At 36.5% G+C, this 55,489-nt stretch overlaps 4 protein-coding genes across 5 annotated transcripts in view; 2 read left to right on the forward strand and 2 right to left on the reverse strand.

Annotated features, from left to right (window-relative positions):
• LOC107552339 (adenosine deaminase domain-containing protein 1-like) overlaps positions 1-14,349 on the reverse strand; it is a 21,328-nt gene extending 6,979 nt beyond the window's left edge. The window contains exons 1-8 of the mRNA XM_016234198.1: positions 14,319-14,349; positions 12,867-13,029; positions 12,277-12,411; positions 12,024-12,191; positions 10,307-10,381; positions 10,008-10,133; positions 2,222-2,345; positions 1,314-1,484 (exon numbers count right to left, since the gene is read on the reverse strand). Coding sequence (XP_016089684.1) covers positions 1,314-1,484; positions 2,222-2,345; positions 10,008-10,133; positions 10,307-10,381; positions 12,024-12,191; positions 12,277-12,411; positions 12,867-13,023 — 956 coding nt within the window. The 5' untranslated portion in view covers positions 13,024-13,029; positions 14,319-14,349. The remainder of the gene's footprint in view (positions 1-1,313; positions 1,485-2,221; positions 2,346-10,007; positions 10,134-10,306; positions 10,382-12,023; positions 12,192-12,276; positions 12,412-12,866; positions 13,030-14,318) is intronic.
• Positions 14,350-19,143: 4,794 nt separating this feature from the next.
• LOC107552350 (signal recognition particle subunit SRP72-like) lies at positions 19,144-36,285 on the forward strand. 2 transcript variants are annotated; one of them, XM_016234214.1, is made up of 18 exons: positions 19,144-19,263; positions 19,759-19,879; positions 22,182-22,305; positions 22,424-22,567; positions 22,659-22,770; positions 23,640-23,671; positions 23,848-23,972; positions 26,572-26,629; positions 26,750-26,881; positions 26,972-27,100; positions 27,172-27,244; positions 27,324-27,388; positions 32,656-32,751; positions 32,832-33,013; positions 33,192-33,329; positions 34,121-34,158; positions 34,235-34,394; positions 35,542-36,285. In XM_016234214.1, the coding sequence occupies exons 1-18, from the start codon at positions 19,164-19,166 to the stop codon at positions 35,711-35,713; spliced, it is 2,001 nt and encodes a 666-aa protein (XP_016089700.1). In that variant the 5' UTR covers positions 19,144-19,163; the 3' UTR covers positions 35,714-36,285. The 2 variants fall into 2 exon arrangements, with proteins under 2 accessions (XP_016089700.1, XP_016089698.1); XM_016234212.1 differs by lacking the exons at positions 23,848-23,972; positions 26,572-26,629; positions 26,750-26,881; ... (1 more) ...; positions 27,172-27,244; positions 27,324-27,388 and adding exons at positions 29,237-29,361; positions 30,496-30,553; positions 30,674-30,805; ... (1 more) ...; positions 31,096-31,168; positions 31,248-31,312.
• A 1,778-nt stretch (positions 36,286-38,063) lies between these two features.
• LOC107552351 (ADP-ribosylation factor-like protein 9) lies at positions 38,064-43,816 on the forward strand. Its single transcript, XM_016234215.1, has 4 exons — positions 38,064-38,751; positions 39,686-39,854; positions 41,389-41,564; positions 43,149-43,816. The coding sequence occupies exons 1-4, from the start codon at positions 38,545-38,547 to the stop codon at positions 43,323-43,325; spliced, it is 729 nt and encodes a 242-aa protein (XP_016089701.1). The 5' UTR covers positions 38,064-38,544; the 3' UTR covers positions 43,326-43,816.
• Positions 43,817-52,913: 9,097 nt separating this feature from the next.
• LOC107552340 (homeodomain-only protein-like) overlaps positions 52,914-55,489 on the reverse strand; it is a 5,217-nt gene continuing 2,641 nt past the window's right edge. Inside the window, exon 2 of the mRNA XM_016234199.1 lies at positions 52,914-53,525. Within this exon, the coding sequence (XP_016089685.1) occupies positions 53,448-53,525 (78 nt within the window). The 3' untranslated portion in view covers positions 52,914-53,447. The remainder of the gene's footprint in view (positions 53,526-55,489) is intronic.

Below are 55,489 nucleotides of genomic sequence, written 5' to 3' on the forward strand. Positions count from 1 at the left end.
TTGCCGCAAGCCTGCCGGATGCTCCTTCGACGAATCTGCCGCCTCTGCTCACTCTAGCCCTCCAGAGATCCATCTTTTCACACTGAGGACAACTGAGGGACTCGTATGCAACTATTACCGAAGGTTCAAACGCTCACTGATGCTCCAGAAGGAAAACCATGCATTAAGAGCCTGAACAGAAAACTTTTGAACAGAATAGAGATGTATACATTTTTTCTTATTTTGCATATCATATTTTTTTATTTAGTACTGCCCTTCAGAGGCTACAGATGATAGTTACATGTTTGCCAAAAGACAAAGGGTCAGTTTTACTAAACGGGGCAAATTAGCATGAGAGCGCAATTCCAAAACAGCGCCGATGGGAGAGGAAATTTCTGCGGGTGACTTACTAACAATGCGCAAATTAAAGAACACAGACGCAACATCTCATTTACATATATACCAAGCACAGCGCAAGTTTGCATAGTCGCGAATAAACAATAAAGAAATAAGCCACAGTACATTGAAAAGAACCGGAGGCCAAAAAATGAAGGTTTTCTAGAAGTTTTGATAGATTTGGTATTGCGTGACTCCTAGTTGAGGTTTCAAAGTCGTCTTTAATTTCCCCGGCTCTTAATGCATGGTTTTTCCTTTTGGAGCATCAGTGAGCGTTTGAACCTTCTGTAATAGTTGCATATGAGTCCCTCAGTTGTCCTCAGTGTGAAAAGATGGACCTCAAAATCATACAGTCATTGTTGGAAAGGGTTCAAATACACAAAAATGCTGGAAAACCAAAGAATTTATGGGACCTGAAGGATTTTTCTGAAGAACAGCAGGCAGTTTAACTGTTCAGGACAAACAAGGGACTAAACACTAAACAAAAAAACACAGCAGTGGATCATTCAGGTAACAACACAGTATTAAGAATCAAGGGGATGTAAACTTTAGAACGGGGTCATTTTTATAAATTCAACTATTATTTTCTCTTGTGGACTATATGTAAACATCTTTTATGAGAAATGTCTTATTCAGGTCAGTACTAAATAAAAAATAGCATGCATTTTGTATGATCCCTCTTATTTTGGTAAAATAATTAACATTTTGCAGATTCTTAAAAGGGGATGTAAACGCTTGACCTCAACTGTAAATATCATCCTACTAAGACATTATTGGAGATGTAGAGTGAAAACTGATATTTATATAATTTTATGCAAGTATCTGCTATACAGTTATAAAGATCTCATTGATTTACATTACAATCAGAATTTTATCTTGATGTATCAGATATGTTGCTAAATTTGATGTAAATAACCTCTGTTTGTGAATGTACGTACAGTTGAGACGGTATCTGCGCTGCTCCTTTGGGCAGTTGGCTCAGGTAGAGGTGTAAAGTGAAGTGATTTTTGAGGCTGAGGAGTTTCGTGGTCTGGTCCTGCTGAAAGACTGACTTTTCCTCCAGAGCACTATTCTTACTGAAGAACAGCAACAGGTTCCTGTACAGAAACCTACGGCACATTCAAAACACATTTAAATTCCACTCAATAATAATTGTGAATAATATTGTGAAATATTATTACAATTTAAAATAATGGTTTTCTATGTGAATATGTTCAAATGTAATTTATTCCTGTGATCAAAGTTGAATTTTCAGCATCATTACTCCAGTCTTCAGTGTCACATGATCCTTCAGAAATCATTCTAATATGCTGATTTGCTGCTCAGGAAACATTTCGTATTATTATCCATGTTGAAACATTTCTTTAGAAAACGTGATACATTTTTTGATTCTTTGATTAATAGAAAGTTCAAATGAACTGCATTTATTTGAAATGGAAATCTTTTGCAACAACATAAAAGTCCTTAATGTCACTTTTGATCATTTTACTGCATCGTGGCTGAATAAAAGTGTTCATTTCTTTAAAAAAAAATACATCTGAGATGTGTATGTTGGTCCTTCACCAGCCGGTCCAACACATCTACTTTCAAGAAATGCTTTTTCCATACACTGTTTCATTTCATTTCATTTCAAGAATCTAAGAAAAAAGCCTTTAGATCAAACGGTTTTTAGATCATGAGAAACCCAAATTCAGTCAAGTGTGTCCAAACCTTTGATGGCAGTGTTAACAAAGAGCAAACCACAGTGGCAAAAGACTTTTTAAAAAGACTCAAGATCTTCTCTGAACTGGCCATCAGCACACATTCATGAATATGATGACCAGCTGCAACTAAAAATCCAACTTACCTCATTAATGATCTCCTCGCAGTTACTACTGCATGCGAGTCATGCAGGATTCTTCCTGTGGGTGCAGGACTGGATTTGGTATTAGAACTGCCTGTGCCAAGAGCAACAACCTCACATCCAGCAGCTGCAGACCAAACACAGAGCACTATGGATTAGGATAAAATGAGTAAACACTAGCCAATGAACTTACTGTACATACAGTACATAAAGTCCATCAGCAAGTTGTGCTTGGAAATTTTGTGTTGTGCCTCATACACCAAAGTTTAATAATTTGTTAAGGGATACCAAGAGATTTCAAACACTCACATCAGTATAAAGTCATGCATTTTCTTGGCAACAAGAAAATATTACAAATGCCAAAAGTCCACTCTAAAATAAGTATTGAGAAGAATGTCAAGTAAATGACAATGCTTGACAAAAAACTCAAATATTGTGATCGTTTTATCTATCACTAATGCTTCATTTACTGTTTTTGATAGTATTGCAAAATATCTTTATAATTCAAAATAACTGTTTTCTATTTAAATATCTATTTTAAAATGTAATTTATTTCCTGTGGTGGTGGCACTCTTTTGGTAAGAGTTATAAGCAACAATAGAATCTACTTTAAACTTGAAAAATATATATTTTTGCAAAGGCCTAACATGTGACTGTTTTCTTCAACACCAAAGCTTCATTTATTTGATAAAACAAATACAGTAAAAGAGTAATATTGTGGAATATTACAATTTAAAAACCTGTCTTCTATTCCTGTGATGGCAATGCTGAATTTCAGCATAAAGTCCATTTTTTTATTTTTATTTTTTTTAAATAAAAGTGCCAAAAAGAGCCCAGTTGAAAACTAAAAAATGCAGGAAAATGTTTTGCTAAGGCCTAATATGTGTTTTCTTCATCTGACCACTTTCAAACAAACTCATCAACAAACACAAGGATTCTAACCGCCACTTGGGAAAGTCTCCCAATTCCCTTCCTTTTACTGTAAATGTTTCCAAAAACAAGCTTTCCAACCAGGCTAAGACCTCTCATTACCTTCCTTGGCCATTTAGTTTGTCTAAAATTACACAGCAGTGTGCACATCTAAACATCCTGTGGATGTTACCTACATCACTAAGAATCCTCCAACTTCCAACATTTCCTGTGTTTTAGTTTATCTGGTTTAGCTTCAGAATTGACGAAAGAAAAATTACGAAAGGCTCAAAGGAAATCATATAATGACTTCCTATTGGGGCATATTTCTTTATTTGGTGTAACATTATTTAATGACTCACTGTCTATACTAATAGTTTCACTGTGGAAATTCCAACCTACTGTCATAACTAAGTGCCCCCATGATATTACAAAAACAAGAAACAGGTGACATTTGTTTATCACATTGCATATGAACAATAGAAGTCTCTATTACAGTCAAAAGTTCCCATAATGCTCTGCAGGAAGTATTATTTTCCAAAACGTCTTGTGGGAAGTGGTTGAGTGTGAACGAGACAAGATCATTCTTCACACACACTTGCTCTGGTCATGCTGCCGTCTGTCCCAATGACCTCCTCATGCCCGACATATCTTAATTTATCACTGTCTGAATTCTCTACACATCCTGTCATGCAGGGTTCCCACACCTTTTGACCAATGAAAATCCATGGCTTTTTCATTTATTTATGATTACTGGATAAGGATTAGTGTGACAAGCAAAGATTTGCACGGACTAATCACTGGAATGAATTCAATCTAACAGTTATACTTAAAAGTTTCTGCAGGTTTTATGAAGGTAAAATTAAAGGGGTCATATGATGCGATTTCAATTTTTCCTTTCTCTTTGGAGTGTTACAAGCTGATTGTGCATAGATAAGATCCCTGAAGTTGCAAAGACTAAAGTCTCAAATCCAAAGAGATATTCTTTATAAAAGTTAAGAGTCAGCCATGCCTACCTAAAACGGCTCGTTCTAACACGCCCCCACATGTCTACGTCACGATGTGGGAAGATTTGCATAATGCTGCCCAAATGTTCACGCAAAGAAAGAAGGCGTAACTTTTATTCTCGCCGTAGTATTGTTGCTGCCGCCATGTCGTGAAGGCGCTGTGTGTTTCATTGAGAAAGCGAAACTGCTTTGTTTGGCCTTCCAAAAGAGGACGATATCTGCTTCGTCATGCCTGGAGCTGATCCGTGCTGGTTGCTGAGGAAATACATCAACTTCGCTCTGTGGATCGCCAGACCGGCTTTCACCGTGGACGAAGCGGAGTCCAGCCCGGAGTCGTCACATGTTGTTGCCGCAAGCCCACCAGACGATCCTTCGTCGAATCCGCTAGCTGCACCGTTCTCAAGCCCACTCGCCACCGCTCACTCTAGCCCACCGTGTGTTTCGTTGTGAAAGCGAAACTACTTTGTTTGGCCTTCCAAAAGAGGACACGACTAGAAATCAGTGGTTAAGTTGTATTTACAACACTGTTCCAGAACACTTCAACCCAAATATTCAGATGTGTGCAGCACATTTTATGGAGGACTGTTTCCTGATCCTGGTAGAGTAGACTACAATGCCGGTTGTTCTGACTCACAGACTCACAAGTACGTTTTCATATTTAAAGGATTTGCCACTGACGATTCAAACGCGAGTTTTGAGCAGTGTAGAGTAGAGCTTGTTTGTCATTTCTTCGATCACAAATGCAGACATGGTTTTATGTTTACGCGGCGCGATGCAACCAACACGTAAAAAGACCGTATAAGGGGCCGTTCACATATCACATCTTTTGCGCGCTCAAGTTCGTTATTTCAAATGTAGACGCGCCGCAGGCACAACGTGGCCATATGGAGATAAAAACATTTCAACTTTTCAGAATGCCGCAAGCGCACCGCGGGTCATGTGACAAGAACCAACCAATCAGCTTCATCCTTTCCGTAACAACATTGAAAGCTCAGCCAAGATGAAGGAACAGCTGATCATAACTGTACAGGGATAGCCATTTTTAAATAAATTTAGTAGCAGAGCTACTGCAAGCGATTTTTAGTGCTGCAAATCCATTTATCCTTTGCTGAAACTTCTGCGTCTTCATGGAGAGCGCAGGCCATGGTCGCTTAGCAACGGCAGACGCCTCCGGAGCGCAAGCGCCCGAACGCTTTGGAAAAAAGCAGAAAGCGGCACACCTAGCATTTTCCACGCGTTTTTAGGCGCGAAATGTGAACGGCCCCCAAGTCATTATAATCCGTAATTATGTCCCCACTGGATGCAACAAATGCCTCATTTATAATAAGTTTTAATGTTTTTGAATCATCGCTCCGGGACAGGGCATCACAGTATGGTAAGGGGCGTAACATTTCCGTCACACACTTGATGTATTCGGCCAATCACAAAGCACTGGATAACTGGCCAATCAGAGCACACCTCGCTTTTCAGACCGATGAGCTTTGTAAAAATCAACGCGTTTCAGAAAGGCGGGGCATAGAGGAGAAACAATAATGTACAGTATGTGGAAAATAATGTGTTTTTTGAACTTTAAACCTTATAAACACATTTCATTACACCAAATACACAAAATAATGTTCTTTTTAGCAACATCATATGACCCCTTTAAGACTTTATTAGACCAAGCAAAAAAAAAAAAAAAAAATTGTAAGAAATAAATTGATTGGAATGCAATATGTTATTATGTTTTCTTAATGAGCTGAAAGTGCACAAACTGCAAGTGATGCTCTTACTCTGTATTTTTGTCTTGTTTTCCAGTGCAAAATAAATGTCTAAAGATTCTAAATCAAGAAATATTTACTTAAGAAGCAAAATGACAGAAGAGTCAATTAAAACAAGAACAAATATCTGCTAATTGACAAAAAAAAATACATTTAATTCAAAGGGAAAACAAGCTGTCATTTCCCAATTTGTTCTTATTTTAAGCACTAACAGACTTAATTCTGTTTAATGTTTCAGAAAACAGAACTTCACATCCTCATTTTACATCTCAAGTAAATGTATCTTGATTTAAGGATGTTTAGATATGTGTACAAGACAAAATACTGAGAAAGACATAAGATTTTGCCCCGTGAACTGTACGGTATGAATACTTGTACCGTTACACCCCTAATATATATATATATATATATATATATATATATACGAAAACTTAGGCAGCTGACTTGCTGCCTCCCTGCCATGTGAGGAAATGAATTTGCAGGCAGCGTTTTTGCATGAAGGCACCTCATGAAACTGATTTCGGACAGGCTTCTGAGGCAGCGTAACGGTTTAATGATCTACAACAAAATAGAATGAGTTTTGGTGATAACTATACGAATATTTAATTACTATAATACTAATTTCTCGCTAGAAATAACATCAAAAGTGCAAAAAGTTAGTCAGAAATTTACATTTACACACAAACTGACCACCAAACGCAACTTTCAGATGTCATTTTAATTTTTTAGCTCAACCGTCACTGAATGGAATGCACAAGATTGTGGGATATCAAAGGCAGCGAAGGATACATCTATGCTGCCTTCAAAATTAGATCAGAAGAAGGTACCTCCGGAGACAGGAAGTAAAGCAGAATTTGGATTTGGACGTGCCTTGATGCCTTCCTGCCTTGGAATGCTGCCTTTGAAGGCAGCATTTTAGAGCTTTCCGACACAGCCATTATCTTCAGCTTCAATTACTGAAATAAATGAACTTTTCCACGACATTCTAATTTATTGAGATGCACCTGTATATAAAACTTTTAAAAATATAAAATGTATATTTTTTTAATGCCGGTGTACGTCAGTGAATCAGCTGACAGACACCATGCGGAGTTGTCACGGGAACATCCCAGCTAAAGATAATGAGGAAATTGCGTCGCTCCCTTTGCCAAGTGTATTCCAAAACGACTACATAATGGCACGCACGTGCCCGCTCACTCCAAAGTCCCCACCCCTAGGGCTCTGCCCTTCAAAGGCATAGGGGTGATCACTTCCATTTGGAATTTGCCCTGTGAACCGTACGGTACGAATACTTGTACCGTTACACCCCTAATATATATATAGTGCACAGTGCACAGCATAAATGAGTACACCCCCTCTGAATAAATATAAAATATGTATTTTCTTAATGATCACTAATATAATTAATATAATTCATGGAAAGATGGCCAAATTTAAAATTATTATACATATACTTAATAAAAACAACAAAATATATGCCAATATTTTCTGTAAAATAAGTAAATTAGCCAATTTTGTTTAAATTAAGGATTGCAGAAATGAGTACACCCTAGATTTCATTCAGAAAATTTATAATATTCTAGTACTTAGTATGTCCTCCAGAACTTAAAGTATACTGCTCTGACACTTCTTGGCACTGAGTGTACAAGTTCATGACAAATTTTCACATCTGTGCTGTTTAACTCCTGGAGGACGACCTCCTTAAATGCTCTGGTCTTTAATGGGGAGTGTTTTTTTCTCAGCTCGTCTCTACAGAATCCCCCACAGCTGCTCAAGAGCGTTAAGATTGAGTGAAATACATGTCCACTGAAGAATTTTCACCTTGGGAGAATGAATATATTCATTGTCATGCTGAAAAAATGCCCAATAATGTAGGGAATGAGGGGAGGGTAGCATCTTCTGTTTCAAGTTTTTGTATTACATCACACAGTGGTGTGTGAATTCATGACAGCGTTGATAAAGTACAACTCCCTCACACCTTCAGCACTCATACATCCCTATATAAAAGCTTTACTACCACTGAACGTCACTGTGGGAACCAGGCACTTCTCACTGTACTCCTTCTCTAGCAACACCAGAACATTTTGGAAGCTTTTGAATCCGAAATGATTGACTCGGTCTCTTGAGACCAGAGTATGGATTCCCAGAAGTCTCTATTTTGTAAATATGGGCCCTGGAAGAGGTTAAATTAGTTTATTTTGCTTTGGCTACAGTAGGTAATTCTAGTGGTGACAACAACCATGCATGTCACTTCTGCAGGCTGCGTCATACTCTGTGAGATAAAGTGTCACACCTGGCAGTTATCTCTCAAGTGATTTCATTGTTGTCAGCATTTAATCCGAGTATGATTCAGTGGGCTATATAACACTTTTAATTGTCAGGAAATTACTTGTCTTTAAAGGTTTTGGTTCAATATACTTACCTGTTGATCAAAAATAGCCTTAAACCTATACACATTTTTTTTTAGTAACTTTCAGGAGGGTGTACTCATTTTTGCAACACAAAATTTTATCACTTTGATAAGAAAATCTTATTTTGCTGAATAATTTTGGCATTCTTCTTTGGTAATTGATCAAGCAGGCTTGTTGGAACATTACATCTCCAAAGAACCCTAACATGTCTTCTAAGTAAAGAGTAATTGCTGAATTTGTTAAGTTTTAGAGAGGGTGTACTCATTTATGCTGTGCACTGTATGTATGCATATATATATATATATATATATACACTGTGCTCTCCATAAGTATTGAAACAGCAAAGACAAAATTGCTCTGTTTGCAGTTTACCATCTAAGAAGATCAGCACTTTTAGAGTTTCATCCCCCTATCTGATGGGAGCATAAGTACTGGAACAGTTGCCTCACAGGTCTTTCTAAGTGATCAGCTGTGTCCTGTGTTGCATTAATTGTTCAGATATTAAAATCAGGAAATGTGTCATATCAGTTATATCCACTGCTTCTGTATTCTAAGTCTTGCATTCAATGATGACACACAGAAACCAGGATGAAGACGAGGGAGCTGACTTTGAAAGAAAAGCAAGCAATTTGGATGCTAAAAGAACAGAGGAAGTCAATTAGTGCTATAGCAAAAACAAGGGGCATGGAGAAAGCAACAGTTTGGAAACCACCGGTGACATCGCTGTCCAATGGTCATGTCTTAACTTTGCAATTTCTGTATTGCATTAGTTTTGAATATTTCTCATGGAGATTTAATAATTTTTGACTTTTCATTCTGAGATAAACCTCTTTTTTGGCTCATTTTATCTGTAAAAGAAAACATGCCTAATAATAATTCTGCACACCTGAATATAAGGAGTTTTTCACTTCCAGCCTTCATGGACAATTATATATCACTTATTAAATGATTAAATACAAAATTAATAGTAGTTATTAAGACTGATGTGGTTTGGAATTGGTAAAATGTGCTTGGAAAAAAATATCAGAATATCAACGTGCCTAATAATTATGCATGCGGTGTATGCACAATATTTTGCACCTTAAGTGTTTGATGTTGCCATTGTTGTAGAGAGGAATCTCATGAAAAATAAAGATTATAACAACATGCCTGTGTCACATTTTCCTTTAAAGTAAGGATAAGTAAGGAACAATGAAAAGAAATCAATTACTTTTTTGTTGCAACGTGTTTTTTTTAAGTATTCAAATTTACATAAACTAAATAATGTATGCTTTGCTAAAGATTTTTCTCAAAGTCTTCTCAAAGGGGATTCTTATCACTGTATTAATATTTAAAAAAATAAAAATAAAATTACTATAATAAATCAGCATAAATTAAGGGTAGAACAACAAATAATACTACCATGTTGAATAAATAATTTTAAAAAGTACTTTTTTTTTTATTGTGAAAAAATCCAAGAAGTATAATAGGTTAATAGGCTTTAATAGGCTAGGCTTTAAACATTTATTTTGATTTTGGAGACAATATGAGCTTAAATATGCTGTTGACCTATTTTTTTAGGTTCACCCGAAAGCTCTGACGATGCAGATTCTGTGCAGGATAGATTATTAGGTGACAAAGAACAACTTAAATGTCACATGACTTATGAATACTAATACCACAGTGAAAAACTGTGGTCTGACATCCTGTACGTCTGACTTACGAGACAGCATGACAAATGCAGCCACTGTTCCGCCACAGCCAGAGAATTCTGGGTAACTGTCCATTAGCTTGGTGAACATCTCCATCACCACATTGGGTACCTGATCCTTAATGGGATTCTTTCTTTCTGCGTTAAACCAACCAGAATGAAATCGTTAGTCACGTTCGCAGATATTTCCAAATCCGACATTATTAGTTGCTCTGACGTCAGAGTTTATTATGGCTAAAATATTTGCGCTTTGAATATAGTTGTTCTTAATTGGGCTATTAAACACATCCAGACTTGAAAAACTAATTTACCAATTACAGCTCTTCCAGAATAGACTTCTGGGATTGTTGAGTCCTTCTCTCTTACTGGCAGAGGAGGAGGTCCCGCTGAAAAAAACAAAAGCACATACAAATGTAAAGTGAATGTGAGTAAGACTTGCAGCTTTGTGGTTCAAAGCAATGCATGGGCATTTGCTAAGATATTCGAAACCGTTTTACTGTATTATCTGCAGTTTACAGGATGGTATTGATACAGTAGATGATTCCATTGGCACAAGTCCAATCAAGATCAAACGGTGCAGGACTTATGCACTCAAACGTTTTGCACCCAAGGTTTAAATATTAGGGTTAAGGGTTTGTTCAAATCAACAAGTAAAATATAAAATACAAGTAATAAAATGTTTGCTGGCTTTATGCAATTGCAATAGAAAAAGACTAAAAAGATGCAATGCAATAAATAAGATTGCAGCACCACCCCAATGTGTGAATGTGGTGTTGTTTTTTTTGCATTAAAAACAAATGCTGCACCCCCACCTCAAACAGGAAAAAGCTTCACCACTGTTTCAGTGAGTGACTGTGGGTCTGTTTCGATGGGAGGGAGAACAACGAGGATGTTCTCTTTCATCTGGGGAAACTTTCACATTGAATTTCGAAGTTTGCATAGTTACACTAAAAATGGAACGGCTGACTAACTGCTTGCATTGATTCTATGGAAAGTGTCAACCAGAAGGTCACACGATATCTTACAATTTTTTTGCAAGAAAGCTTACAAAACAGACCATTAATGAATAAACAATATAGTAGCAATCTAGAGTTCAACCACATAGCTGAAGTCAGGTGTTTCACCTTATGTTTTATTAAAAACAATATAAATATCTAATCATTGACAATTGATAATGGTCAAAATTACGTTAAAAATACATTTGATATATAAAAAAATATATAGATTTTTATATAAATAAGATATGATTTTTTTTTATGTTTTTGAAAGAAGCATCTTCTGCTCATCAAGTCTGCATTTATTTGATCAAAAATACAGTAAAAACAGTAATATTGTGAAATATTATTACAATTTAAAATAACTGTAAATTGATGATTGACTCAAATTGACTTTAAATTTTTTCTATTACAATATATCTTAATATGTCATTTGTTGCTGTAATCAAAGCCGAATTTTCAGCATCATTACTCCAGTCTTCAGTGTCACATGATCCTTCAGAAATCATTCTAATATGCTGATTTGCTGCTCAAAAACATTTCTGATTATCAATGTTGAAAACAGTTGTGCTGCTTCATGTTTTTGAGGAAACAGTGACACTTTTTTTGTTCAGGATTAACTGATGAATGAAAAGTTCATCTTTATTTTACATGTAAATCTGATAACCATGTACAAGTATTTACTATTTTACTTTTGTTGAATTTAATATAGGCTTGTTGAATAAATTATTTTTATTTATTTTTTTACCAACCCCAAAGTAGCATCCATATATATATATATATATATATATGAGTGACTAAATATAAATGTGTGTGTGTGTGCATATATATATATATATATATATATATATATTTATTTATTCATTCATTCAATCGTGATTCTTTATGAATAATATACCATGCATTTCTGAATTTGGCAGAAGCTTTTATCTGACTTGCACCGTGCTCAAATTTAATCAGTTCAATCAGAATAATATGAATTTCTGTTTTCTAGCTGGTAGTAAGAGGTCCAAAATCATCTTTTGATCATTACCAGAAACATCTGAAGGAATCCCATCATTTTCTAGACTTGCAATGAGCTCTTCAAGGGCCAGTCCAGCTGCTTTGGCCCTGGCTTCTTTCTTTGTGATGCCCATTCCCGTCTTATACTGGACTCCATCAATCACAGCACAGAACGCAAAGTAAAACCCCGTTATTCCTGCTGCTCAGACACAAAGGAAACAAATGTTGAATGCACGAATGAACTGGACAATGCATTACTTAAAATCAGGAGGGCTATCACTTACCGGTGGTAACGGTCTCTTTCATATCCAGTTGAAACTGCAGAACCTGAGAAAGCTGGTACAACGCCGACACTGGGTGCGTATCTCCTCGCTTATATCTGTCAATATGTTCACGGGGAAGGGTTTTCGGTTTGGAATCTGCAAAGGAGACAAAAGTGGCAGTGAACGTTATTTAGATAACATGATTTAATCCATGAGTGACTGTAAATACATTCTGACGCTGATAACAACATCACTAAGTCTAAACAACAAATGCATCTTAGTGCATGTTCCTGATGTATTTGATTCATTGGTGTGCAGTTTTCCAAATAAAAACATGTCTTGGCCTAAATTACTTGCATTTTCGTCTGAGGCCACCAATTCCTCTAACCCTTCACTCTTACAGAAATACAACACATTATGCAAGATAAAATAGGCCTCAAATGTAATTTCATGTTGAGTTTAAAACACAAAAAGTTATTTGTCCAGGGAAATTCATTTTTAACACTCTTAATTGGCCTTTTTCCAGAATTGTAGTCCTAAAAAAGCAACTGTCAGTCTGTCCAGAGAAAAAAAGGTAGACTAAAACAAAACATAAAGCCATAACGCTCAACTGATTTTGGTAGATGAGCTCAATGATTGTCCAGGAAGACATTTGTTGTTGTTAATGTCACTTAAGTCTGAGAAAGGTGGATGGGATGAGATGCCTGTCCAGTGGTTGTGGGCCATGCTGGACCCTCTCGAGGACGAACCCCTCATCATCATCTTCATCAACAGCTTTACAGACAGAAACAATACAACACAATAAAGTTAGATAGCAATTATTAGAAAGAAAAATAAACATGTACAGGCAGTGTTTACTGGAAAATTCACATCACAAATCATGTAAATGATGTAATATCAAGCAGGTCTGTATAATTCCTGGTGGTTTTAACAATGGCGCTGCTGTTTTTTAGAGCGCTGCATAATTAACGTTAAACATAAGAGAAGAGCGCGTGACTCTCCAGTTCTACGACGTTTAAATCCCATCAAACTCATTAAACTGAAGTCATATAACGTTAAACACAGTAATGGCATGTGACAGGTTAGTGCGAATGGCCTAAATTACTTGCATTTTCGTCTGAGGCCACCAATTCCTCTAACCCTTCACTCTTACAGAAATACAACACATTATGCAAGATAAAATAGGCCTCAAATGTAATTTCATGTTGAGTTTAAAACACAAAAAGTTATTTGTCCAGGGAAATTCATTTTTAACACTCTTAATTGGCCTTTTTCCAGAATTGTAGTCCTAAAAAAGCAACTGTCAGTCTGTCCAGAGAAAAAAAGGTAGACTAAAACAAAACATAAAGCCATAACGCTCAACTGATTTTGGTAGATGAGCTCAATGATTGTCCAGGAAGACATTTGTTGTTGTTAATGTCACTTAAGTCTGAGAAAGGTGGATGGGATGAGATGCCTGTCCAGTGGTTGTGGGCCATGCTGGACCCTCTCGGGGACGAACCCCTCATCATCATCATCTTCATCAACAGCTTTACAGACAGAAACAATACAACACAATAAAGTTAGATAGCAATTATTAGAAAGAAAAATAAACATGTACAGGCAGTGTTTACTGGAAAATTCACATCACAAATCATGTAAATGATGTAATATCAAGCAGGTCTGTATAATTCCTGGTGGTTTTAACAATGGCGCTGCTGTTTTTTAGAGCGCTGCATAATTAACGTTAAACATAAGAGAAGAGCGCGTGACTCTCCAGTTCTACGACGTTTAAATCCCATCAAACTCATTAAACTGAAGTCATATAACGTTAAACACAGTAATGGCATGTGACAGGTTAGTGCGAAATAAAAAGGAATCTAAGTAAAATAGCGCCGATTAAGACGCTAACGTTAGTCACGCTGCTAGCACGCCTAATCTAGCTGAACTATACAATGAAAACAAACTTGTATTGATGCTCATTTTTCATAACTGGGCACTAAAACGCTACATTTTAACATTTTATCTTCAAACAAACGCAAACACATGCTAATTCACATGCACACACACACCGGCGCACTTACCCCTGAACTATTCACAACACAACTGATTCTGAGGCACAATCACACACACTTGATAGATAGATAGATAGATAGATAGATAGATAGATAGATAGATAGATAGATAGATAGATAGATAGAAAAAAATAGTAATTTTTATAAACGTGCCTTACAAAATATCATTACTGGTGTGTGTCTGGAGACAAAACAAAGGCACTGTCAGTGCAAGTTTATTTCAGTTAAAACAGCTCAGGCTAACATTTTAGTCTGGGACTAGACTTAAGCCTTGTCAGTGAAACCGGGGGAATGTGTTTTAAAGTTAAGATTAAACTTAATTTGCATCCTATTTTACTTGCATTGCATGTTACGCAGTAAGTGAAAGGTTAGAGGAACTCGTGGCCTCAGATGAAAATGAAATAAAAACTCATTTTAGAAGTCATATCAGTTCGAAAAATAGATTGATCTTTTTCACATGTTAGATACTACTGGAAACTGCCGGAAGAAGTTTCTTATACACAATAATTTTCTTGTAAAAGCTCAACCACAAAATTCTTTTTTTCCATTAGTGGCACCCCAGTACAACAACCTGTGATTAAAAGTGAAAGTGATGGACCTTGAAGGTCTCCAGGAAGTAGCATTAAAACGGGTTGAGCGTTTAGGGACAACAAAGGGGTTTTTAAACAGTTACTAGTGAAAACAGAGTTTTCCAGAGATATGTATGACTCAACACTCTGTCTGTGTGTGTCTGTGTGTCTGTGTGTCTGTGTGTGTGTGTGTGTGTGTGTGTGTGTGTGTGTGTGTGTGTGTGTGTGTGTGTGTGCAACAGGAAAGCTAAAGGCCTGTTTTTCATGCTCTAAAAATAGAAGACCTTTATTAACCACAAAAAATGCAATGCTGACATCAAACGAAGAGGAGACAAACTTAGCATGAGCCACATACTTAGATTTTGAACTACTTCAGAGGGGACTACAGTGTAATCGGTTGCCAAAACAAACCCAGATTTTTTTTTTAGGCCATATCTGTCGTATTTATTCGGATATTCCTCCACACAGTGATGGCTAAAAAAGCTCAAATCTAAAATGATGCTGATTTATTTAACATTTTTGGTTACTGCAAAATTCTTTATTCATTTGTGTCATAGTTTTGATGACTTAATGTGTGTGTGTGTGCAACAGGAAAGCTAAAGGCCTGTTTTTCATGCTCTAAAAATAGAAGACCTTTATTAACCACAAAAAATGCAATGCTGACATCAAACAAAGAGGAGACAAACTTTGCATGAGCCACATACTTAGATTTTGAACTACTTCAGAGGGGACTACAGTGTAATCGGTTGCCAAAACAAACCCAGATTTTTTTTTAGGCCATATCTGTCGTATTTATTCGGATATTCCTCCACACAGTGATGGCTAAAAAAGCTCAAATCTAAAATGATGCTGATTTATTTAACATTTTTGGTTACTGCAAAATTCTTTATTCGTTTGTGTCATAGTTTTGATGACTTAATCGAGGTATTATCTATTTTATTCTGTGTTTTTATACTTTTTTTAAATTTAATTTATGCACAATGCTTCAATTTATGAAATTATGTTTTGTTTTTTCAAAAATACATTACTGTCACTGTCGGAAATGGGTAAGCAACAGATGCAGGAGGCCTCACTTTGGCCTTCTGCATCTGTGTTTATTTTAATGCATAAATGAGCAGTGGATCCCTGTATTATTTAATTTTTATCAACTCAGTGGAAACATCTGTGGTGTTTTTGACGGTGGAGTCCTTTGGTGAGCAAAAGAGCAAGACATCCTACCTCAAAGCCCACACATTAATATTGATGCCTGGAAATACCTCTATCAGAACATGACGTTACCGATATCATTCCCCTAACCTCTGTTTCCATGCAGACAGAATCCTGAATCTGTTCTCAGGGTTTTTTTTATCCTTAATAATGTAGGTAATTTGCACATGCAATAATGGCCAAAGGATGTTTTGCAAGACCACGCCGAGTCTAGATGCTCAGGGATTGGTGTGCAATGGCATACATGCAAAGTGCAGTGTAGGTGTTGGTTTGACACACTGTGGTTCATAGCTTACTCAGTGGTACAATACAGACAAGCAACTCTGTTGGATGGGTTGCAGATATTATCTTTAATCTAAATTTATATACATTATGTAGGAGTACTTATTGCACTTAGTCAGCAGTCATTGTCGAGCTATAAGACAAGATGTTTTTTGGCTTTAATGGCCAACAGCACAACCAGTGGAAGTCAAACCAACAAGATGTTTTCTTGAAATCCAAGCCAGTTATTATAAACAACGTTACGCTTTGAAGTTGAAACAGTTCCTTGGCATTTTCTTTTTTAACATGTCGACTGTGCACTAATGCCGAAAGATGTGTCAAAAACATGTCAAAGTCAAGATATTGGAAAAGGGCCCAGACTGATTATTAACTGCTTTGACTGAAACATCGGAACATCTGCGTAATAAGCAGAACTACCAATGACATACTGAAAGCTAACCTTTGATATATTTCACAATGATCTGTTCTAGACTTAGATTTATGGATTTAATATGGGTTGAGTGTAGATTATATACTAGAGAGCTGTATAATATAAGGTATTGGACATTTATTTAAAATGCATACAAGCACAGTATTAATAAAATTAAGAATTTATTTCAATTAATAGCCCTAAGTATTTGACATATATGGCACACTGTGTGTTTTACTGGTATATGGTTCAAAATGTACCCTCATTATCCAAATCACTTGCAGTAGAGCAAATATTGTCCCTCAGTAAAACAGCTAATTTCAGACTCTAGTTGTAATGAATGAAGTCAAAGGTCCCTTTAAAGAAAAGTCTGTTTAGTTGGCGGCCATATTTGCAATGCCTTCGACTATTTTAATAGGGAAATTTTAAAAACTGCTTGCCATATTCATGTTTAAGTATCATATTTCAAATCAGCAACATCATCTGACATCAACTGCCCCATATTGTTCCTTTTTCTCAAATAGCCTTAAAAAGCTTAGGCTATATTTCAGGCTTATATTTTCATGGCAACCAGAGCTTCTAACAGCTGCTGCAGTGACTTTACCAATTGGCGATTGGCTCTTTAATTTAGAAGGTGGGACTTATTCCTCCATATTGCAGGTATTACTTTCTGACATTTTAGTAACATGAATGCATTGTCTTGCTTTATCTGAAGTCTTTGATTAAGTCTAGCTAAAGTGACAGTTGTGCTCTTATGACAAACATCTAAGTCAAAATGCAAACTGCTTTTTATTGCCCTCTTGTGGTGCAAATTGTTAAAACAGGAGGTAAGCCAACAATTCCTATATTATGAGCATTTTAGGGAGAAGTGTTTTAAATGATATAACAGAGAATATAATGGATTTTATGCAATTAATGCAATAAATAAGTTAGTTAATGGAGCACCAAAAGAAATCAGTCAATTATCGTCAATAAATCAATTGTCAATATATCAAGAACTGGTGCCAAATGATGGCTTTCTAGAAAAGGCACAATGGAAAACCAATGTAGAGTTGCAGGAATGTAGAATGAACTGATATCTGTAAGCAAAGTGGTCTGAAATATTTGGTGATCATCAGTTGATGACCTACATAACCTGACCACAAAAATACCGCGCTAGAATCTGACAAGTCAGTTTCTCATTTCAGGTCGCTGATCTTTTACAGATATGACGAAAGAGCACTAGAAATATTTCTGTGTTTGAACCATAATCTTATGGTTTATTCATAGAGAAAGATAGGCTAAGTAATTCTAGTCACATTCAGTGGGGGAATCTATAGACTGCAAGTGGAATTTACATGCATTAAGTATGCTTTTTAATAGGTTGAAGTGAAAAAATTGAAGTGCATTTTAATACATTTATTGGATTTATCAGTTGTTTCTATTATATTTCATCAGTTTTATGTTTTTCTTCTTATGGTTTTGGTTTCATTTTAGCATCCTCTCAGTGACATGCCTTTGACCTGTAATATAGGCCTGGGTCCCAATTGACTCGCCATATGCCTCTGCTTTAGTAAAAATATAGAAGTCTTTCTTCCTGGACCAGCATTAGTTCCTAGTGTCCAAACAATATGAGGATGCTATGATTCACATCCCATGATGAAACTTAAATGCGCCTCCACTGTGGTCAATTTATACTGTATCCTTTAAGGCTTTATTTATGGCGTTATATTTTAAAACCTCAGAAAGGGTTCCGTTCACAGAGACAAGAATAGAAGTTGCTTTCAATAATGTCTTTTTCTGTGTTTATCAGGATGTGTGTAAAAAAAGTAACACTCTCCAGGCTGAAAAAGGGACAATAAGATGTTTTGAAACATTGAAAAAAAATACTACCTCTAAGTTTTTTTTTAATTTGTTTTTAATTTAAGCAATATGTTTGCTAAGTACCAGGTAGTGTAGTCCTCAAAGATTTATTAGGGTGCTTAATAATTTAATACTGTTAAATTGATCAATTCCATTATTTTAAACTTTTGTAATAGTAATAAAATACTAGTTATTACCATTTCACTTTACTGAAATTTTCCCTAAAATATCCTCAGAAATTTCTCTCGTATGTTCACATCCTTTTAAATCACTTTTGGTAATTAAACATATGTGATGTGAATGATGTGAAAATGTTTTATATATATATATATATATATATATATAAATCTAAAACAAAAAGAAAAAAGTCAGTTTATTTTAAAAAAATACTGTTAAAGTTTCATGTTTTATGGGACATTTATTTCAAATTGAGCTTTTATTCTGTCCTTGTGTTTACGCTTTAAATCGCGGACTTTTATTGTGTCTTTGGGTTACTGTGGGACTTTTATTCTGCCTCGGTCGCTGGTTCTGCTCATATGGCTGAAGATGGCGAGCGGATCGGGCCCCGTTTCTGCTCTCTGGACCGAAATCAACCGCTGCGGACAGAACGGCGACTTTACTAGAGCCCTGAAAGCTGTCAACAAAAGTAAAATAAAAACATATCAATCATATCTTTGTCCAGATTTCTCTCACTGTGGATAAAAGCACTGTTTAGCTCCATGTCTCTCGTAGCATGTATCTAACCTGCAGTGCAGTAGATTCGCTAATGTCAGTGTTCTACACAACTTTCATATTTTATTAAGACAAATGGGATGTTTACTTTAATAATACAACTCTTGAGAAGCTCTTAAAGAGTGTGTTGGCAGTCTTCAAGACTTTCTGGAGGTCTGAGGGGTCTGTGCTTAGTGATTACGTGTCCTAAGGGGTTGGAATAAATGTAAACGTGCTTTCAAATGACTTAATTTTATATTTAACTTTAAAGATATACAAGTACTAGTTTTTAAATGTTTACTTTATTCTATAATATAATTTTTTCAATGAGAATTGTATATCAATGTAAAAATCGATATTTGAGGTTTCACAATGCTATATCTTGTTGATATTATATTTACTATTTCTTTTTATTTCTTACTGTTTGCAGTTCTTCATGAAAATAAGGACGATGTGACAGCCCTGCGTTGTAAAATCGTCTGTCTGATCCAGAATGGAGGTTTTAAAGAGGCCCTGAATGTCATGAACACTCACACTAAATCACTGACCAGGTGAGATGGTCACCCAGACTGCAACTCTGAAACATGTAGAGAGGGACCTCTAGTCACTAGAAATCGCGTTCTATCCAGGCACCTTTTAACATACTGTTATCTTTATTCTTCAGTTTTGTGTGCAAAGCATTAACATATACAGTATATAACAACAACATAAATAATAATAATCTCTCTCTCTCTCTTTCTCTCGCGCTCTCTCTCGCTCTCTCTCTCTTTCTCTCACGCTCTCGCGCTCTCTCTCTCTCTCTCACTCACACACACACACACATGATGCGCAAAACTCCGCATTTGAACAGTCAATAGCAAATACTTAAACTAATAACAAAACAGTAGCTGATTCAGAAGCGCCAGATTGTCATAGCGAAGTCAGAATTACCTCCTCTCCTAGGTTCACGAAACGGTCGTCCATAAAATGCATTGCTGTTCTGTTGTAAGTAATCTTAAAGATTCCTGAATGCATCTACTTCCGGAAGGCCAAATAAAGTGCTTTTGCTTTCGACTAGAAACACACAGCGTCTCCCTGACATGGCTGCTTCAACACTAACTGCGGTTCCTGAAACCACGCCTTCTTTCTTTGCGTGCACATTTGGGCGGCATTATGCTAATATTTCCACATAGTGAGGTAGATATGTGGGGGCGTGTTAGAACGAGCCGTTTAAGGGGGGCGTGGCAGAGTCTTAACTTTGATAAACAATATCTCTTTGGTTTTGAGAATTTAGTCTTTGCAACTTCAGGGATCTTATCTATGCACAATCAGCCTGTAACACTCCAAAGAGAAAGGAAAACTTGAAATCGCATCATATGACCCCTTTAAACACATCACATACTAATCAGGGCTGGTTGTATACATTTCTAAGGCCCCTAAATGATCGACATAATCTTTGCTGAAAAATTAAGCCAGTTAAGCTGCCTTCTGTTATCAAATAGAAAGTTTATATTTTTTTAGCAAGTAAAAGGCCTTTTAGTATAATTGCACAACCATCCACCTTAAGCTTGGGCTTCGTGTCTTTTTGCTGTGAAATATTTACTGATTTTCATAAAGTAAATGTAAGAATAACTTTTATATTGTTAGTAATATTTCAAGATGAACACTTACTGGAAGCAACTCGGGTTTACTTGATTGTCCGTAAATAATTTTTTAGAAAAAATCAGTGAGTCTCACATATGATCATCAGGCTTTTGAGGAACGTTTATTTGTTCATCTCTGAATCATCTTTTTATTGCATTGCACTGTATGTTTTGATCATCAATCTAAGCTTTTAAATATAATCGTACATGTTATTGGAGATATAGAGTGATGACTGATATTTATATAGTTTTATGTATGTATCTGGTATACTGTTGTAAAGATCTCATTTATTTACATTACAATCAGAATTTCATCTTATGTTTTGCCCATATAAATATCAGAATCAGTCTGTACCAAATTGCATATTTTGGCTCAGATTGGGCCTCTGAATAAAATCCTTGAGTATGAACTAGCCTACATAATCTCACCATATCATGCTGTATGAGCATTAAAAGTCTGATGTATCATATGATACTCAACAAAAACACTTTTTTTTGGACTTAGTCGTTAGATAGTCGTTTGGAGTGGACTAATCGTTAGTCGACCAGAAGAGGCTTGGTTGACCAAAATGTTATTAGTTGCTTTGTCGCATAAAAAAAACAACATCCACAGGCGAAATCACGCAGTCCGTGATGGTCAGATCATTAACGGCTGGTCTATGGTAATACAGTACATCTGGCATCATTCACTGACCTAAAATATGGCTTATCTTAAATATGTAAGTATTAGTAACTTTACATGGCCGCTCAATCTAATGTTAACCTAGAAAAATGCGCGCTGTTCAAGAGTCTGTGTGGAGTGTGGAAGCTGAACAGTAGTGAGTTCACTGCAGGACAGATGGAGGCGCCGGTGCGCTCACTTGCTCTTAAAATACTCCTAATTTTTGGTCCTACAGATAAGAGTAATAATCGACTAATGCTTAAAATGAACGACTACTAGTCGACCAGAAAAATCCTTAGTCGAGGGCAGCCCTAGTTTAATGTTTTGTCTAAAGGTTAAAAAAATGTTACATTAAAAACAAAAACAAATTTATTATTCCACATTATTTTATTCTATATTCTAATAAACACAAAAGACGTTTGGCTGGTTCAATTTACAGTACAGTGTATATTCAATACCATTTACATTTGTATGCTTCTATGAGGTGCTGAATTTGGTGGAGGTTTCTGTGCTTTTCTGCATCCTTTTTCAATGTAATAAAAGTTTGTTCGTTGTATTTTGTGTCTTTAGTGACCTGATCGGGTTCGAGAAGGCCTACTGCGAATACCGTCTGAACAGGGTGGAGCACGCTTTGAAAACTATCCAGGGAATCCCAGAGCAAACAGACAAACTCAAGGAGCTCTACGGCCAAGTGGTGAGAGTCGTGTAGTTTGTGTCAGCGTTTACTGTCAGTTTCAACTCTGGGTTAATGAGTATTTCATCAGTTTGCTTTTCAAGTCTGAATGCACGAGTTGATACAGTTGTGTGTGTAGTTGTACAGACTGGAGCGGTATGATGAGTGTCTGGCCGTTTATAAAGACATGATCAGAAACTCTCAGGACGATTATGAAGAGGAGAGGAAAACGAATCTGTCAGCTGTATTAGCGGCACAGAGCACCTGGGAGAGCACATCGGCGGTGAGAAACGGACACGCTCATCTGCAGGAATGTGTTGATTTGCTTTAAGTGGTCACATCTTACCTTTCTTTCATGTTTTGTTTGTATTCAGGAGGATCTGGGTTTACCGGAGAACTCATATGAGCTGTGCTACAATGCTGCCTGCTTCCTGATTGGTCAAGGGCAGCTTAGCCAGGGCATGCAGAAACTGCAGAAGGCTGAAGGTCAGAGGTCATGCCTTTATTGTAGAATTATAGCAGAGATTGCGAACTATGGGTTAGTATGATTGGAGAAAGCTGATAGTCAACACAGATCATGTGCATCTGTAGTCATATAAAGACTTGATATACAAACTCCAAATATGTAAGTTTGGGTTTTTTCTTTGGAAAGAAAACGTGCAGGACTCCAGATGAGTATATTTGAATGATATGAAGTGTGATGCGACACTGAAGACTGGAGTAATGATGATGCTGAAAATTCAGCTTTGCATCACAGAAATAAATTATATTTTAAAATATATTCAAATAGAAAACGGGTATTTCAAATAGTAATAATATTTCACAATATTATAAAATAATCGTGCTTAAATATGTAATGGCAAAATGCCTTCTTGATGAAGACCATCTCTCTACAACATCCAGAGGTCATGGGGGGGTCTTCTTATGAAGTGTGTTTTTAATTAACTGCTTCTCACCTCCTGTGGGAGTGTGCTGGATTGCTGGGAAATCATGTTGTGCGATCCAAACCAGGCAGATTTTTACTGTCAGAAAAACCACAAATAGTGAATTACAGCTTTTGGTTTGGCTCATAAAATCTGTAGGTGGTAAAGTGCTTCCTTGTTTTGTTTCTGTTAATGAATGAAATAGTTAGCATTAAATCTCTCATGCAAGTGTATGTAATACTGTGGTTCTATCACACACTAGTCATAGATCACTAACGCTGTGCCAGCTTTTATAAAATTAGCTCTGCGAGCCGCCTACACTGTTTCACTTTGAGTCTCTGCAGCTCATAAGAATAACTTGAGTTGGCTGAGAAAAACATGAATGAGTCAATCAGTTTTTATTTTATTTATTTGTTCTCTTTATTTTTCCAGAGTTGTGCAGGAAGTCTTTGGCTGAGGATTCTGTGAGTAATTCATCTATATTTGTGATCTGATGTGCTTGCAACACTTACATGCTTTCGTTATTGGGTTTTGCTAATGTAAGCATTACATGCACCACCTTAATAGGGATTTCAACGAAGACCTCAAATTGTGTGCTATTATTTGATTAATTTGTTGCCATTCATTGTGAATAATTTAGGATGTGACAGAGGAGGATGTTGACGCTGAACTGGCCATCATTCACTCTCAGATGGCTTATGTGATGCAGCTACAGGGCAGAACCGAAGACGCCCTTCAACTCTACAATCAAGTCATTAAACTCAAGTGTGTGTTACAGACTGCACATTTAAAATACTCAACAGGTGTCCTAATGAAAATGTACTCATCAAGATGTAGATTAGTTTGTTTCTCCATAAGATCAGATTTGGAGAAATGTAGCATTACATCACTTGCTCACCAATGGATCCTCTGCAGTGAATGGGTGCCGTCGGAATGAGAGTCCAAACAGCTGATAAAAACATCACAATAATCCACAAGTAATCCACACCACTCCAATCCATCAATCTTGTGAAGCGAAAAACTGCATGTTTGTAAGAAACAAATCCATCATTAAGACGTTTTTAACTTCAGACCATTGCCTCCAGCTAAAAGAGTTTTCTATCCATATTATTATTTTCTCCAGGGAAAAAGTCAGGAGTGGCATATGTACAGATCAAGCAACGCTTGCAAGCCAAAATAGTCCAAAACCGTATTAAACAGATATGTGTGTGGATTTTGATGTGCGAGGACAACAGTAAGCTTCTTTTTTTGCCATTCTTTGGACTTTTAGCTGGAAATAACAGTTTGAAGTTAAATGCTTCTTAATGATGGATTTGTTTCTTAGAAACAAGCAGCTTTTCCCTTCACAAGACATTAATTGATAGACTGGAGTGATGTGGATTATTGTGATGTTTTTATCAGCTGTTTGCACTCTCATTCTGACGGCACCCATTCACTGCAGAGGATCCATTGGTGAGCAAGTGATGCAATTTCTCAAAGTTTGTTACTATGAAGAAACAAACTCATCTACATCTTGAATGAACTGAGGGTGAGTTCATTTTCAGTAAATGTTCATTTTTGAGTGAACTATTTATTTATTAATACAATAAATAAATGCATGCTTGGGTGATAAGATGGAAAAAAATCTCAGAGGACTTAAAAAGTGCAGAACATATTGATATTTTTTAAAAATGTATTTAGTCTGGCTTTTAAGTAGTATAATGTCATTCTAGTTTTTATTTATATCACTATCATTTTATGCTAATCATTCATTTATTTCTGCTGCTGGATTTAAGAACATTTCTTTAGAAATAACATTTTGATTGATATATTAAGGTTGCCACATTAGACTCACGCAGTGAGTTTTTGTGTTTGTCTTTGCGTCCAGGCCGTCTGATGTGGGTCTGCTGGCTGTGACTGCCAATAACATCATCACCATTAACAAGGTAAATAATATAAAACAAAAATGTTCTCTAGTATTCTTCTTCCACATGCCTGAAGGGCAGATCATGTCAGCTGAATGATAAATTAGACCCTCAGCTTGTTTGTAACTGCTGTTTTTATCGGTGTTCTTCCAGGACCAAAACGTGTTTGACTCCAAGAAGAAGGTGAAACTGACCAGTGCTGAAGGGGTTGAGCACAAACTGGCCAAAAAACAGCTGCAGGCCATTGAGATCAACAAAGCCCTGTTGGCTATGTACACTAACCAGGTAATCACCCAGTTTGTTTTGTACAATATGCTTTGTCCATGATTTTTTCTGATGGATGTGACTTCTGACTTCTCGATTGTTGCCCCTTAGGCCGATCAGTGCAATAAGATGTTGGCAAGCCTGCATGCAGATGAGTGTTTCTTCATGGGAACAGATTTGGAGAAATGTAGCATTACATCACTTGCTCACCAATGTATCATCTGCAGTGAATGGGTGCCGTCAGAATGAGAGACCAAACAGCTGATAAAAACATCACAATGGACTTCAGTCCATCAATTAACATTAATCGAAATGCTGCATGTTTGTAAGAAACCAATCCATCGAGACGTTTTTAATTTCAGACCATTGCCTCTGGCTAAAAGAGTCGTCTATCCATAATTTTACTTTCTCCGGTGACAAAGTTGTGAATCTGAATCAGGAGTGAAATATGCACAGATTAAGCACCGTTTGCAAGCCAAAACTGTTCTAAACAGATGTGTGTGGATTTTGATGTGAGAGGACAAAAGGGGTATGGACTTTTTCCACTGGAGTAAGCTTCTTTTTTTTTTAGCCGTTCTTTGAACTTTTAGCCGGAAATAATGGTTTGAAGTTAACTGCTTCTGCTAAGTTAACTTCTTACAAACAAGCAGCTGTTCGCTTCACAAGACATTAATTGATGGACTGGAGTGGTGTGGATTACTTGTGGATTATTGTTTTTATCAGCTGTTTGGACTCTCATTCTGACGGCACCCATTCACTGCAGAGGATCCATTGGTGAGCAAGTGATGTAATGCCAAATTTCTCCAAATCTGTTCCTATGAGGATACAAACTCATCTACATCCTGTCCTGAGGGCGAGTGCCATTTCAGCAAAATGTTCTTTTTTTGAGTGAACTATTCTTTTAATAATATAGCAAATAAATGCACGCTCCGGTGATAAGATGGAAACAAGTTATTAGGGGAATTAAAAGGTGCAGAAAATATTAATATTTTTAAAAAATCAGTTTAGTCTTACTTTTATGTAGTTTCTTGTAATTCTAATTTTTATTTACATCACAATAATTCTATTCATTTATTTCTATTGCTATGATTTGCATTGGATTTATTGGAAAATTTCTATAGAAATGAAATTGATATGTATGTTAAGGTTGCCACCTTAGACTCACATAGTGAGTTTTTGTGTTTGTCTTTGTTCAGGCCGTCCGATGTGGGTCTGCTGGCTGTGACTGCCAACAACATCATCACCATTAACAAGGTAAATAATAGAAAACAAAAAGATTTCTCATGTTCTGCTTTCACATGCCTGAAGGGCCAATCATGTCAGCTGAATGATGAATTAGACCCTCAATTGTATCTGTTCTCTTTGATCTTCCAGGACCAAAACGTGTTTGACTCCAAGAAGAAGGTGAAACTGACCAGTGCTGAAGGGGTTGAGCACAAACTGGCCAAAAAACAGCTGCAGGCCATTGAGATCAACAAAGCCCTGTTGGCTATGTACACTAACCAGGTAATCACCCAGTTTGTTTTGTACAATATGCTTTGTCCATGATTTTTTCTGATGGATGTGACTTCTGACTTCTCGATTGTTGCCCCTTAGGCCGATCAGTGCAATAAGATGTTGGCAAGCCTGCAGACCCAGAATCCAGAGCACCCCAGACCAGTTCTGATCAAGGTGGCCCAGCTCTGCCGAGAAAAACAGCACAACAAAGCCATAGAGCTCTTACAGGTACTTTGCCCTCCTGACTCTTTCATTTCTGCTATCTGTGGCGTTAGTAATCGTTTCCGTCTCTCCTGCAGCGGTTTTCAGATCAGCACCCCGAAAGCGCTTCTGGAATCAAACTCACCATGGCACAGCTCTACCTGACGCAAGGTACGGATACAAACACACAGAGAGCAGACTGAACGTACAAGGATATTTGAAATCTAATTTATGTGTACATTTCCAACAGGTCATGTGACTAAAGCCTGTGACATCCTGAAGTCATTAGAGGAGATTAAGTATAAACCAGGAATGGTGAGATTTCATTTGCTTTTGATTATGTTTGAAGGGACTTACGAGGGCTGTTAGTGAGTTAAGATATTTGTGATGAATCTAAATAGATCTGTAGTTAACACAGTTACACAAGTGATGCATTATATTTGCTGAAACTGTATATTTTTATTCATATAAATAAAATAAACATTCATTTTATTATTATTATTATATTATATTATTATTCTATATATTCATATTATCATATTCCGAGCAGCTGAGTCCTTGTGGCTGCCCACTGCTCCGGGTGTGTGTTCACGGTTTGTGTGTGTTCACTGCTGTGTGTGTGCACTTTGGATGGGTAAATGCAGAGCACTAATTCCGAGTATGGGTCACCATACTTGGCCACACGTCACTTCACTTCACTTTTTTTTAGCCATCTTCAAGAAACGACTAAAAACACACTTGTTCCATCTTTATTTGACCCTCTAACTCTAGCACTTTTTAATTCTATTTTAATTCTAGTTTGTATTTGTCGTCTTTTTTTATTTAAAAAGAAACAAAAACCTAACACTAGCTTTCTATTTTTCTATGTTCTATCTACTTGTTTTTCTTTTTGTGTGTGTGTGTGTGTGTATATATCTTACACACATATATTATATTTCTCACATTATCACAGTTTATTCTCTATAGTTTACAAAATGGTAATAAAATATGACAAGAACTCTTGTTGAAAAAATTCATCTTGATTATGTCAGATGACTTTGATAGAAGGGTATGTGATGAATTAGGTTGAATAGCTGCCAGCTGTTAAATTTAAATACACAATTAGATAATACCAATTTAGGTCAACTAATTACCAAGCAATGCTCCGTCTGTGGTGTAAAAAGGGCACATTAGCAATTAAAGAAAAAACATTTAAGCAAAACATGGTCAGGTCAAAGTGTATTTATAACTAGTTATTTGTTGAATATATAAAAAATATAGTTTGTTAAATAAATACAAATGATATAGATAGATATATAGATGGTTATAATTAATACAATTATTTACAAATATAGTTATAATAATTATAGTTTTGAAGGACATCATTAAAACTTTTTGTTTCTTAAGAGGAACCAAATGTTAACATACTTTACTATATTTATTTGTTTAAAAAAAACCCAAAGATTTAAAAATGTTACTGATGTTTTAGCAGTCCTTTGGCTCTATATATTTTTTAAATGTTATCCTGTGGGCGCGCCTGCTCCACAACAGCCGAAAGTCCTGGGGGGGGGGGGTCTTTATATGCAGTATGTTTTTAATCAACTGCTTCATGTGGGAGTGTGCTGAACTGCTGGGAAATCATGTTGTGCAATCCAAACCAGGCAGATTATTTACCGTCAGAAAAGTCTCAGGCAATGCATTAAAGCTTTTGGTTTGGCTCATAAAATCTGTAGGCAGTAAAATGCTTCCTTTTTTGTTTGTCAAAGAATTATCCAGTTGGCATTAAATCTCTCACGCAAGTGAATGTAATACTGTGGGTCTGTCACACTAGTCATAGGTCACTAATGCTGCACCAGCCTATACAAAATTAGCTCCATCAGCCTCCTACACAGTTTCACTTTGAGTCTCTGCAGCTTTTAAGAATAGCATGAGTTGGCTGAGAAAAACATGAATGAGTCAATTAGTTTTTGTTTCATCCATTTGTTCTCTTTGTTTTCCCAGAGTTGTGCAGGAAGTCTTTGGCCGAGGACTCTGTGAGTAATGCATCCATATTTGTGATGTGCTTGCAACACTTATGTGCTTTCATTATTGGGTTTTGCTAATCTTAATAGGGATTTCAACAACGACCTCAAATTGTGTGCTATTATTTGATTAATTTGTTGCAATTCATTGTGATTTATTTAGGATGTGACGGAGGAGGACGTTGAAGCTGAACTGGCCATCATTCACTCTCAGATGGCTTATGTGATGCAGCTACAGGGCAGAACCGAAGACGCCCTTCAACTCTACAATCAAGTCATTAAACTCAAGTGCGTGTTACAGACTCTATTTTTAAAATACTCAACTCAACAGGTGTCCTAATGAAAATGTACTTAACCTCAGGCCATCAAAGATGCAGATGAGTGTTTCTTCATGGGAACAGATTTGGAGAAATGTAGCATTACATCACTTGCTCACCAATGTATCATCTGCAGTGAATGGGTGCCGTCAGAATGAGAGACCAAACAGCTGATAAAAACATCACAATGGACTTCAGTCCATCAATTAACATTAATCGAAATGCTGCATGTTTGTAAGAAACCAATCCATCGAGACGTTTTTAATTTCAGACCATTGCCTCTGGCTAAAAGAGTCGTCTATCCATAATTTTACTTTCTCCGGTGACAAAGTTGTGAATCTGAATCAGGAGTGAAATATGCACAGATTAAGCACCGTTTGCAAGCCAAAACTGTTCTAAACAGATGTGTGTGGATTTTGATGTGAGAGGACAAAAGGGGTATGGACTTTTTCCACTGGAGTAAGCTTCTTTTTTTTTTAGCCGTTCTTTGAACTTTTAGCCGGAAATAATGGTTTGAAGTTAACTGCTTCTGCTAAGTTAACTTCTTACAAACAAGCAGCTGTTCGCTTCACAAGACATTAATTGATGGACTGGAGTGGTGTGGATTACTTGTGGATTATTGTTTTTATCAGCTGTTTGGACTCTCATTCTGACGGCACCCATTCACTGCAGAGGATCCATTGGTGAGCAAGTGATGTAATGCCAAATTTCTCCAAATCTGTTCCTATGAGGATACAAACTCATCTACATCCTGTCCTGAGGGCGAGTGCCATTTCAGCAAAATGTTCTTTTTTTGAGTGAACTATTCTTTTAATAATATAGCAAATAAATGCACGCTCCGGTGATAAGATGGAAACAAGTTATTAGGGGAATTAAAAGGTGCAGAAAATATTAATATTTTTAAAAAATCAGTTTAGTCTTACTTTTATGTAGTTTCTTGTAATTCTAATTTTTATTTACATCACAATAATTCTATTCATTTATTTCTATTGCTATGATTTGCATTGGATTTATTGGAAAATTTCTATAGAAATGAAATTGATATGTATGTTAAGGTTGCCACCTTAGACTCACATAGTGAGTTTTTGTGTTTGTCTTTGTTCAGGCCGTCCGATGTGGGTCTGCTGGCTGTGACTGCCAATAACATCATCACCATTAACAAGGTAAATAATAGAAAACAAAAAGATTTCTCATGTTCTGCTTTCACATGCCTGAAGGGCCAATCATGTCAGCTGAATGATGAATTAGACCCTCAATTGTATCTGTTCTCTTTGATCTTCCAGGACCAAAACGTGTTTGACTCCAAGAAGAAGGTGAAACTGACCAGTGCTGAAGGGGTTGAGCACAAACTGGCCAAAAAACAGCTGCAGGCCATTGAGATCAACAAAGCCCTGTTGGCTATGTACACTAACCAGGTAATCACCCAGTTTGTTTTGTACAATATGCTTTGTCCATGATTTTTTCTGATGGATGTGACTTCTGACTTCTCGATTGTTGCCCCTTAGGCCGATCAGTGCAATAAGATGTTGGCAAGCCTGCAGACCCAGAATCCAGAGCACCCCAGACCAGTTCTGATCAAGGTGGCCCAGCTCTGCCGAGAAAAACAGCACAACAAAGCCATAGAGCTCTTACAGGTACTTTGCCCTCCTGACTCTTTCATTTCTGCTATCTGTGGCGTTAGTAATCGTTTCCGTCTCTCCTGCAGCGGTTTTCAGATCAGCACCCCGAAAGCGCTTCTGGAATCAAACTCACCATGGCACAGCTCTACCTGACGCAAGGTACGGATACAAACACACAGAGAGCAGACTGAACGTACAAGGATATTTGAAATCTAATTTATGTGTACATTTCCAACAGGTCATGTGACTAAAGCCTGTGACATCCTGAAGTCATTAGAGGAGATTAAGTATAAACCAGGAATGGTGAGATTTCATTTGCTTTTGATTATGTTTGAAGGGACTTACGAGGGCTGTTAGTGAGTTAAGATATTTGTGATGAATCTAAATAGATCTGTAGTTAACACAGTTACACAAGTGATGCATTATATTTGCTGAAACTGTATATTTTTATTCATATAAATAAAATAAACATTCATTTTATTATTATTATTATATTATATTATTATTCTATATATTCATATTATCATATTCCGAGCAGCTGAGTCCTTGTGGCTGCCCACTGCTCCGGGTGTGTGTTCACGGTTTGTGTGTGTTCACTGCTGTGTGTGTGCACTTTGGATGGGTAAATGCAGAGCACTAATTCCGAGTATGGGTCACCATACTTGGCCACACGTCACTTCACTTTTTTTTAGCCATCTTCAAGAAACGACTAAAAACACACTTGTTCCATCTTTATTTGACCCTCTAACTCTAGCACTTTTTAATTCTATTTTAATTCTAGTTTGTATTTGTCGTCTTTTTTTATTTAAAAAGAAACAAAAACCTAACACTAGCTTTCTATTTTTCTATGTTCTATCTACTTGTTTTTCTTTTTGTGTGTGTGTGTGTGTATATATCTTACACACATATATTATATTTCTCACATTATCACAGTTTATTCTCTATAGTTTACAAAATGGTAATAAAATATGACAAGAACTCTTGTTTGTTTTTCTTTTTGTGTGTGTGTGTGTGTGTATATATCTTACACACATATATTATATTTCTCACATTATCACAGTTTATTCTCTATAGTTTACAAAATGGTAATAAAATATGACAAGAACTCAGAGTTAAACTCTGTCAGAAAAAATTCATCTTGATTATGTCAGATGACTTTGATAGAAGGGTATGTGATGAATTAGGTTGAATAGCTGCCAGCTGTTAAATTTAAATACACAATTAGATAATACCAATTTAGGTCAACTAATTACCAAGCAATGCTCCGTCTGTGGTGTAAAAAGGGCACATTAGCAATTAAAGAAAAAACATTTAAGCAAAACATGGTCAGGTCAAAGTGTATTTATAACTAGTTATTTGTTGAATATATAAAAAATATAGTTTGTTAAATACATACAAATTATATAGATAGATATATAGATGGTTATAATTAATACAATTATTTACAAATATAGTTATAATAATTATAGTTTTGAAGGACATCATTAAAACTTTTTGTTTCTTAAGAGGAACCAAATGTTAACATACTTTACTATATTTATTTGTTTAAAAAAAACCCAAAGATTTAAAAATGTTACTGATGTTTTAGCAGTCCTTTGGCTCTATATATTTTTTAAATGTTATCCTGTTTGTTTTCCTTTGAATAGCTTTCTGCTCTGGTCACGATGTACACGCATGAAGAGGACATTGACAGTGCGATTGACGTCTTCACTCAAGCGATCCAGTACTATCAGTCAGAGCAGGTAAACGAGAGCGATGGAGCTTCAGCGACACTTTATTAGCTCAGAACTGCATCATTATATTTGACTCTACCTGCTCTCAGCCGGGGGCTGCCATCCACCTCTCTCTGGTGCGGGAGGCTGCCAACTACAAGCTGAAATACGGCCGTAAGAAAGAGGCCACCAGTGATCTGGAGCAGCTGTGGAAACAAAACACGAATGACGTCCACACGCTGGCCCAGCTCATCTCTGCATACTCACTCGTGGATCAAGACAAGGCCAAAGCGTATCCTCAAACATGGCGGTTTTGTACAGTAATATCACTCAAATCTCAGCAGGAAGGTTTCATTTGACTTGCCTCCAGGTTGCTGACTGTAAATGTACTTTGCTTTGGAAAAGGACTCAAATGCTGTATGTTCGTGCACTGTATTCTTGTGTTTTCCTGAGCGCTTGGTTTTATTCAGACTGAGTAAGCATCTGCCTTCCCCAGACACCATGTCCTTCAATGTGGACGTTGATGAGCTGGAGAACTCGCATGGAGCCACGTATATCAGGAAGAAAGCTGCCAAAGTCGTGGGCGAAAGCCAGCCTAAAGAACCGGGGTAACACACACCTTGATTTTTAAACGAATTTACATTTCAGACAGAATCCAGTCCATCTGAACACATCAGTGCAGTCAATTTGGTGATGTTTGTGACCATAATAATCAAATAACAATCAGGGTTTTCCAAAAAAAAGGGTTGCATTTTGGGAACACAATGCGTGTTAGATTAACTTTATTTAAAGATTCACACAATTTCCAACATGAGAAGTTAACAGCGTTTAACCAGTATTTCTGAATAAGAAAGGATCTGAACATTTGAAAGTGAAGAATTTAAGATATAAATATTAGTATTTTAACCTGCAGTGTAAAAAAATATATATTATTAGGCCTATAATTATCAAATGTATTTTTACAGGACAATTGTAATTAGTACATTTCTATATTAATTTGTAAAATTACAGTTAAAATCTGAAAATAAAACTTAAAATAATAGAAACTATCAAAATAAAATGTACTAAAATATTTATATATATATATATACACACACACCAACACACACACATATATATTTATATATGTATACATTATATCAAATTATAATTAATAAAATCAAAATGAAACACTTATTAAAATATTTAGAGTTTTGTTTGTTGTTACATATTAAATTAATTTAATTTATTAAAATATTAAATTAAAATCTCAAGGGGGCTTTAAGTGAATATTTTATGTCTAAGGGGTTTGGCTGACAAAAATGTTTGGTCTACATGAAAACACTTGACATTTCTAGCCTGTATTTACAGTTCTTTTGCTCTCTTGTTCATTTAACACATTGTTCTTTTTTTATTTCAGTCCAGAGGATATTAAAAAGAAGAAGAAAAAGAAGAAAGGTATGTCTGCTGCTGATCTCCTAGTATTTTCTTAGCACGCGCAAGAATACAAAGTTGTTCATAATTTTGTGCTCAGGTAAACTGCCCAAGAACTACGACCCCAAATCGACCCCCGACCCGGAGCGCTGGCTGCCGATGCGAGAGCGGTCGTACTACCGCGGCAAGAAGAAGGGCAAGAGGAAGGAGCAGGTCGGCCGCGGCACACAGGGAGCAACATCTGGAGGGTCTGCCGAGCTGTAAGTGTACCATACTGCTTGCATACTGCTTTTTCTGCAGCATATAGGATACTATTTCATGCCAGTGTTGTTTTATCATTAATATTTAAATTAAAAAAAAAATTTATTTCAATTTTAGTTGAAGTTTTAGTAATTTTGTTTGGTTTTAGTATTTGTGTTTTTGTCCTTTTTAGTGGAATTTTTTTTAGACCTCTGTGAAGTTATCAGCAATTTTTATTTGTTTTATTTTAGTACATTAGTACATCAACTAAATTAAAATGAGATGATGACTTGGCCACTAGGTGAAATAAGGGTCATTTTACATTTAAGTAGTACTGAGTAATATTAATTATAATGTACTTACTCTAGGGTTTGGTTTAGGGTAAGTTACATGTAATTATGCATCATTTACTGTTAGTACTCTTTGCACAGAAAATAATAACATTTATTTTACAGGAAAATTTTAATTCTCAACAGTAATATATTGGTTTATTTTTATTTTTGTTAACACCGCAATAATAATATTTAGGAGTTATTTTTTTGTAATTATACATTTAAATACCGAGTAACATTTATAACTTACTGCTGTGTTTGGTTTAGACCAAGTTGTGTGTAATTATGCATAATTTACTGTTATTAGTAAAGAAAGCACACGTAACAAGAACATTGCAAAATAGTGTTAGTCTTTATCTCAGTTAGCGTTTATTTCAAGTAACAAAAATGATGAACCGTAACCCTGCTGAATACATACAGCACCAATGCAATACACTTGCTTTATTTTTTTAGTTTTATTATTTATTATTTAGTTGTTTTTAATGAGTCCATCTGAACACGTCAGTACAGTAAATTTGATGTTTGTGACAATAATAATCACAAATAACAATCAGGGTTTTCCAAACAAGGGTTGCATTTTGCACAATGTGCATTAGGTTAACTTTATTTAAAGATCTGCGCAATTTCCAACATGACTGGATAGAAGTTAACAGCGTTTCACCAGTATTTTTGCACAAAAAAGGATTTGAACATTTGAAAGAGAAGAATTTAAGATATTCATATTCAACCTGCAGTGTAAAATGAAATTATTATTAGGCCTGTAATTAAGAAAGGATTTTTTTAAACAAATGAACCGGAAGCAACATCAGAAATACTTTTGGTGTGTGTTTTTCAGTGACGCCAGTAAAAGTGCCAGCAGTCCGCCTACCTCCCCTCGTCCCGGCTCAGGAACAGGCACCGCCGCGAGCAACGCGGTTCCCCCGCGACAACAGAAACCTGCTGCAGCCGGAGCCACTCGCAAGAAGGCTCCGCAGAAGAAGAAGAAAGGAGGGAAGGGAGGATGGTAGATAAAGAGAGAGAGAGACGAAACGATTTCATCTAACATTTGGTTTGCTTGGTTTTGAAACTCTGAGAAAAGTTGTACTAATGAAGACGCCACCTGCTCCAGTGGCCTGGAGGATGAAATGCATAAGTTTTAGTCATTAGATTCTGAAGGATGAGGAAAAGGAATGTGATTTTTCAACGTCAAAGTGTCGTATGGATAAATTGGGAATCTGGTGTCAATGCATTTTTTTTTTTTTACCATCCAATCCACTGTGTACATGCATTACTATCTATGTTAAAGAGTCTGGGGCATTTCTCCTTTGTTTTTTTAATTTTATTTTTAAATATTTGCTTTTTTTGCCCCACCCCTCATATGTTCTGGAGCTGGATGATTTCTCTGTTTATCTTTTGTCCCAGCTTGGTACATGAACGCTTAATAAAGCAAGTTTGTGTCACAATAGAGGCTGTTTATGCAAAGCGGAGATATTTATTTTTTAAATCCAGCGCTCAACCCTGATTATAATTTTGAACAAACTCTCCTCAGAAACAGATCTCCAGTGTTAAATCTTAATAAAGAGATTCCTGGAAAAAGCAATGAACTCTGAATGTCTTGCTCTAACCATTAAAACCTTGTTCTTTTTATGCACTGGTCAATTTAGAGATTTTGAACTATTTTGCTTCCATAACATGTCCTCCTTCAGACTAGTGGAAAGAAAACATCCAAAATACACATTTATATGTTTATTTTATTACTCTAATCTATTTGTGTCTGTAAATTTCAGTTAATCTTTGAGGGGGGGGGCTTCCATTCACTGAGCCAAAAATCTTTACTTTAGTAGCATTACAGTTTTATTCTTATCTATATATTGAAGGTTTTTACAGAGGAGTTTGTTCGTATATCATTTGCTGGATGTGTATAAAATGTATTCCCTCTACTTCTGGCTGTTGACAGATTTGAAGTGATAAAAAGAGCAATGCAAATTTCCCTCTCTAAAACTCTTCAGTGTCAACAAAACAAGAATTTTGAACCATTATCCAATGTTCAGATGTCTGTTCTGATTTCTGGAAATGTGCATATTTAATTAGATAAAGCCTCATTTGCGCTTTTAAACAATATTACTGTAAACGTTATAGAATGCAATTGTTAAAACAGTAGATTTATTACTTGCAGAAACCACAGTTAGTTCTACTTGCTTTATCTGTCTTTGTATTTTTAAATCCTGGTGGATTTAAAAAAAAAAAAAAACTTTGAACATTTTAGTAAAAAAACAAATGCATCGTACAGCTCAAATCTTGATGGGATTTTTTTATTTTAGAAGTCAGAAATGTCAGAAGGAGCTTTATTATCAAGTATGTTTACACACACAAGGAATCTGACTTGACCACAGGAGCTTCCAGTGCAGAAGAAAGTACGGACATAGTGCAACATGCATAATAATACAGTAGCAATGGAATATAACACCAATATAAGAAAAACTGAAAATCAAATAATAATGCATTATATACAGATGTAGAAGTGTGAAAAAAAGTATTGTTTAAATTAATGTACAGATATGTGACCCTGGAGCACAAAAGCAGTGTTAAGTCGCTGGGGTGTATTTGTAGCAATAGCCAAAAATACATTGTGTGGGTCAAAATTATTTCTTTTATGCCAAAAATCATTAGGATATTAAGTAAAGATCATGTTCCATGCAGATATTTTGTAAATTTCCTATGGCAAATATATCAAAACTTAATTCTTGATTAGTAATATGCATTGCTAAGGACTTCATTTGTACAACTTTAAAGGCTATTTTATCAATATTTAGATTTTTTTGCACCCTCAGATTCCAGATTTTCAAATAGTTGTATCTCAGCCAAATATAGTCCTATCCTAACAAACCATACATCAGTGGAAAGCTTATCTATTCAACTTTCAGATGATGTATTACTCAGCCAAATATAGTCCTATCCTAACAAACCATACATCAATGGAAAGCTTATCTATTCAACTTTCAGATGATGTATTAATCTCAATTTTTTAAAAATGACCCTTATGACTGGTTTTGTGGTCCAGGGTCACACATGCTGATGATTTACAAATGTATAAATATGTCAGTTATGATGGACAAGGTATAGTTCTGGAAGTTTTAATTGTTCAGCCTGACGATAGCCTGCGGGGAAAAAACTGGAAAACTTTAGTCAGTATTACCGTCATTGTAGTCTTTTTCATACAGAAATACTTCAACGTTAGGTATTATTTTAGTAGGTTGACATTATATCAATGTTTAGATAACATTAGTGTGATCTGTCTCTAACAGGTGCTTTTATTTGTAGATGATATGTTTCTCCAGCAGGTGGCGCTGTGTGTGTCGTGACTGAGTTACTTTGAATCAAACATGTCGCCGACGAGCGTGTGTGCCTTTAAAGACTGGCTCTCGGCGGCAGGTTATTAGTTTATCTCAGGAGACTACTTGAGCTTCGACTCCCGCTGGTTTATGGTTTAACTGAAGATCAAAATCTCGCGATCTTTTGTGATTACCTCACATCTCACGAGACCGCCGCTTTTGTTGTTGATCTCCAGGAAACGCAAACGCTCGGGTGACACCTTTTCCGTTTTGGTGGATAGACGAGAAAATACGTTTAGCGCTTTTATAATTCTGCAAGAGTAATTCTGTTTTTCGCTCGCGTTATTTCCACTCACCGGAGATATCGACCTCTAGAGTTTCTAATCCACTTGTGGCTCCGCACCGAGGCCCGTGTGTGTGTGGAGCATCACGTCCGAGGGCATGTAAAAAAAAAAAAAGTATCGCATTTGTTTATATTTTAGCTTGCTTTGATTTGGAGGCACGAATTGAGCGTGAACCGCGTGAACATGCCCGGTGCGCGCGAGATCGGGTTGGTGGGCGCCGCGCTCGCGCTCACGGGAGGAGTCGCGTGCGCTGTGTGCTATCTGATGAGTACAACACAAAAACCCAAGAAAACAGTCGAAGAGGAGCTGAATGAGGACGGGAGCAGGAAAGAGCACGTGCATAAAGCGACCAAGACCGAAACTGCACTAAAAACGCCCATAATATCCGAGGTCTGTGGGTTTTGATCCTCTTGGACATTCTTCTATCCCAGTGTTTTGGTTGCACGCGAGGCCTCAATGCAATAAGTTCTGCCGAAATTCCAATAAGTTCAGTTTACAGTGACATGTGGTTTGAAATGTCATTAATAAATATTATTATAATATTTAATGCTTAACAGGTGCTTAATAGATCATGCGTATCTATATCCTCTTAGATAGTAATATTCAGCAATTCTAAATTTTGATATTCATTATTAAACATTAGCATAAAATAGTCCCAAGTAATATTATGCAACTTTGATTCAAGTTTTTAGAAATGTTAGTTTTTTAAATATACTTTTTAATGCTGGATGCAAAAAAAAATATATATATGTACACATCATAGAACTTTAATTAATAAATACATAAAACCAATAATAAACATAATGCTTGAATAGTATATATGGAAATAGCCACACTTAATATTATGATGATATTTATTTCTTTTTAAATGTATTAACATAATTTATAATGCTTAACACATGCTTAAATAAATGCAAAGTAATAGAAATATGCAACACTGATTCATGTTTTAATAAATGTGCAATAATATTCTAATATAAATATATAATAATAAGCTATATATATCTTTCAAGCTATAAATAATGTTAAGTGAAAGTTCATATTACAAAATGATTATGCTTTTGTTTGGTTTTGTTTTCAAATAATTTTAGTGTCACCTGGGAGTTTATTTTCCAAATGAACTCAAAATAAATTAGCGTGCAGCGTTTGCATTTTCGAGCATGGTGCATTGATCAAATGAACTGCTTTTGGTTTATTGTGAGGACCGCCTGTAGTTTAATCCGTCTCATTCTCTGTGTCAGTGTGACATGTGAAGCAGCTTTACTCTCCCATCAAGCTGGGATTTCAGTAAAGTAATGCCATGTTTGTTCTCTGTGTTGTGCAGCCCAGGACAGCAGGTACTCAGGTGCTGGTTTTGGGGCTGGATGGGGCAGGAAAGACTAGCTTACTGCACTGTTTTGCCACGGGCAGCCTGGAACAAGACGTGTCCCCCACTCAGGGCTTCAACGCCATCTCCATCAACAAGGAAGAGCTTCAGATAGAGTTCTTAGAGAGTAAATACAGCTCATTTACACACACATACTGTGATTACTGTAGATCAAACAGCAGCATGTTGCTTGCAACACCAAAGTCAAACAGTAGGTTTGAATCCAAAGTCTTCCCCATGATTGTGTAGCTTAGTGAACCAAACTGAGAGACCATTTTGAAGGCTCAGGAAACCTTTGCAGGTGTTTTGAGTTGATTAGCTGATTGGCATGTCACCATATTCTAATTTGTTGAGAGGGATTTTGTTAAATGTGAGCCCAAATCATCACAATTAAAAGAACCAAAGACTTAAACTACTTCAGTCTGTGTGCATTGAATTTATTTAATACACGAGTTTCACAATTTGAGTTGAATTACTGAAATAAATGAACTTTTCCATGACATTCTAATTTATTGAGATGCACCTGTACATGCACTGATCAAATAAATCATAAATCAAGTCGATTTGGAAAAAATGTTAGTACCACCAAAAAAATTGGTATACTATTATAGTTTTTGTAAACATTTAAAAAGATTTTATTTTTATATCTTGTTTTTAATCTTAAAGTTTTAGTAATTTTGCTGTATTTGTCATTTTTAATTGTTATTCAAAAAAATGTCTGTGTAGTCTTTATTAAGGTTTAGATTTACTTATATTAGTACTTAATGGAAGCTTGTTTTCATCACGGGGGGGGAAGATAATTACAAAATATTATCTCACAATTCAATTAGACAAAAGTCAGAATTTTTTATTCTGTGGCAGAAACAAACAAAAAAACTGAATTGCGAGATGTAAACTCACAGTTCTGAGAAAGAAGTCAAAATTGTGAGATGTAAACTCTGAGTTGCAGGAAAGTCAGAATTCTGAATAAAAGTAGAATTGCAAAATATAAATGTGCAATGCTGATCAGAAGAGTCCAAATTGTAAGATATTGTAAGAACTTTTAAATTGCGAGAAAAAAGTCTGAGCTGTGAGGTAAAAAGCCACAATTACCACATTGCCACGATTGTGAGATGTAAACTCAGAATTCTGAGACAAAAGTCTATTGCGAGATATAAGATTAAAATTGCATCAGTTTATATCTCACAATTCTGAGAAAAAAAAGGAAACAGGCTTCCATGGTACTTCAACGTAAATGAGAAATGTTGAAATAATTTTTTTTTTATCACTATTCTAAGGTCCAAATCTCACCATTAACAAACCATTAACTATGATTTTGCCACAATAAACTCCTAATTTGCTGCTTATTATTAGTATTAAGGTAGTTAAGTTTAGGTATTGGGTAGGATAAGGGATGTAGAATATGGTCATGCAGAGAATATGTGCTTTATAAGCACTAATATATAGCCAATATATTAATAATATATATATATTATTAATATATATATATATATTAATAATAGGCATGTGTTACCTTTTTTCATTTTATTTTATTTCAGTTAAAAGTTTATTTTTGTTTGAAGTAATTAAATTGAAGGATTTTCGTTAACAAAAACAACCCTGGCTTGAAGTGAATAGTGTAACAGTGTAATCGTGTCTTTCGTGCTTCCTCTGTCATGCAGTTGGAGGTACGGAGAAGCTGCGCGAATACTGGCGAATGTATCTGTGTAAAGCGCGTGTGCTGGTGTTCGTGGTGGACTCGTCTGACCCCGAGCGATTCCCTCTGGCTAAACGTCTCCTGCACCAGCTCCTGTCGACCGACCCCTACCTGCCTCTAGTGCTGCTCGCCAACAAGCAGGTGAGAGCGCTCGCTCGGTAATCCTCTCTCAGCACGATCCGTCTGATAGAGTGCGTGTCTGGACCATCTGGACGCTCAGACGTAAGGGTAAGGTGCTGAGGCAGGGCGGCTTTTCCTGTTCTTGCAAACACATCTGGTGTGGCAGACGGGCCTTAAAGTCAACATGAAATCAAATTGGCCCAGGAATAGTTCCTGGTTATATTAGCTGGGATCCTGCAGTGGAATAAGACATTTTTGCCACAATATATTGAATTTTAGAGTCATTCTAATAGGTTACGTAATGCAAAAGTGAATGACATACTCGGCTTCTACATTGTTAAAACAATAATTACAATATTATCGTAGACAATACATATCGCACAACGCTGTTCCTGGGGCCTGTACCATGAAGCTGGCTAGCCAGGTAAGTTTCACTTTAGTTTGCACCAATCCTGGGTTTTAGGTACCATGAAAGTAGCTTGGCTTTTAGCGGTGCTCCGGGGCAGGTTATGTTCTGAGTTAGAGATCGCAAACTGAAATTGGACCAATCAGATGTGAGCAAAGTGTCTGACCCAAAAAGTCACTCCCCAAGTTTCTCTTGCTCCAAATTAAAGGTCACTAGTACTGAAAAAAAAAATGGTCTGGCTTTAATGATAATTACTTAGTTATTTTATATGATTTATATAATTATTATATGATTTATATTATTATTATTAATCCATTACACACAAGCAATATTATTATAAATAATTTATTTTAAATGAATATTAATATATACAGATCATATGTAATGTAAATAAGCGGTAGAATAAATAGATAACACTATTTTAAAAATGACTACATGTGACCTTATACAGTGGGTACGGAAAAGCAAAGGGTCTGAATATTTAGGACCATGTGATATTTCAGTTTTTCTTTTTTAATAAATCTGCAAAAATGTCAACAATTCTGTGTTTTTCTGTCAATATGGGGTGCTGTGTGTACATTAATGAGGAAAAAAAATTAACTTAAATGATTTTAGCAAATGGCTGCAATATAACAAAGAGTGAAAAATTTAAGGGGGTCTGAATACTTTCCGTACCCACTGTATGTTCAAGTCTCTATGGCTATATATTTTCAACTGTATAAATTAACTTAGTAAGTTTCGCTTGTGACTGCACTGATAGAGCAAGATCAGTTCTTTTATTTGTCCTCTTATCATGTTTCATATGATGTTTAAATTTGTCATGTTCTTCGATTTCTTAACCTTTAGCAAAACCTTTAGCCTTTAGTTTTGAATCTTGCTGGGTCTCTCGCAAGAAGTAAATCAAACTTGCTTTGTGTTGCAAGGCGTGTGATTGGCTGTTCGCCACTGATGTCACACATTCATGTGCATGCGCTCCACAAACAGGATCAAAGCCTGAGTTGACAAAGAAAGTTGATGATCAGCATCATGGTACCAACAAAACCGGATTGAAGTGGTTTGGTTTTGTCAACTCGAAACTAATCCTGTAACTCTGAATTTGTTCAACTACCATCATGGTACAGGCCCCTGGTCTTTTTGGACTAATTTATTAGTGCGTGTTTTTCTGTTATTGGAAACATGGTCCTCTCTCTTTCACGCAGGACGTCCCTGGGGCCCGTGGGATCACAGATCTTTACGAGGCGCTGGATTTGGGCGATGTTGGCGACGGGCACCGGCTCAGTGTGATTGGTACTCAGGTGAAGAAGAGAAAGTCTGAGGCCAACGTCGGTGTGCAAGACGCTCGTGACCTCATCATAGAGATGATGTCAGATGATTGACCACCTACTGTGTGTCTTAAAATTGTTTCCTTTGGTCACAATTATTTAGGGCTTTACGGTCACCAAAGAGTCTTCAAACCAAATGACAACAAAACAGCCTGTTTTTGTAGTAGAAGAGAGACTAGTGACACTAAAAACTTCATGATTGCTTAAACTGAGAATGAAAATGGAGCATTTTGAAAAAGATGCCAAAGATAATCATGTTTTTCAGTGTATCGCTGCTGCTGTTGTAGTTGTGGATTATGGGATGTTTGAATATCAGTAAACTGATATGGAAATGTGTGTTTGTGCTGTTTTTGCTAGATGATGAGATGCTTTAATTGGTTTATACTGTAACTTGCTGACTTGTAAGAAGAGTATAATCGAAATGTCTGTGTATTAATTTTGTAACTTGACGTTTCTGTCTTTAAATGTCTTTTTAATGCCAGAAATCAAGTGAAGATTTGATCAAATTGGTGAGGGACTTTTGATAACCATTAAATATTAATTTAAATGACTGAATGTGTTTGTCATTTTTGTAACACAAATCCTGTAATGTTACTTTTTAGCATCAATGACATCATTTTTAGAATCTTTAGAATTCCTGGAATCATATTTCCTGTTTTGTTTATGATGTCATGGTCTGTTAGTTCAGGCTGATTTCAGCTCTTCTTTGATGACAGAGCAGGACCATGTGGTTGTCACAGTACCAGCTTCCTTAGCAACAGGCGGTCTCTATTGTGACATTCGTTTCCCAGGATTCCTTTGGGTCTGTGCCTGGACAGAATGGACTCGGGTAAAGTCTGCATTTAAAACAAAGCCTAAATATGGTCTCATGTTATTTTTATTGAAAAATAGGTTAATATGAATTTTCTGTTTGTTTTCTATTTCTGAAAGAGCCTGAATTAAAGTCATCCCATTTGGATAGGTATGTATAGCAGAAAAAAACATTTGAGTATTATTACTTCGTTACATTACACCACTGTGTATATATGAATACATACACATACAGTATATATTTAAACACAACATTTTTCTTGAATATATACACATGTAAGCCTGTCGCAATAATCAATATATTGACTTATCGCACAATATATGTACATGTCCTCAATCATTTTTGTTGACAATATCTCACCCATTAGATTTACTTTTTTTGCATTCCATTGCGCCTGTCTTTTGCAGCTTCTCGTACATAACTTGGTGTAGTCATGACTCGGGAGGTGCTAGTTCAAATAAAAAAAAAAATGCTTCTACAAAAAAAAGTTTAGTCTGCAGATATGGCCTTGTTTAGGGATCTGTGCTTTTGTGCATGCGGACATCTGACTGCTAACTCAGGTTTAGCTGTTTCAGCTTAAACGGAAGGAACATTTAGGTGAATAATGAATGAGTTGAGGTCAGCATTCAGAATCAAGCATGTGACGACTGCTAGTTTGCCCTATACCTTTTAGTGGAAATGAGAAAGCAATCCACAATTCCTGCCGTTCATTTTTGGATGCTTTGGGTCATGCAAGTATACAGGTCATATTTTACACCATACATCATAATTTGATCAAATATGCTACCAAAAGTAATCAGGTCATTCATTTCTCTGCTATCAAGAAACACTGATTTCTTTCTTACCCCAACAAATTCCTCATTCATATTAAAAGGAAAAAGTGCATTAAAATTCTCGCTTTCTCTGCCCAACTGCCCCTTTTCCACCCAGTAGTCCGGTTAAAGTCCTCTGAATGAGCAGGTTGTGTCTGAAGCCAGAGAGATTTTATGAGATAATGGATCAAATTAATTTGGTTCTCCGAGTCCAGCTGGCAAGAGCGTTTCCAGCCCCGTTTTCCACCAGAGAGCATAAAAATCACTCTTATATAAGATCATGCTGTGAAATATGGGTGTGATTAGCATAAACACTCTCCAAATCCTAGTTTCACTTGTTCCTAACGAGCATCCTGTAACACTCGTTCTTTTGTCTTGTTTGAAAAGGCGGATTTTCTCTCGGATACCAGACGTTCCCTCTGCAATCTTCCTGCAGGGAAGAGGAAGAGGAGGAGAGAAGGATGAAGATCTCCAGCCCTTCCTCTCATGCAGTGCAGTACGAGAACGTTGTTCGTCTTGCAACTCCCAAAACCCGAGGAAGAAGTGCCCAGGAAGTGAAGTAAGAGGTCAAACGAGACCCTGAACACATTCATGAGATCTTTCCAGAACTAAAATTAGCTCCTGCTGAGGAAGCCAAAATTCAACATCTGTTTTTTTCAGTAGCTCTGTGTGTGTGAGAGAGAGAAAAAGAGAGAAGATGCTGTCAGACAATAGACCACTGTCTGGTGTGTAACCTCTGGCAAGTCTTGTGTTTGACCACAGAGGTCTTTTTAAAATCACGATCTCAGATCTGGGCCCAATTTCATCTCCAAGCTGTTTTACAGAGATGCATATCGAGTCAGTTTTGTTGTTGTATAATTTTGTTTGTGAAGACTTTGTCACTTATATTTTGCGAGAATTCTGTGGTAAATAAATCATCTGCATGCAGGCCATTATGTTCATTTCTGGATTCAGCTGAACAGTTTTTTGTAACCTGTGGATTTTTGTTACATAACATCTTGAGAACATGTGCGCTGTGAGCTAGAAGAAAGCTTTGATTCTTATCAAAGCAAACGCAGCAGACGATTTTTGCAGGTCTTGGTATAAATAAGTTGCCATATTAGAAAAAAAAAAAGTGTGTGAGTTATCAGCAGGGTTATTGTTAACTAAAACCTAAAAAAAGTATATAATTTCCATAACTTGAAATAAATATTATTGCAGGTCTTGGTATAAATAAGTTGCCATATTAGAAAAAAAAAAAGTGTGTGAGTTATCAGCAGGGTTATTGTTAACTAAAACCTAAAAAAAAGTAAATAATTTCCATAACTTTGAAATAAATATTTAAAAAATAAATAAAACAAAACTTTAAAAAGTTTATTTCAGCTAGTTGCTAAAGGCATGTTATAAGGCCTTTTATATAATGTTTCTTTTGTATAAGGCAACAGAAACATATGTGATTCTGGAGCACAAAACCAGTCTTAAGTCGCTGGGGTATATTTGTAGCAATAGCCAAAAATACATTGTATGGGTCAAAATTATCGATTTTTCCTTTTATGCCAAAAATCATTAGGATATTAAGTAAAGATCATGTTCCATGAAGATATTTTGTTAATTTCCTCCTGGAAAGATATCAAAACTTAATTTTTGATCAGTAATATGCATTGCTAAAGAACTTCATTTGGACAACTTTAAAGGCGATTTTCTCAGTATTTTAATTTTTTTGCACCCTCAGATTCCAGATTTTCAAATAGTTGTATCTCGGCCAAATATTGTCCTAACCTAACAAACCATACATCAATGGAAAGCTTTCAGATGATGTATAAATCTCAATTTCACAAAATTTACCCTTATGACTGGTTTTGTGGTCCAGGGTCACATATTTAATGTATTTAGTATGTATAACACATACTACTCCAGTATTCAGTGTCACATGGTCCTTCAGAAATTATTCTAATATGCTGATTTGCTGCTCAAGAAACATTTTTTTATTATTATTATCAATGTTGAAAACAGTTGTGCTGCTTCATATTTTTGTGGAAATTGTGATACATTTTCAACAGGATTCTATGATGAATAGAAAGTCCAAAAGAACAGCATTCATTTGCAACACTAAATGCCTTTATTGTCATTTTAGATAAACTTTAATGCATCTTTGCTGAATAAAAGTATTAATTCCTTTCTGTAGTTCTCCTCACTCATTGTTATGGGAGCATGACTGTCCCATCTGGCATGCGAGTCCCAGTTTAAGGAACATGGTCATCTCACCTCGAACGCTCCAGCTGGCCAACCCCAACTTTACCAGCAACAGACTGGTCTGAACGAACAGGAGCAACATCGCTTTTAAACCAAGAACTGGTGCTTAATTAATTGTAAGACCGAGTTTTGCATATCCAAACACCATTCACATTGGCTTTGTGTGCAGAACAGCTCAAACAGCCAAGATGACGTACAGGCTCGAGCAGCTCTCACTGCCCAAACTAAGAAAGAACAGACACTTCTATGACCCTGGACGACCAGAGAGTACAATCCGAACTGTAAGAGACACACTGTGCTTAACCTCAGGTTATTGCCATTCCTATCCCCACTTTTAACCCAGGGTAAAGGAATGTTTCACATTTATAATTTAGAGGTGGGTTTAGCACCGCTTTTAACCCGGGATTATAAATGCAGGCTCAGCACCGCAATTCCCAACTTAACCCTGCATTGTGGTGCCAAACTGTACTGTGAAACAATGCAGCGTTAAAATGTTATGGCTAGATGCTTAGCAACGACAGCCAATCGAGTGCCTCATATTAACGTGCTTTGGACAGTCATGGAAAGCCGCGCATTGTATAAACAGTCGTTTCAGTTTTTGAGGAGAAAAAGTCAAATGGTGACGGAACATGCGTATGGTGGAGTGAAGAAAAGAGTTTTATTTTTACCCATATAGCCCAAAAAGTCAATTCAGGAAAAACTTAATATATAATAGCAAAAATGTAATATGAGAATGCACAATACTAGAGCCCTTATGTAAACAGGCCGTGTGCTGCATTCATCCAATCAGTCACATTGATAGCGCAGATATGCAGATAAGAACGTTAACCCAGGGTTAACCCCAAGATAACGCTTGATTCATTTTATCCAGGTTTTAGAACGACCCAGGGTTAACTAGTTTAACTGAGTGTGAAAAGCCCTGTAGAAAAATGTACTGTATATGTATAAATTGTAAATGAAACAAATATTGTTCACAAGAATTACAGTAAACTATACAGATTGACCAACCAGAATCAAGTATTTCAGGCCCTGTTTACACCTGGTATTAAAGGGTCAGTTCACCCAAAAGTGAAAATTCCGTCATTAATTACTCACCCTCATGTCGTTCCAAACCCGTAAGACCTTCATCCATCTTCAGAACACAAAATTAAGATAATTTTTTATAAAATCCGAGAGTTTTCTGACCCTCCATAGACAGCAACACAACTGACACGTTCAAGGCACAGAAAGGTAGTGAGGACATCATTAAAATAGTCCATGTGACATCAGTGGTTCAACCGTAATTTTATGAAGCTATGAGAATACTTTTTGTGCACAAAGAAAACAAAAATGACTTTATTCAACCATTTCTTCTCTGCCGTGTTAGCTTTCAACTTGTTCTGGCATAAAACCCGGATGCGCTGTGTCTTGTTTACAAGCAGAGGAAGACACGCTGTACATAAAATGCTGTACATGTCTTCGTAAACATGTCTGAAGATTTCAACAGACAGGATGACTTGCCATTTTTGCCCAGTTTTACTTATTTGAATCAGAATAAGTCATAATCATCTCATAATAACTAAGAGATATTGATGTCCTACATCAGAACAGCGGCTCCTGCATCAGCAGCATCACACACGTGTGTCGTGGTACTTTCATGAACGCACATCAAAAACCAACACGGCAGAGAAGAAATTGTTGAATAAAGACGTTATTGTTGTTTTCTTTGCACACAAAAAGTATTCTCGTAGATTCATAAAATTATGGTTGAACCACTGTCACAGACTATTTTATTGATGTGAAAGTGAAGCGAGTGTCCCATACTCGGAATTTGTGCTCTGCATTTAACCCATCCAAGTGCACACACACAGCAGTGCCTTGCTCAAGGGTCTCACCTCAGTGGTGGTATTGAAGGTGGAGAGAGAGCGCTGGGTATTCACTCCCCCGCCACCGACAATTCCTGCCGGACATGAGACTCGAACCCGTGATCTTCGGGTTACAAGTCCGACTCTCTATCCATTAGCCCACGACTGTCCTTACTACGTTTCTGGGCCTTGAACGTGTCAGTTACGTTGCCATCTATGCAGCATCAGAAAGCCCTCACATTTCATCAGAAATATCTTAATTTGTGTTCCAAAGATGAACAAAGGTCTTACGGGTTTGGAACGACAAAAGGGTGTGTAATTAATGACAATTTTTATTTTTGGGTGAACTATCCCATTAAGTTACATTTCTGTCAATCTGTGCACAAGTGGACAATGCTAAATACGGGGTTTGAAACATTTTGAGCTTGTCCACTTTTTGACCACTTCCAGAGATCAAAAACGCATTCAGCCGGATTGCTTTCATAGTGTAGATGCTCAAGTGGTTGAATGGGTTCAAACAGCCAACCAAATACCACCTCCACTCTGCCTAATTATCTAATTGTTAAACATTCAATCGTAAATTTGGTTTGAAGGGCGTAAAATGTTTTTAAAATAAAATAAAAAAAATGGTAAAAAGCACAATGTTCTCTTACCAGTCCTGGTTCTAACACAGACCCACAGCGTTTGGTGTAGCTTTGTGGGTATCAATGAAGAAATAAAAGCTGCTGCCTTCCATATTGTTTTCTGTTGTCTCCTTATGTGTTCGTATGTAAATTGCGCGAACCTATTTCACAATATTAGATCGAAAGATCAAAAAAGGCCCATACATACACCCGACCATAGGCTGTCCCCTCAAAGAAATCAGGAAAGTGGTCGAAAGTGGACAAGAGACGGATTAAAACGCCAGCTGTAAACGGGAATGTGTCTCCATTGTGTACTTATGATCCAATCGACCAAAACACATCTGAATAGCAGGTGTGAACAGGGCCTTAGAGAAAATAAAACTGTTGGTCACTCTTTCTATGGTTTTTGTAGGTAGTATGACATGAAATCTGTCTGGACTTCCAATTGTGGGTTGATTCAGCCATCTTTGGCTTTTCTTACAGGTGTCTAGAGGAGCGAGAATCGCCACGGCGAGTGCCCGAATCCAAGCTTTATCCACTCCTAAAACCGTCTCTAAAGATTACATCCCACCCAGAGAACCAACATGGCAGCCCTGAGAAAACAAGACAGACCACAAAGCTGTGGTTTCCAGCACATTCATCATCTGCAGTTATTGTATTTTGTCACTTTCTCACCACCTTCCTTTTCCTATCAGGAGCTTGTTGATTGGTTGAGCTCTCGTTGCTTTCGCTCTGGTTTTCTAATCACAGTCTCAGATTTTGACTCTGGACTACTTTTGACTGAAATTGAAGTACTACATTATTCTTAGCCTGCTGCCAAACTCGCCTGGCTCCTCAAACAGGACTCTGTGTTTTACGTCTATAGTGTTTCCAGATTGTCTCTTTTGGATTTCGGTCTCGAAAATGCTTTCTGTGAGAAAATGCTGCAATCTATCAGCATCTGGTTTGAACATCAGTGTAAGTTTTCTTGCCTGGACTTTCATTCTACACATTCACCTACATTGCACTTCTGTACTAGAATCATGTGAATGAATAATAATAAATATATATTATATATAAAATTCTGCGTGCATTGGCAAGTATTTCAATAGTTACATTGCATTTACTGTTAAAAAAATAAACAACCACTTTTAAAAAAGTAAATTTTACCATTTAAATATTTGATTTCACTAGGGATTATGCCTTGTTGTGATTCTTTCATTGAATAATGAAAAAGGAGTTACCAGTAACTTAAAAACTGTAATTTTTGCATGTGTTTGGACTCTGTACAGTTGCTCATGTCACTACAGGAGCCAGTTGGACCCCAGATCAGTCCAGTTTTCCTTCTCTCTTATCTTTTCCTGCTGTTCTCTCAAAGTCTTTCCTATTCCCATGATCCTCCTCTAACTCTCTCTCTGACCCATGGGTGACAGATTCCACTTGAGTCTGTCGAGTTGTCTTGGTAACACACAATGCCACGGCTCTCCGTCAGCCATTCAGTAAACAGATCTAGTTCCTCTCACTGTATTAACTCATCAAACAGAACCGAGTCAGAACTCCATCAGACGGATTTAGTGGTGAAAGACTCGTGTAAATAACATCAGTGATCAAATGGGGGAGGTATTCCAACATACATGTGACCCTGGACCACAAAACCAGTCCTAAAATTGAGATTTGTACATCATCTGAAAGCTGAATAAATAAGCTTTCCACTGATGTGTGGTTTGTTAGGATAGGACAATATTTGGCCGAGAATATCTGGAATCTGAGAGTGCAAAAAAAATCTAAATATTGAGAAAATTGCCTTTAAAGCTGTCCAAATGAAGTCCTTAGCAATACATATTACTAATCAAAAATTAAGTTTTAATATATTTATGGTTGGAAATTTACAAAATATCTTCATGGAACATGATCTATATCCTAATGAATTTTGGCATGAAAGAAAAATCGATCATTTTGACCCATACATTGTATTTTTGGCTATTGCTACAAATATACCCATGCAACTTAAGACTGGTTTTGTGCTCCAGGGTCACATCATGTTTAAAATAATAAAACTAAATATTGTAGTTCTGCCTTGTTGTTTGCAACCCAAGTTTTTTTAAAGGTGTTGCAGAGATGCGTTACCAACAAGAGACCCCAATCAGAGCCTCAAACAAAGACCAAAAACAACAAACCTGTAGATTATTGTGATGTTTTATCAGCTGTTTGGACTCGGCACCCATTCACTGCAGAGGATCCATTGGTGACCAAGTGATGTAATGCTACACTTTCACAAATCCGCTCCCATGAGTAAACAAACTCATCTATAAACATCTTGGATGACCTGAGGGAAGATGTGAAATTATAGTAAAACTATATATTATAATAACAATAAAATAAAGTAGATGAAGAGCCAAGAGAACCAGTCAGTGCTGTGATTTGGCCACCTCAGAGGCACACTAGACTAGTCTACCTCAAGAGCTTTTAAAGCCTTTCTAAACCGGCGCAGCTGAAATCAGTGAACGCCGAGTGTTCTGATTGGTGCAGGAGGGGGCGGAGACTAGTGCAATCAACCAATGACAATGTGATCTAGTAGATCACTAAATTACGCTCTTTCTTTCACTCATAAGGATTTTTTATTTTATTTACCAAAATTTCTTATAATGCCTAAAAGTTTCACATTTTTATCAGGTTCTAGCTGTATTATTTCAATATCTTCCAGGATATGCCAGGAAACTGGCTGCAGTGTGTTTGTGTTCAGCTTAGCGTCTACACTGCAGTCAAATGAACATGTTTGTTTTTCCGTTGAGGGTGTGGGGTGTTTTTTCACGCCCCACTGCTCAAACACACACACACACACACTCATATACTACTGCAGTCAGCTGCACTCTGCCAACCATTTAAAAGTTGCCTCGTCTGTCCATCCTTTGCTTACTTGGATGGGTTTAAAGATTTGAATATTTCATGAAATGCTGCCATCAGCGTTTGTCTTCCTGAGGCGTCTCTCTCCTTTCACTATTTATCACATGTTTAGTCCACTCTTCCACCATCCTTGTCATCAGGATTTCACTTTAAAACCTCTTTTGCTCTCCTAAACACGTTTCAGTTGGTGTCCAGTTTTTCAGATACATTCAGAACAAGCTCCCTGAGAAAATGTACTGCTCAGATGTTGCTCTTTCATAGATTATGAAACTTAACTTGAGATCAGGAATAATTCTTCAATAATTCCTTTTAAGAAACAAGTGGTCATACGGTAAATGAAATGTGGCATTTTTATACTAATCTTTGACTTCTGAATGCAGATAATAATTATTATATGAGCAGCGTTTGAGACATTGAGATTTCTTTTACACTTCTACTGTGAGACAAATGTGAGATTACTGTGGTCTATTTTTGCAGGAGAAAAACTGAGAAGCAGATGTTAATTTGTTCTCCATTTAATCTCATATTAGTGTCTAGCACAAACAACTGGGATGATAAAGAGATATTTGTTGCTATTGTTTTAGGTTCATAAATAAAGACATAGGTAAAGTGTAACTTTCTCTGCTTTTCTATCTTTCTCAACTCCAAGATGATTCTCCTAATGAGAAAGCAAGCTCTATACTAATCACTCAACACATGAAATCAAACCCTGAAAATACTCATGTAAATTTGTATATATAGATGCTTACATTTAGTTTATTTACTTACATTTAATAGTTATTAAGGCAATAAAAATAGGCTATATGGCATACATTGGGCAAAAGATTACAACTTAGATAAAATTAAAAAAATAAAATAAGACCCATATCGGTCTTCAAACTTCAGAAAATATCCTCAAATAAGAAAAGAAAGACAGTGAGATGGTCTACTGAACAAGAGAAAAACAACATGAAGAGCATGAAGAGCTTCCATCAGTCCTTCACTGATCCCAGTTCAGCAGGGAGACCTTCTGCTTTCCTCCACTGAGCGTTTCGCATCCTGAACCATTTCTACAGGACAGAGAGAGAGAGAGAGAGAGATTAGGCTGATTGTAAATCAGGAGATATCATAGCTGAATTTTTATATTTTCTGAAAACTGGAGTGATATTTGCAATATGTTTTCAATAGGTATGTTAACATGTACCACTTTTTTGTCAATTGGAATAAATCCGATTTCAGATTCTGAAAGCTTTGTTTATATGAGTGCAAGGTATTTTTAAAGTAGCCAGATTCAAGTGATTACATTGTTTCAGGTCCACAAGTCTAAATTTATTTCAGATCAAGCTCAGTCAGATTAACTGGGGTGTTTGTATAAAGGCTTTTCAATCCGATTAGGCCATCAATCTGATTATAAATGGATTATTTAAATACATGCAAATGTAGCTAATGTTATCCATTTCAACACAAGTTGTAAAACATTTGACTTATGAAACTGAGTATATATTTCACTTTTACACACACACACACACACACACACACACACACACACACAGGTTTGTTTTTGTGAAAAGTGGGGACATCCCATAGGCGTAATGGTTTTTATACTGTACAGACCGTATATTCTATTGCCCTTTACCAACCCTACCCCTAAACCTACCCCTTACAGGAGACTTTGTGCTATTTCAGATTTTCAATACACTCCATTCTGTGTGATTTCTAAGCATTTTGAAAAGTGGGGACATGGGGTAATGTCCTGAAAAGTCACCTTCTCCTTGTAATACCTATGTCTTACCTTTGTCATTATACAAATGTATGTCCTCATTTGTCACAAAAACGCGCGCGCGCACACACACACTAATCTTTTAGAGTATCCTAAATTAGCTGATTTTCATAGAAAAAGACAGTTGCACCACAGCTCTGAGGTACAATGATATTTAACACTAGCATTGCAACACACTTGCAAAACTGTCAGTGTTTTACATAATATACCATGAGAGTATATAAAAAGCTCTGTATAAAATCCCCTTCTTTGGAAGGCCCAACCACATATATCCGATATATCTGATTTCCAAATTACATCAAATGTCCTATTGTTTTCATACTTGCTAAAGGACTGTAGAGAGACCATCAATAGGAAAACGAAGCCATTTTAGGCAATCAAGAAAAATTGTTCACCTAAAAAACACAAACATTCCATTATTTTTCAGCAGAAGAACAGCAAACACTGTGTGCACTGCATTTCTGTGTTTGTGTGAACAGCTGAAATCAAGCAGCGCCGCTCATCTTCCCCTCACAGGTTTTAGTGCAGCATGTGTAGCGTTTGACTCTGAACACTTAACATCAGAGTATCCACCCATCACTAACCCTACAGTACTTACACACAGAGTCTGTGTTTACTAGCCAACATGGCCAGCAGGCATGACCGGTTTACAGAGAGAGAAAGAGAGGTGTACACCTGTTCCTCATACCGCACCCTTTGCGTTTAAGTTTTCTTAGCATTAAAATAATGCAAAGTGGTGATATAATTTCCCCCAGAACCAGGACAGAGTTTGTTATTCAAACCAATTTTCCCTGAGTCATAATTTGCCTATGAAATAAAGCCATAGCTGAGGCACTGCGCTTAGCTTTCATGGTGACATTTTCATGACAATTTTGCACATTTATAGTCTTGAGAAACGATCATATAGGGTTATTGTGGGTTTTGAAAAGCTTTAATTCACGCTTCCACAAATTAAGGCCGTAAATAGTCTTAAAGGGGTCATATGATGCGATTTCAATTTTTCCTTTCTCTTTGGAGTGTTACAAGCTCTTGGTGCATAAAGAAGATCTGTAAAGTTGCAAAGACTAAAGTCTCAAATCCAAAGAGATATTCTTTATAAAAGTGAAGAGTCAGCCACACCTACCTAAAACGACTCGCTCTAGCACGCCCCCACATATCTACATCACTATCTGGGAAGATTTGCAAAACGCCGCCCAAATGTTAACGCAAAGAAAGAAGGCGTAACTTTTATTCTCGCTGTAGTATTGTTGTTGC

Source organism: Sinocyclocheilus grahami, unplaced genomic scaffold (genome assembly GCF_001515645.1).
Source record: "Sinocyclocheilus grahami isolate Dianchi unplaced genomic scaffold, SAMN03320097.WGS_v1.1 scaffold447.1, whole genome shotgun sequence".
NCBI lineage: Eukaryota > Metazoa > Chordata > Actinopteri > Cypriniformes > Cyprinidae > Sinocyclocheilus > Sinocyclocheilus grahami.

Coding starts and splice junctions, on each gene's coding strand:
- LOC107552351 (XM_016234215.1), top strand. CDS start 38,545: ATGCCCGGTGCGCGCGAGATCGGGTTGGTGGGCGCCGCGCTCGCGCTC. Junction 38,752..39,685: donor AAACGCCCATAATATCCGAG/GTCTGTGGGTTT, acceptor TGTGTTGTGCAG/CCCAGGACAGCAGGTACTCA. Junction 41,565..43,148: donor TGCTGCTCGCCAACAAGCAG/GTGAGAGCGCTC, acceptor TCTTTCACGCAG/GACGTCCCTGGGGCCCGTGG.
- LOC107552350 (XM_016234214.1), top strand. CDS start 19,164: ATGGCGAGCGGATCGGGCCCCGTTTCTGCTCTCTGGACCGAAATCAAC. Junction 23,973..26,571: donor AATCAAGTCATTAAACTCAA/GTGTGTGTTACA, acceptor GTCTTTGTTCAG/GCCGTCCGATGTGGGTCTGC. Junction 33,330..34,120: donor AGCCAGCCTAAAGAACCGGG/GTAACACACACC, acceptor TTTTTATTTCAG/TCCAGAGGATATTAAAAAGA.